The 68,099-nt window shown below is 58.5% G+C and overlaps 4 protein-coding genes and 1 pseudogene across 4 annotated transcripts in view; 2 read left to right on the top strand and 3 right to left on the bottom strand.

Annotated features, from left to right (window-relative positions):
* KLF16 (KLF transcription factor 16) overlaps positions 1-6,839 on the bottom strand; it is an 11,540-nt gene extending 4,701 nt beyond the window's left edge. The window contains exon 1 of the mRNA XM_039465673.2: positions 6,166-6,839. Within this exon, the coding sequence (XP_039321607.1) occupies positions 6,166-6,622 (457 nt within the window). The 5' untranslated portion in view covers positions 6,623-6,839. The remainder of the gene's footprint in view (positions 1-6,165) is intronic.
* An 11,623-nt stretch (positions 6,840-18,462) lies between these two features.
* ABHD17A (abhydrolase domain containing 17A, depalmitoylase) lies at positions 18,463-26,909 on the bottom strand. Its single transcript, XM_039465672.1, has 5 exons — positions 26,729-26,909; positions 22,670-23,239; positions 21,364-21,558; positions 18,986-19,165; positions 18,463-18,895 (listed from the first exon to the last, which is right to left on the bottom strand). The coding sequence occupies exons 2-5, from the start codon at positions 22,999-23,001 to the stop codon at positions 18,670-18,672; spliced, it is 933 nt and encodes a 310-aa protein (XP_039321606.1). The 5' UTR covers positions 23,002-23,239; positions 26,729-26,909; the 3' UTR covers positions 18,463-18,669.
* A 15,618-nt stretch (positions 26,910-42,527) lies between these two features.
* On the bottom strand, positions 42,528-44,504 carry LOC101053323 (glutathione S-transferase Mu 3-like; annotated as a pseudogene).
* SCAMP4 (secretory carrier membrane protein 4) lies at positions 43,965-64,602 on the top strand. Its single transcript, XM_010339240.3, has 8 exons — positions 43,965-44,038; positions 53,676-53,723; positions 56,047-56,175; positions 56,436-56,592; positions 57,936-58,037; positions 61,753-61,870; positions 62,583-62,760; positions 62,985-64,602. The coding sequence occupies exons 2-7, from the start codon at positions 53,717-53,719 to the stop codon at positions 62,757-62,759; spliced, it is 690 nt and encodes a 229-aa protein (XP_010337542.1). The 5' UTR covers positions 43,965-44,038; positions 53,676-53,716; the 3' UTR covers position 62,760; positions 62,985-64,602.
* On the top strand, positions 43,975-53,669 carry ADAT3 (adenosine deaminase tRNA specific 3). Its single transcript, XM_039466388.2, has 2 exons — positions 43,975-44,038; positions 50,749-53,669. Exon 2 carries the CDS (start codon positions 50,764-50,766, stop codon positions 51,817-51,819), a length of 1,056 nt encoding a protein of 351 aa, XP_039322322.1. The 5' UTR covers positions 43,975-44,038; positions 50,749-50,763; the 3' UTR covers positions 51,820-53,669.
* Positions 64,603-68,099: the final 3,497 nt, after the last annotated feature.

Raw genomic sequence — 68,099 nt, 5'->3', positions numbered from 1 at the left:
CAAACGAGGCACAGAGCAGTCCTGGAAAGGACTCCACTCCCATCTCAACCCCACTGGGCCCTGTCAGCTCCCAAGGCCTCAGTCTGGGAAGGGGGTCTGGCTGTGGGAGCGCGGCTAAGGCAGACCACGGGATGGGGGCGCGCGCCCCTCCAGGGGCCACACCGCCGTGTCGCCATCTTGCAAGGCACAGACGACGGGGAAGCGACAGGAGGGAGGGCAGCATATCCCACGGCTGGGTGCCCGGCAGTCAGTCAACTTCCCCTTTCAGGGCGGCGGGGCTGGTCCCCCCCTCCCAGTTCCACTGTGCGAGGAGCAGGTTGCCAGCGGGGCGAGCGGGCCAGGGCGCGCGCAGCCGCTGGGAACACAGCTGCCGCACGTAGCTCGGCGGCGGCGGGGACATCCGCAGCCCCAGCCGGCCCCACTCACGTGGTCCCGCTCCCGCCGGGGCCAGGGGGCCCGGGCCAGGGTCGCCTAGCCGGCCTGAGCTCCTGTCAGCCCCGAGTGCTGGGAGGCTGGGGCACGCACGTGCGCACGTGGGTGGCGGGGTAGGGGGTGCGCGGGCTATCCGCCCCCGCCGCGCTGGGCGAAGAGCATCTGCGAAATGCCAGGCCCTGCCACCCTCTCACACAATCCGCTGGCAGGAAGGAGGGTGGGGTGAACCTCTGGGGGCCCAGCATGCACTGGTTCCCAGCCGGCAGGACCCCCAGCTGCACAGCCACCCGGCTGCTCCGCGCTACCAGCTACCTGTCTGGGAAGTGGCACCGGTGGATGCGGCGGGTGGGGACAACGCGGGAGGGCAGTGTGGGCGGGGCCACGGTGGACTTGACCCTCTGACTCAGGCTGGGCCCGGGTGAACTCAGGACAGTCTCGGAAACAGGCAGGCTCCGAAAAATGGAGGCCAGGAAGTCCTGGAAACCTGGCCCGGCCCCCCTGAGCCGGCAGAGGAGGGGCCTGGAGACGGGACTGCTCCCCGGGCCCAGGTTCCCACCGGGAAGCCTCACCTCCTGAGCTTGTCTGGGGGCGTGAGGTGGGGAGGGGAGCTGCGGCCGGCGGCCTGCCAGGGCCCTCAGGTGCACCTAACAGGTGAGGTCGGCTCTGCAGGGGAGGGTGCAGGTGGGGAACCAGGAAAGGCTGGGGTTGGGGGAGGGGAGGCCAGGGAGGGGCGGGGGCTGCTGAAGGTGACCCCTGAGCAGGTTCCACAGAACCTAGAGGGAGCTGCTTCTGGGAGACGCTGCAGAAGCGGGGGAACATGGGTGGTGAGGCCCCACCAGCCTGGGGAGTGGGGCCTTGAATACCATCTGGGCCATGGCAGCCCCCACACCCACTCCACCGCCAGCTACCCCTGTCTTCCCAAAGCCGAAGCTTCCCGCCTCCCCCATCCCCACTCCTCCAGCACACTTCCCCTTTCCAAGCCCTCTGCTGTTCCCGCCAAATACTCAGGCAGCCATACCCACCATGTCAATCCCTCCCCTCCCCCTGAATCCCATCGCCTTTGGGATCATCCAGACCCCACCCCGCCCCTCCCAGCTCACGCCCGGACTAGTGCAGTAGTCCAGTAGCTCCCGCCTGGGCCACCCAGACTCTGCTTGGCTCTCCAGAGCTCCGCCCTGGCCCGGGGTCAAACCCCATCCTGCCAGGAGCTCCTCTGAGCAGTACTGCTCCTCGCAATGGCCTGGTGTCCCTCAAGTATCCTTGGTCAGCTTCTCTGTCCTGTGCCAGGCGTCTAAAATGCTTGCATCTTGTGGGTGTACTATCTGTGCCCCGAACTCCAGTGGGAGCTGAAGGCAGGCACTAGTTCACAGCCGGGTCCCCAGCCATGCCTGGCACAGACCTGGCATACAGCAGGCGCTTAATGCGTATCTGTGGAAAGGGAGCATGCAGGCCTAGCAGATAAAGCCCCACAAGACCGATGGCAGGCGATGTTTGCTCAGTACCTCCAATACCCCGTCCTCCCCGCCCCCACCGAACTGTCACTACCCCCTTCTGCATATAAGGAGACCCGCTTGAGGCCCAACCCAGGCCGGGACCTCCTAACCTCCTGCACCAGGCTCTGCGTACCTGGAGGCCTGGGGCGGGCTGGGGGTGGGGGGAGGGACAACTCCCTCACGGGCCGGTGCCCTTGGAACCTCTGTTCCAGAAATGGCCTGAGCCAGGGCGGCCCCACAGCCCGCCCGGGTGGTATCATCTGCATCCTCCCCGCCGATCTGGGCTGCTTTTATCAGAAAGCCTGGGTGGGGGGTTGGTTATCGCCCCCCACAACCTTGGAGGAGCCCTGCCCCAAGCTGCCAGCTGGGGCACCTGCAGGCAATTCCAGCTGCTCTCGGCACTCTGCCGGCTGGAGAGAGGGTGGGTGCGGGAGGGCAGTCCCTGGCCCCCTGCCCTCCACCCCCTGCGGCCTGGCACTGCCCCTCCCTGGCCCTCCACAGATAAGCTGCCAGTTCTCCCAAGCTCTGCCCACCAGTGCTGCCATCCCGACCCTACGGGAGCTCATAGTTCTGCCTGGGGGTGGAGGGGAGAATACAGGGTGGGGCATCGAGGCTTCCCTCTCGAGCCTCAGTTTCCCCACCCACCTGTCCTCCTGGGGCCCTAGGAGGCACCCAGGCACAGCACCGCACCCCTCGTCCCGAGGGTCTCCCTCCACCCCAATCTGCAAACGGCACACCTCGCTCTCTCCCGCGTCTCATCCTGCCCTCCTCACCCCTTTCTGATCCTAATCCCTTCTCCATAAACGGATTTTCCTCTGCAAAGGCCAGCCTGCCTCGCTGCCGCCGCCCCCAGCGTCCCCACCCTGGGGATTAAATGCAGACCTTCACCTTGGCGAGGTGCCCCCTCCTCCCCAGCTCAAGTCCCAGATCTCCAATTCCTGCCCCAGAACCAGCACACCCTCTCTCTTCCATTCCCTGCCCCACCCAGCCCGGTGGGCCTCAGGCTGCCTCCTCCAGGAAGTACTTTCCGCCATCACTGGCAACGCGGCTGCCCCCCCACCCCCCCACCACGCACACAGTGCCCTAAGTCCTGGGGCGCAGGGACTGGGATGCTTGCCGCTGGCCTGCTGCGGGGGCACACCAAGACCCTCTCAGATGCAAATAAACGGGACTTAAGAGAGACAGTGGGGTACAACCGGGGGTGACCCTGCAGTCCCCTGCGACACCTGAGGACACTTGTAGTTGTCACGACTGGGGGGTGCTCCTGGCATGGAGTGGGTGGAGGCAGGGACACTGCTCAGCACCCTGCAGTGCCCGGGATGGCCCCACCCCAGAAAACCATCAGGCCCCAAATGTCTCAGTAAGCGGGGAGGGGGAGAAGCCCTAGATGACAAGACCCCTCGCAGGTCTGAGCCCCTCTCCTGGGGAGGGCGTCGGCAGGCTGACAATGCGCTGGGCACCGGGACGCCGGGGGTGGGGAGGCCCCTCTGGGGATGCAGGAGGTTTGGAGAGCAGGGAGCAGCCAGCCAGCCTCTCCTCCCGCCCCCGCCCCAACTCGCTGGCTCTCTCACTCTCCGTAACCATAGCAACGGCGTCAACATCTCCCACAGCTTCCAAAGTCCTTCCCCGCCCCACGCAGGGGGGAGAGAGAGAGCCGCCGAGCTAGGAGAGGGGCTGTGGGCCAGACCCAGGGGACGGGAGGAGCCGGCCTGCCCCCTGCTGCCCCCATGAAAAAAAATCCCGCTGCTCCTCTGGCCGCCTGGCTCCCAGGGCCAAACGCGGCCGCGATGAAGGGAGCACCGTGCTTTGCACGGGCGGGGCTCCGCCTGTGTGCCTCAGTTGGCTTATCTGTAAAAATGTGTTCCCTTTACAGAGGACAAGCACCCCTGGCAGGGGTGGGTGGAGGTGGAACCCCCTTCCCAATGGCCCCCCTGAGCAGCCCTGCCGCCGCCACTGACTGCGGTTCCTCTGCTGATCTCTCTCGACCTCCATTCAGGGATGGCCCTGAATTGGGGCTCCCTCTCAAAAAAACACATGGCCTTCCTGTCCCCAAAAACCAGCTTAATAGCTGCCATCCCCTCCCTTCCCCAGGGGGACTGAAAAAAGCCAAAGCACCTCCCACTAAGAGGGGCGGTTTACACAGACCCCTGGGCAGGCCCGGGGAGGCCTGGAGGAGGAGCCTGGACAGCCGCAAGTATCCCAAACCCTTCGGAGAGCGAACCCAAGGTTCCTGGGCCCGGGACTGCCCTCCAGTACCCAAACTGGGATTGTAAAGGGGGCTTTGGGACCGGCACAGGCAGGCTCCCAAGGGGTGGGGGAGGGTGCCAGGAGACGCACACTGCCCTCCCCCACCAGGCAGGGTAGAAGGTGGTGCGTCATCTGCACATCTGCACCACCTGAGATGCCAGCCTCTGCCCCCCAGGACTGTTTCTCACTGAGACCCCGGGACAGCCATACTGCCTTCCCAGGACTCTGAACCCACCCTTCCCTCCCTGCTGGCTTAGGGACCACTGTCCCCACTGCCCGGGAGCCTAAGGAAGTGCCCCTCGCCACTGTACGAGGTGGCCACCCCGTCCACTTAACCCAGAAATCTCAGAAGACCCAAATGGAGCTCTCAGGCCACGCCATTTGGCATAGGAAGGATGACCTGGCAGACAGGTGGGAGTCGCTTTGTCAACAGGCTCCCACTTCAGCTTTTCTGTTGAGATCGGCAAACATCCCCAGCGAGCCAGAGCATTCCTGGACCCCGGCCCATCGCTGCCTCGATATCCTCACAGACCCCAAAACGTCCCTCCCCTCGGAGATACACGGACCCCACTGCCCTCGGCTCCTAGCAGAAAACGAAGATCCCACCCAAGTCCCGTCCTGACGCCCTCGGTTCCTGTCTGTCTCCAGGCGGGAAGAGCCTCCAGGCCCCGGGCACCAGGACGGGGACTGAGCCAGGGGTGTAAAGAGAACACACCACCGCCCCCACCCCACCCTCCTGCTCTCCAGCCTCGGGCGTCCCAGCTCGGCTCCCCACACCCCAAGGATGGACCCTCAGTTCTTCCACCAGGCATTTGAGGCCCCTGCTCATTTCAGCCCCACCACCTGGACAGCCCGCTTCCCTGCGGCTGCTCCTCGCGTCCCTACAATCCGAGCCCACGGACCAAGCCCCCTGGAGTGTCCGGCCGCCCAAAGCGGCCCCCGCTACGACTATGAAAAAAGGCAGCATCGCACTCTTGATCGAGATGAGAAAATCGAGACTCAGATCGGGCAGAGGTCCTCTGGGGGCCGGGCCAGAACGCCAAGCCCAGGTGCAGCCCCACAGCCTCCCCCTAGTCCCCTATCCTCCCCGGAAGGGACAAGCACTCGAATGTCCAAACCCGGGAGGGCCATCAAGGCCGACCGTCCTCTGTCACCCAGTCCAAACTTCCAGTCCAGAAGGTGGAACCCAAGGAGGGAACAGTGAAAAAATATGGCCAGGCTCACCCGGCTGCCGGTTCCCCTGGCCGCCCCCGGGGCTGCGCTAGGAGGGGCGTTGGTGCAGCCGGAGCGCTCCCCGCTCCAACCCCGCGCACCATCCCGCCTGATACGGGTGAACAAATACGCCGGGGAAATACACGCAGCATGGACCCAAGTCCCTCAAGGGGTCCTGTAAAGTCTCCCCGGCCCGGACTCAGGCCCACACTCCCAGCCGCGCCTCCCCCTCGTTAAAATACAGAGAACGCAGAGAAAACGTGCCAGGCTCCCCCATCCTGGCTCCGCGCCAGGAGCTCTGCCGACCTCTGGGGAGAATCCGCGCCGCCACCCCGGAGGCGGTGACGCGGTTCCTCCTCCATTTTCACAGATAAGGAAACTGAGGCTGGGGGAGGGGGAGGACCCAGAACCTCAGGGCCGGATGCTGCAACCACAGTGCCCACCGCCCAGAACAGAAGAAACGAAAAAAAACGGAAAAAGGCGCAGACAGGGGGAGAGGTGGTCTGCACAGGAGTCTCGCTCCCTCCCGCGGACCTCGCTGGGCTCCCGGTGCCCCCGCCACGGCCGCCGGGGCGGCCATCCGCGCGCCGCCCGACCGCGTGGCCGCCACGCCCCCCGCGCGCGCCCCACCCACCGAGGCCCCGCCCTGCCGGCCGGCGCGGCGGCGGCCCGGGCGCGCCCCCCTCCCCGCCCCCCACGCGCCACGCAGTTTCGGGGTCCCGGCGGGGGAGGGGGCTCGGGCGGCCGCCCCCGCCGGGGCCGGGATCGCGGCTGCGCTCACCTGTGTGCGTCCGCAGGTGCGACTTTAGGTGCGAGGACTTGTAGTAGGCTTTGGCGCAGTCCGGGAAGGGACAGCGGTGGCTCTTGGCGGCGGCGGAGGGCGCGGCGCCGGGGGCGCGGCCCGAGGACGGGGACGAGGCGGCGGAGGAGGAGGAGGCGGGCGAGGCGCCCCCCGGGGCGGCTCCTGGTCCGCCGCGCAGGTCGGCCAGGATGCTGGCGGCCAGCAGGTGGGGCGCCGCGGCGGCGCCGGGGCCCGGGCCGGGGACGGCGGGGGGCGGCGGGGGCAGCCCCGGGGTCCCCGGCGAGGCGGCCTCGCGGCGCGCCGCGAGCACATCCAGGCCGGCGGCGGGGCCCGCGCCCTCGGGGCCGGGCCGCCCGCGGTGCACCACGGCGCCCGAGGAGATGGCCATGAGCACGTCGGCGGCGAAGTAATCCACGCACGCCACGGCCGCCGACATGCCGGGCAAGGGCGCGGGGCGCGGCGGGCGGAGAGGAGGAGGCGGGAGCGGCGCCCGTCCGGCCGGCGGCGGCTGCTCGAGTGCGGGAGGCGGAGGCGGAGGAGGAGGAGGAGGCCCGGCGCGCGCCGCCGCCGCCGCCCGCGCTCGGCCTGCCCCGCCCCGCCTGACGCGCCCTGACGCACCGGAGCCCGCGGGGGCGGCCACAGCCCGCCCCGCCCGGAGGACGCCCCCTCGGGGCGCCGCAGCCACGCCCCCCGCCCGGCGCGCCCTCCACCACTCTCCAAGCCGCGCGCGGCCTCCGGGGGCGGGGCTCGGGCCGGAGGAACCCGCCCCCGGCGCGCCCACTCCGGCCTCCGGGAGCGCCCAGCGTCTTAGTCCGGGAGCGCGTCCTCCCCGCGCTGGGGTGCAAGGCCGGGGAGCCCCGCCCCCTCCCGGCGCGCCCCACTCCAGTGCGCGCCCCCGTACCTCTCCCTGGGGCAACACCCCCCACAGGCCGGGGCGGGAGGTCAAGGACCCCGCCCCCTCTCCGGCACGCCCCTCCCTCCCAGGGCGCGCCCCGCCCCATCCCGGCACGCCCCTCCCTCCAGAGCGCGCCCCGCCTCCTCGCTGGCGCGCCCACCCCACGCCGGGGCGCGCGGCCGGCGGGAGCCCGCCCCCTCCCCGGATGCTTCCACCCTGGCCCCGGGCGCGCCCCCGTTCGCGATGGAGGAGGGCTCCGATCCCCACGTGGCCGGGGTGGGGGGGTGCGGAAGCGGCCAGCCCCGCCCCCAAGCCACGTGCGCGACCCTTCCCCCCCTTCTCTCGGCCTGCCTGCTTTGACCCCGCACCAAGGCAACTGCTGGAGCTCTTCTCTGCGGTTCCTTCTAGCCGCTCACGGAGCCCCTGGGGACCACCGGCTTAGGCACCCGGTATCCCGCGGCGGGACCGCGAGGGTGGGGCAGGCCTGCGTTGGTTCCTCTTTGCACCCAGTTCCGGAGCTACTGGAGCGCAGCCCACTGGGGGTGGGGAGGGCCCACTGGGGGTGGGGAGGGCCGTGTGGGTCCAAGAGGGTCGGGATACGGGGACGGGAAGAGGAGCCGGACGCAAAGGAAGGGCTGGGCTGGGGGCGCCTAAGCGGGGAAGAGGTTCCCCGCCCTGCTGGGATACCGGGTCTGGCGCTCCGCTTTCCAGCCCCAGGCATCGATCCTTAGGGCTCGGACGGGAAAACGGAGGCCAGGTATTGAGGCCTCCCGGCCGCGAGGACGTCCGGGCCAAGTTAAATATCGGCCTGGACGCAGGGGACGCGGATGGCCCAGCTCGCAGGCCCAAGGTGGCGGGGGCGCAGAAGCTGGGCGGCCCCTCTGGGTCGCGACCGCGCTCCCGCCTCTTCCCAGCTCTGGCCGCAGCGGCCTCCAGGGGGCGGAACTGCTTTGGCCTGCGGCGACCTCCTGCTCTGGGCTGGGCATGGACAGAGGCCCTAACCCGACTCCCAGCTTCTCTAGGCCCATCCTCCCCACCTGCAACCCCAGCTGACGCCCTGAGGCTGACCACAGTCCCCTGCGTCGCCCGCACCGCACCTGGGCTCAACCAGGCTTGGTGAAGCCAGCTGAGCCCTCCGGCCCCAGTCAGCCCACTGGACCTGGCTGCACAGAGCGGAGCCCAGAGAGGAAGCTCAGCCAGTGAGGGAAGGCACAGGGTGTGTGCACGCACACTCGCCCCTCTCCTAGGCCTGGGCCACAGAACCCTCTCTGCACCCCTTCCATGTGTGGGCACGCGGCGGGTGCTGGGGGTCAGCGTTCCTGCTCCCACTGGGCCCCTGGTGTCTGAATCTCTAGGACGGTGGGCCACCTGAGCAGGTCCCCCGGTTCCACTATCTCAGCAGCCCCTAGGGGCCTGGGACCCAGCGATGGCTTGTGGACAGCTGTGTTGAGGCCTCAGGGCTCACACCCAAGCACTTGTCTTCCGTTGATGTTTCCTGGCTTAGAGCAGAACCAACCAGCCCTGCCCTTGAGGGGCTCACAGTTGCCACTGGGAGGCTAAAGATGGGATGGGCAGGGGTGAGCCACCCCCAGGGTGGGCCTTGTGGCCCCAGGCAGGACCTCTGTGAAACCCCGTTGTCTGCCCACTCCAGCCATCATCAGGGTTTCAAGTGAGTGGCCTCATCTGCAGGTCATGCCAGCCACTCCATAGGCAGGAGACCCCAGGTGGGGAGCACACAGCCCACACCCCACCCCTGACGTTTCTGTTCACACCCCTAAGCCCCAGGAACACTCTGGCAACACATGGGGCCTGCAATGAACATGGACAGCCCCTGCCTCCAGCCTGACAGCAGTGAGGGGTACTGCGCTCTGCTCACTCTTCCTTACTCTCTTATGACTCTTGTGTCTCCACCGGGCGCAGTGGCTCATGCCTGGAATGCCAGCACTTTGAGAGGCCAGGGTAGGAGAATCACTTGAAGCTAGAAGTTCAAGACCAGCCGGGGCAACAGTGAGACCCCGACTCTCCACATGTTCTCTACTAAAAATACAGAAAGAACAATTGGCCAGGTGAGGTGGCGGGCACCTGTAGTCCCAGCTACTCAGGAGGCTGAAGCAGGAGAATCGCTTGAACCCGGGAGGGGGAGGTTTCGGTGAGTCAAGATCCGGACACTGCACTCCAGCATGAATGACAAGAGCAAAACTTCATCTCAAAAAAAAAAAAAAAAAAAAAAAAAAAAAAATTTAGCTGGAGGATGGGCGTGGTGGCTCACACCTCTAATCCCAGCACTCTGGGAGGCCCAGGTGGGTGGATCACCTGTGGCTTCGAGTTTGAGACCAGCCTGACAAACCTGGAGAAACTCCGTCTCTACTAAATATACAAAAAAAAATTAGCTGGGCGTGGTGGCACGTGCCTGTAATCCCAGCTACTCAGGAAGCTGAGGCAGGAGAATCTCTTGAACCCGGGAAGCGGAGGCTGCAGTGAGCCAAGATCACGCCACTGCACTCCAGCCTGGGCAACAAAAGCAACACTGTCTCAAAAAAAAAAATAAATAAATAAATAAATAAATTAGCTGGCCACAGTGGCCCAGCTAGCAGTGAGCTGTGAGTGCACTCCAGCCTGGGTGACAGAGCAGGACCCTATCTTGAAAAAAAGAAAAGGGAGGTGTCATTCCCATTTTACAGATGACGAAATCAAGACCGAGAGAGTGAGGCCCCTGCTCACAGCTAAGAGGCAGCACACAGTTTGGGGCATCCAGGCTCACATATAACTCAGCCCCTTCTAATGGGGGGTCAGGTCTACCCTTCCCTGACAGCACCCAAGAAGTTCAGGGCAGCTCCTCCCAGTCCCACAGATGGACTCCCAAGCCTGAAGGCTATGGAGCAGAGCTCAGCAGGGGATAGACAGCACCCACATGTTGCTGGGGCTGGGTCTGTGGGGGGACAGGAAGAACACAAGAGGGGACTCTCAGAGGGGACACTGAGCCAGGAACTTGGGCCCTGACTTGGGAGGGGACAAACACTCTCTCCCAGGGTACAGATGAGGGCAGAGGTTACATAACGTGGGGTGCACCCACAACACGGATACCCCAAGGTAGGTGAGGGCCAAAAACAAGGGCGCAGGGCTGGAGCAGTGGCTTACACCTGTAAGCCCAGCACTGGGGGCCAAAATGGGAGAACTGCTTGAGCCCAAGAATTCAAGACCGGCAACATAGTGAGACCTCGTCTGCACAAAAAAAATTTCAAAACTTACCCAGACATAATAGTGCACGCCTGTGGGCCCAGCTCCTCTGGAGGCTGGGGCAGGAGGGTTGCTTGTGGCCCAGAGGTTGAGGCTGCAGTGAGCTGTGATACCCCCACCCTGGGCAACAGAGCGAGATCCTGTCTCTGAAAGGAATGATGAACTGGCAGGGTGCGGTGGCTCACGCCTGTAATCTCAGTACTTTGGGAGGCCAAGGCGGTGGATCACCTGAGGTCAGGAGTTCGAGACTAGCTGGTCAACATGGTGAAACCCCATCCCTACTAACAGTATAAAAATTAGCCAGGAGCGGTGGAGGGTGCCTGTAGTCCCAGCTACTTGGGAGGCTGAGGCAGGAGAACTGTTGAATCTGGGAGGCGGAGGTTGCAGTGAGCCGAGATGGAGCCACTGTGCTCCAGCCTGGCAAGAGAGCGCCACTCCCTCTCAAAAAAAAAAAAAATTTATATAAATAAGTACAATAATAAATAATAAAGGTGCAGCGGGAGGGGGGGATAATGTGTAGGGGTGTGTGTGTGTGTGTGTGTGTCCCCACGTGCACACCTGAGCTGGAACTGCCGTATCTTCTTACGACAGTCAGGCCTTTGCTTTGTAATGGTTTTAATAGTGCTTTCTGTAGTACTCAAGAGTTTTTTTTTTTTTTTTATCATGTGTGTTTACTACATGTCTCTAAACGTCAACAGGTATCTAAGCAATGCAATTATGGGCCATTTGTCCTTTCATTTTTATGCTGTTCTTCATGAGAATTCATCTTCTAAATAAAACCTCCCCCCCGCCCCCTGCCCAGCGTGGGCTGGACTGAGTGACTGGCTGCCACAGAAGAGAACAGGGAGAGGAGACGGTGGTGGTGGGCCCCAGGAGACCAGGGACCCCGCCTGCATCAGGCGGCGGAGGTCAGCATCGCGAGGGAAGTGGTGGGGGTCTCGGGGACCCCTGCTGGGTGGTGAGGAGAAAGGCACCTGGAGGGGAGCGTCCTTCCCCAAATGTGTCACCTCGGCGTGACTTCGGGAAGACGGGCAAACCCAGGTTAGGGGATGTTTCACAGCAGGCCTGAGCAGGCCTCCTCAAGACTGTCGAGGTCATTAAAGACAAGCAAAGCTCGAAGAACCACGACGGACCTTTATGAGATTAAAGCGAAACAAGGACTAAATGCCGTGCGGGACACCGGATGGGGCCTGGGCAGGAAAGAAAAGGCCTTTGGACTTTGGGGGAAACTGACTTTTGGGGGAAGCTGGAATGGGGAGCCTGAGGTTTCGCGGGCAGGCCTGCACCCATGTTCATTTCCTGCCTTTGGGCGACACAGTGACACTGTAACTGAAAAAAAAAAAAAAAATCGCCGGGCGCGGTGGCTCAAGCCTGTAATCCCAGCACTTTGGGAGGCCGAGGCGGGTGGATCACAAGGTTGAAAGATCGAGACCATCCTGGTCAACATGGTGAAACCCCGTCTCTACTAAAAATACAAAAAATTAGCTGGGCATGGTGGCGTGTGCCTGTAATCCCAGCAACTCAGGAGGCTGAGGCGGGAGAATTGCCTGAACCCAGAAGGCGGAGGTTGCGGTGAGCCGAGATCGCGCCGTTGCACTCCAGCCTGGGTAACAAGAGCGAAACTCCGTCTCAAAAAAAAAAAAAAAAAAAAAAAAAAAAAATCAAAGGTTCCTGGCCAGGCACAGGGGCTCGCACCTATAATCCCAGCACTCTGGGAGGCCGAGGCGGGTGGATCACGAGGTCAAGAGATTGAGACCATCCTGGTCAACATGATGAAACCCCGTCTCTACTAAAAAAATACAAGAAAAAATTAGCTAGGCATGGTGGCGCGTGCCTGTAATCCCAGCTACTCAGGAGGCTGAGGCAGGAGAACTGCCTGAACCCAGGAGGCGGAGGTTGCGGTGAGCCGAGATCGCACCATTGCACTCCAGCCTGGGTAACAAGAGCGAAACTCCGTCTCAAAAAAAAAAAAAAAAATTAGCTGGGCATGGTGGTGTGCGCCTGTAATCCCAGCACTTTGGGAGGCCAAGGCGGGCAGATCACAAGGTCAAGAGATCGAGACCATCCTGGCCAACATGGTGAAAGCCCGTCTCTACCAAAAACAGAAAAATCAGCTGGGCATGGTGGTGCGTGCCTGTAATCCCAGCTACTCGGGAGGCTGAGGCAGAATTGCTTGGACCTGGGAGGTGGAGGTTGCAATGAGCCGAAACTGTGCCACTGCACTCCAGCCTGGGCGACAGAATGAGACTCTTTTGAAAAAAGAAAAAAGAAAAGAAAGAAAGATCCCTAAGGAAGCGTGCATAGGGAGAGACGTCTTGCACTGCTGGTAACAGAGAAAAGAGAGAATGGACCCCGGTGTCAGCGGCGCGGCCACAGAGACCCGGCGGCTGCTGAGAATCAGGCAGCACTGCCAGTCCTGCCAGGGAGCCTCGTGCTTAGGGTGGGAAAAGCTTCACAGTAAAGCCTGTGCCCCAGCCACGGCCTCAGCTCTCCATGTGCTGTCACCTGTACCCACAAGCTGTTTATTCACAGGTGACTTCTGCCGACCTGTGGAAATCACCTCCGGGCAGCCCACAGGGAACTGGGACCACTGCCGGAGGGAGGGGCGGGCAGGGAGGTAGCCGAGAGAAGCGTGCACTCGGCAGCCCACGGCCGTCTGAGCTTCTCAGCGTGCGACCCTGACCTCTCCCAGTGATCCTGTCTGCCAACAAAACACCGATGTCCCCACCCCCCAGGGGCTGCAGTTCCTGTAGGACACGGTGGTTTGGTGATGAAGCCTTTATTTACATTAATGCACATGTTGCATTACGTGACCAGAAAACCCACCCTCAAAGCCGCTGGGCGTTTCTGTTAAGGCACTAAATCACTTACCACAGTCCAGGTGGGCCACTGTGTGTTGGGGAGGGGGCAGCTGCAAGCTCCGGAGGGGACACAGGCCAAGGCTCAGCCAGGCAGGTGGGAAGGCGGGGTGGTGGCTGCCACCCTCCAACCGGAGGACACAGCGAGGTCACCTGCTGGCCAGCTGCAAGGAAGCCCCTGTCTGGAGCGCTACAGCTGTTGTGGGGACACCAAGGCCTTCTCCATCCTGCTCTGGGGGGAGCAGGGGCAGAATCTGGTTGCCATTTCCTTTCCTGTGCGAATACCGCCCCCCACACCTCCAGCCCTTTCTCAGCAGGCCTGCAGGGCCGGGGTGGGGATTTCATCTGCAGGGAGCTAGGAGGGGCACCCAGGCCCCCCCACTTCCTTGGTCTCCCCAGTCTCCTGAGGGAGCTACAAAGCATCCTTAAGAGCTCTCCTCCTCAAACAGGCTCAGGCGGGTGGCGAGGGCTAAAGGGTGCTCTGCTAACAGCCACGGGGCTCAGAGAGCACCCCGCCCGGGCTCCTTCCCTCCATGAGGCTGTCCCAGAGGCGAGCTCTCCTCCACGGACACACACGGTGCCTGGTCCGGGCTCCACTTCCAGCTGGGTGCTAGGGAGAGAATAGGCTCTGGTCTGGCAGGACAGCTCGCTGTCTGGCTGGGAGATGGGGTCTCCGTGACTTCTCTCGGTGGGAAAGCAGGGTCGGTGACCCCAGCAGCCCAGGGTTGTTGTGAAGATCGACATGGCACCTGGCAGGAGCCCAGAGCCGGGAAGGAAGCGGGATCAGCGGCTTGTGCTGGCCCTCAGGCCACTCCGACACCGGGTGGGCACCCGCTGGATGGAATCACAGGTAACAAGTCAGTCCTGTGCTCCCATCTCGATCCTGACACCCAGACTCAGACGTGGACAGGCAGGTGGTCCCTGCCCTGGGGGAGGAAAGAGGCTGCGCCTGCTCCCAGAGGACCCACCTCAGACCATGGCCACCACAGGCAGAGAGAACAGAATCCCAGTAGGGATGGTCCCCATCTTCTTCTGGAAGCCCAGGGGGCCCTTGGGTCATGCAGGATGGAGCCAGCCACGTGGATACGACCAGCTGGGCATTAATGGGACAACAGATGAACTCCAGCTGCAGTTGCAGAAGAGCCTGGGTCAGCCTCCCAGCCCCATGCTGGGACCCCATGAATGCCAGTTGGGAGCTGACAGGCCACTGGACCCCTCAGGAGAAGCCTGAGGGGCACAGCCCTGGGCACTGCCGAACCCACACCTGCAGCAGGGGCCTCTGCCACACCCCAGCAACCATGCTGCAGTCACGGGCCAGGGCGGGGTGTGCCCCTCAGGGATCTGGATACCAGAGCAGGCCTAGGCCACGGGGTCACCTGGCTGTGTGTCCCAGCACCCAGGGCCCCACGTCAAGGCGTACCAGGTGCAAGTGACACAGGGTGGACCAGAGACTCAGCCTCCAGGCACCGTATGCAGGAGAATGCTGCCGCCAGGCCTCAACAACTGTGTCCTGGAAAATCCACAAAATGGAGAACCGGAAATTGGCCCTGCTCCCAATCTGGCCGTGGGCGATAGCAAGGGGGAGGTGGGGAGAGCATGTGTCCTGGAACAGATCTCGGGCTGCCCTGTCACTGCCCCTGCAGGATCGTCCCGGGTCCCAAGAGCAGGGTATGGTGGGGAGAGGCCCAGGGTGGAAGCTGGCCTGAGAGCCTGCAGCCTGAAGGCCCGGACTCAGTTTACCCCTGTGTGAGAGGGGCAGGCAGAGGGAATACAGAGGTGTGTGCTGCAGGTGTCTGGGAGCCAGACCCAAGAATCGGGGCTGAGTTCTCAGTAGCTTGAGAAAGCCTGAAACGGAGGCCAGCACGTCTCACTGAATATCCACGGGAGGGAGGGAGGGCACTGTCCCATCCCTAATACTTAGGTCTCGAAAATCCTCTTCATCACAGGGTCCTGTGGAACTAGTGTCACATCAGTCAGTTTAAGCTGTCAACTATTTAAGATGAGAATTTTATCTCAGTTTGAGCCATAAATCTAAGAATCTAAGCCAGCTCAATTTCTTTCAAAAAAGATGACGGATAAACTTGCCTGCTGTTCCGGAGAAAAAAACTAAACATGTGGCTAGGCGCGGTGGCTCACACCTGTAATCCCATCACTGTGGGAGGCTGAGGCAGGTGGATCACCTGAGGTCAGGAGTTTGAGACCAGCCCGACCAACATGATGAAAACCCATCTCTACCAAAAATACAAAAATTAGGCGGGCGTGGTGGCACACACTTGTAATTTCAACTACTCAGGAGGGTAAGGGAGGGGAATCACTTGAATCCGTGGTGGCACACACTTGTAATTTCAACTACTCAGGAGGGTAAGGCAGGGGAATCACTTGAATCCGGGAAAGGGAGGTTGCAGTGAGCCAAGATCGTGCCACTGCACTCCAGACTGGGCAACACAGCAAGACTTCATCACCAAAAAAAAAAAAAAAAAAAAAAAAAAAAAAAAAAATGAGCAAAATATTAAAATATTGCAGGGAGGCAGGGCCTCAGGACAGGAAGTCATGGAGTCTCAGGGACAGACTGAATCCACTTGCCATAAAGATAGCACTTCAGTGGGGGAAAGAATGGTTTTTTTTTGGGAAATGAAGTTGGAACAATTTGGGAGAAAAAGTTTGTTTCCTACCTTACGCCTCACCAGGACTACTTTCTAAAATCAGACATCAACATTTAAATACATACTAAAAAAGAAAACAAAAAAAACCACTACATTTCTAGAAGAAAATCTCAAATGCTTTATAATCTTACAAGTGGGGAAGATATTCCTGAGATCACAGAAAAAAGCAGGAGCCGTAAGGGAAAAAACTAATGACCAATAACAATCTCAGATGTCTGGCTTAAAGAAAGAAATACACACACAGGAAGTCAAAGACGAATGACAGAAAAAAGAAACGCTTCTACTCGACAGAGAGCCAGTTTCCTTCGTCTGAAAAGTGCTCCTGGAAAACACTACCATCCACCCAACAGGAAAATGAGCCAAGAAAACAAAATACAAACGGCTTTTAAATATTCAAACGTTTATAATAAATATATTTTCCAATCTCTAAATGGTGATTAGCAGTGGTAACAACGATCCGCTTCAAATAGTATCACATTAAGATGTTTGATTATACTCACAAAAAATAGACCTACGCCTATAGTGAAATACTACCTCACGCCTACCAGCTTGGGCAAGGGTGTCACGGGCCCCCTCTTACGCTGGTGGGGGAGGGCAATTGGGTAGCACCTCTTTTCGGACCTAAATAAAGCCATAGCACTTCCGCACCAAGGAATTTAGCCTACGGAAATAGTCCTACTTGGGCAAAAAAGGGCCTGTGCCAGGAATAGTTAAGCTAGCGCTGTTCGTTATAAAAGACAGCAAAAACCCTAAATTCCCACCAGGAAAGGGGATAAAATCTGGTGCTTGTCAACTGATCACAGGGAACAAAAATATATAAATAACAATAATAAAAAATCTGGTGCTATAAAACGCCGTTTCCATATGAATCCTACCTGTATGTGAATGTATGGGGCGCTCTCCAAGCCACGTTAAGTATAAGGGCCCCAAGTAAAGAAACTGACCTTTTGCAGAAACGCTCGTAGATGTTCCTGCATTGACTTTCTTTGTTGACCCGTAAGAAACGGGTTTCTCTCTGCCCCGGGGGAGGAGAACTGGGCCTTGGAGGTTAGGAAAGGGAGAAACGGCCGGGCGCGGTGGCTCACGCCTGTAATCCAAACACTTTGGAGGCCAAGGCGGGCGGATCACCCGAGGTCCGGAGTTCAAGACCAGCCTGACCAACATGGTGAAACTCTGTCTTTTAAAAATAAAAGGAAAGGAAAGAGAGAAACAGATCAAGTCTTCACCAAATACCCGTTTCAGGCTCCCTGAATTTTCTACTCTGTGAACCTGAACACGCTTTTGTTCTATTGCAAGCAGTTGCTTTGCACTGGCGGCAATGAGGACACGGCGGAGTCCCAGCTCGCAGGGGCTTAGGTTCTGAAGCTCTGCACCAGCGCAGCGCCCAGGGGTCAGCGGCAGCAGCGAGCAGGGGCGCGGGAAGCGGGGAGGATCTTCGCGAGGCAGAAAGTCAGACGCGTTCCGAAACGTGAGCCGCGCTGGGAGGCATGGGGCACGACCAGGGACAGAGGGAGGACACTGCGGTCGCAAAGCCCAGTCCGTGCAAAGGCCCCGTGGTCGGCCAGGAGCTCGGGCGCGCCCTGCTCTAGCGAGGTCTCCTTCCGAACGTCCCGTGGCACCGCTTCCCACGGAGCGGCAGGCGCTGCCTGGCGACCCGGACCCCGCGGCGGCCCTCACGCGCCCACGAGGGACTCGAGGCCTAGGGAAGGCGTGGGAGCGACCGGAAAGGGGCAAGGCCCAGCCGGACGGGCCCTGAACTGGGTCCCAGCGGCCGCCACTTACCACCGAGGAGGCCGCCTCCTGGTCCACCGTCTGACGCCAGCAGCTACCGCCATCTCCACTTCCGCGCACGCGCCGCCACTTCCGCTTCCGCCCGTGCTGTGGCCCCGCACGTGACGCGGCGTCCTTCCCGCGCCCAGGCTGAAGCACCGCCCCCTCTTAAAGGGGCCACGGACTAGAGCCAGTCGGAGGTGGCTTGGGGTCCTGGCCTCGCCACGGTCTCGGTCGCGTGACACAGGCTGAACCACGCCCGAACCTTTGGTGGACGGCAGACCACCGGTTCCCGAGTCCTCCCGGTTCTAGGGCTTCTGGCCTAGAGATCGTCGGAACCCTTCTCGTGACCCCAGCTCCAGGATCGGCTCCCTCTCTCAGGAGAGACCTTGGGGGCCCAAGCACCTGCCACCGCCCTTTGCTGGACCCCAGCTTCGCCGTCTACAAAGGAAGCGGCCTGCCCGAGCTCTGGGGTCCGACCGGGACGGCACTTGAGGACGCAGAGTGCGCCGTCCCGACCCCTCTGCAGTGGGGCCCCGGGACCGACGGGAAGCTGTCGTGGACTGCGGGCAGTCCCGGGATGGCAGCAGGGTCCCCACACCTGGCGTCCTCATCGCAGCCACCCAGCAGGGCTCACCTGCTGCCCCCATCCATCACCGCGCACTCAGCTCTCTAAGGGCCCCCCGGACTAGACCCAGACCCACCCCGCTTCGACAGGGAGTAAAACCCACAAGGGGGTCCGTGCTGGTCTCTCCTGGAGACTCGGGGACGAAACCGGGAAATCCCGGCCAACTTCGACCTCGCCGAGCCCTCAGGAGAGTGAGCAGAGCCATGAAAGGAAGGAGAGCAGCCCTAAAATTTTAAATCTTTAATTTCCGTTTGCACGTATTTTCTTCTTGCTTCCAAAAGGAAAGGAGTGCGTAGCTCTCTCGCCTGTACATTGTCCACGGCCCCTGGGTCGGGGCAGGGGGTCCACATGCAGCCCCCGGGAGGCCAGCGCGGGGTGAGGTCCGGGGGCCGCCTTATTGCTGAGGTCCGGCCGGTTGGGGCCCGGCCGCCGCTAGGCGCGCTGGCTGGGCAGCTCCTGGGAGATGAAGCGACGCAGGCGCTCCAGGTACTGGCTGTAGAGCTCGATGTCGTTGTGCCCGGCGCCCTCCACCCACAGCGGCTCCACGGCCTTGGGGCAGCGCTCGTAGAGCGCCAGCCCGTGCGAGAAGTCGATCACCTCGTCCTCCGTGCCGTGGATGATGAGCACAGGCGACGTGATCTTGGACACCTTCTCGATGCTGCGGGAGGGGCGTGCGGCGGGTGAGAACTCGCGCCCCGCCCGGCCCCGGCCCGCCCCCGCCCTGCCCCGGCCGGGCCGGCCAGCTCACTTGGGGAAGGCGTCGAAGCAGTACGTCTTCTTGGTGTCGGGAAAGGCGACGCGCATGCCCGAGGTGAGCGGCGAGTGCAGCACCACCGCGGCGCACTCGTAGCGCGAGGCCAGGTCCACGGTGGGCACCGTGCCGATGCTCTGCCCGTACAGGATGATGCTGTCCGGGCTGATGCCGTACCTGGCGGCGCCGGGGCAGGGTCAGCCGCGGTCTCCGATGCGCGTGCACCCCTCCCGCCGGCGGCGCCCCCGAGCCCAGCTCCAGATGTGACCCTCCGGTCTCCCCGCGCAGCCAAGTCCGTGGGTCAGGCCCAGGCTCCACACCAGTCCCGGAGTCGCCCCCAGCCCCCGAACACTGCGGCGGTGGGCGGAGCCGGCGGCCCCGCCCCGTTCCCTGGTGCTACCTTCACTGGCGTTTCCTAGACAGGATCTGCTGGGATCCCGTGTAAGGAGTGCCCCTCGGGCAAGGGTAGGGGAGGCCCTGGCGCCTCTTCTCCTCCTGGTCACCCCTAGGCACACACTGGGAACTGCACGTCCCCTACATCCTGAACGTTCACGCCTTCCTGCCCGGGTTAGAAAGCCGGTCCTGGTGCGCTGGCCCGGGCAGAGGACGATTTTCCTCCCTGTAGCCCTTGCCCACCCCCTTGGCCATGGGCAATTCAGGCAGCTGTGTCCCCCGATGTCTCCACACCCAATGAGGTGCCAGCACAACCCAGGTGCGCATCAAGGGTGGCGGCTGAGGAGGCGGCACCTTCCCTTGTGAGTGGACAAGTCCTCAGCCACCTCAGCACCACCAGCCCCCACCTGGGCCGCCCTCGCCCTGAGTCACTGGTGTGCCTGCCACCCCTGGCCCAGCCGATCCAGCGCCAGCTCCAAGGCTCCCTTGTGCTCAGTCCCAACCACACGGGAACCTACCCGCCACCCTGCCCAGGCCGGGATCCCACAGCTCTCCTCCCATGTGCTCCAGCCTCTGATCCTGGGCAGATGCTGTCCTCCGAGGAAGAAGCATGGGCAGGGGTGCATCCCGTCTGCCTGGCATTTGGACTCCACCAGCAGGACTGTCTCTCTCCCTGGCCTGGACCCCTAGCCCCCTGGCAGCACTCCACAGCTCACCACTAGCCCATGCCCCAAAGGGCTGCTGCCTGGCTTGTGCCTGTGGCCCCTGCTCACTGCCTCCGCCTCCCTGGTCTGCTCCCTGGCAGCCAAGGCCAGCAGTGTGCTGAGCCAGCCCAGCCCTGTCTTGCTTCCAAAAGGAAAGGAGTGTGTAGCTCGTCGCCTGTACATCGTCCACGCCCCCAGGCCGCCTGGGGTTACACATGCAGCCTGGGGTGGGGGTGCGGTGTGGGCTCCTTCTCTAAGCAGGAGCCCCGAGCTGCCACCTGGATGTCACCACTCCGCCCTCCCCCTCACGGCTCCGGGCCGAGGTTCCTGCAGGACAAAGCGGTAACAGGACAGACGAACGAGCAGACAGAGCTCAGAGCTGGCCATGGCGGGTGTGACTCTGCCAGTGTCTCGGGCAGGAGAGGGGGCCAAGGACGCCACATGAAGTGGTGCTCGGTGTCAGCGCCCCGCACTGCCAGGAAGCCCAATGCAGGCCCCCAGAGCCAGGGTGGTGCCAGGGGACCCAGCTCCCAGGCCCTTAGCAGGCACTGCCCGGCTATTACCAAGGCAACAAGGACCCCACCTCCCCAGGGCCTGCGACTTCTCAGAGCTGCGCTCAGTTCCTGAAGGAACAGGTCACCGAGCAGGACCCAGACAGACAGCCCCAGCTGGTGGCAAGCAGAAAAGGCCTCCAAAGGCCCACCCGGGTCTCCTTGTCCAGAGCAGCACCGGCCCGGGCGGTGCTCAGACCCCGGTGAAGGGGCCAAGCTAGTGTGGGGCTGGGGATCCCGATGACCAGGAGGGCCAGGCCTGGCGTCAAGGCTGGCCAGACCTAGAGTGTGTGCTGGGAGCCCGTACCTGACCCTGCAGGCCCCGCCCAGGCTGGCCCAGCTCACCGCCACAGCGCCTCATGGGCCAGGCCCCAGGACATGGACGCAGCAGCCTCGGCCTCACCTGCGCCCCAAGTGCTGCCTTGGCCCGTGGGCTCCCAGCCACACGTGCACAGACCCCCAGACACCACCCAGCCCTCCCACCGGGTGGCCTCCACGCCCCTGTGACAAGCTCAGCCTCCTCCAGTCCTCAGGCCAGGGGCTCCCAGGTGAGCACCCACGCTCCCAAGCTCACTTGTCCCACTCTCTGGCCCCGTGCGCCCATGGTGCCTCCCCTCCTGCAGGGCCACCCACACCACCCACCTTCCTCCCAGGGAAGCCCACCCGGGCCCCCAGCCCGGCGTCCTCTCAGGTGTGCCCAGGTGAGCTGCCCCGGGGCCGTCCTCACCTGGTGCGCAGCGCCTGCCAGGCGGCATCGATGTCGGCATAGAGGTTCCTCTCGGAAGGCCTGCCCGAGCTGGCACCGTAGCCAGAATAGTCGTAGGAGAAGATGTTGCAGTGGAGGCGGGAGCCCAGGCCGATGTAGAAGCTGCTCATCTGGCCCAGGTCCACGGCGTTGCCGTGCGAGAAGAGGACCGTGTACCTGCGGCAGGCCGGAGAGGGCCGCTCACACCGCTCATCCCGACGCCCAGCTCCAGGGCAGGGGGACGCGACTGACAGCCCACCCTGTGGCCAGCCACGCCCAGCGCCTCGTTTACTGCCCTCCCAGGGCGCGAGGGGGCCGAAACAGGAGGGGAGGCTACAACAGCCCAGCTCCATCTCCAAGAGCTCCCCACAGGGAGAGGACAGGAGAGCTGGCAGGGGACGCGCAGCCCAGGCTGCAGAGGCCAGCAGGGGAGCCTCAGGATTTCCATGTGTGACGCAGGACACTGGGCCCACTGGTCCCATCACCTGCTTGGGACAGACTGGCCGAGTGTGCCCAGCTGCAGGGGCTCTGCTGCCCCAGAGCGTTTCCCCGGAGGAGCCTGGACACTGGCACGGGGCGGGGGAGGGGAGCACACAGGCCCACCTTTCAGGACGTTCCCAGGGGAGCCAGCAGAGCTATCTGCCCCCTCACAGAATAGTCTCCTCACTGTTGGGGGACAAATGGACCCCAACCCTGTCCCCAACAAGCAAACGCAGCCACTCCCTGCTCACACTCGCACAGCCCCTCCTGCCCCACCACCCTGCCCAAGCCCCGAGGCCGTGCTGCAAGGCCTGTCTGCTTCCCCGCCCGGGAGCTGCCCCAGATCATGCCAGGAGCAGGCGGCCAGGCTGGCCCTCCCATGGACTGCTCCCTCCAGTTCCCCCAGGCCCCTGCCCAGCCCGGCCGGAAGGTAAAGGCTCGCCCTTTGGACTCAGATCTGGTCAGAACGCCACCTGGTGAGAAGGCGGAAGCACCCACAGGCCAGGGCAGCCCGTGCCCCACCTCTCGCCCGGTAAACAACCACCAAGGTGCTGGGCCGCTGGAGTCACCCAGCCTGCCTACCCATGCCAGCTGGGGAGGGCCTCCCTGAGCCTGGTGTCCTCACCTGCAAGAGGAAATCACCAGAGGGATGAGGCCGGCCTGGCCGTGACACCACCCATGCCGGTGGGACAGCCCTTCACAGCAGGCTCGGGCCCTCTGGGCACCACCAACCGTGCCAAGCACCCCGGGCGGAAACGGGAGCCCCAAGCACAGGGTGACCCAGCGTGGGCGCGGCCGCACTGCTCACCTGGCGCTGGGCACGCAGCGAACATACATGCAGGAGACGCGGTTGCCGCGGGCGCTCTTGGTGGGGAAGACCTCGATGGTGTCCAGCTCGCGCTGGCTGTACTGGAAGTCGGCGCGCTCCGTCAGGTGCAGCTTCCAGCGCCCGGGTGCACCCGAGGAGGCCCGCAGGGTCCCCAAGGAGGAGGCCCCGGCCCCACCAGGCCCTGGCTCAGGCTCAGGCACCAGGGAATAGGTAGCCTCTGGCGGCAGGAAGGCGAGCTTGGCAGCGATGCGGCCAGGGCAGGGCGGGCAGCAGAACAGGCAGCAGAGCTCACTCAGCGACAGCCCGTTCATGGCGGGCGCCGCCCGGGCCGGGCCTCCTCCGGGGCCCCCGCCAACAACGCCGCCCGGCCTGGCCCGGCAGGGAAGGGGTGGGGGTGCTCCGAGTCGCGGGCAGGGGGGAGGGCGCCCCCCCAGCTACCGCCCCAGACGAGAGCCCCGTTAGGAGGCCAGGGCCCAGCCCCATCGCGGTCCAAGCCGAGCCCCCAGGAGTCTTGCAACCACCGGTCTCCATGTCGTGCCATGGGAAGCCCTGCAGGGGAACATGGGTGTGTGGGGCCCTTTGGAGGTGCCTTGGTCCAGCTGGGTGCCCCCAGGAGGCGGGGCATCCACAGGGGCGAGGGTGCGGCATGGGCTCGGGTCTGGCCCGTTCTCATCCCCTGGGCCCTCCCTCAATCTGTCAGGCACTGTGCCCTGCAGCTCGGCGGACCCCCAAACTCGGACCCCTCTCCGTGGGATGAAGGCCCCCACCTTCCCTCAGCTGGCCATCACCCCACCCCCTTTTGCCATGTGAGTACAGCCACAGCTTGCAGGGATATGACCCCAGCCCCACCCACCCCCAAAATGCCCAGCCCTAGCACCAGGGAAACCCCATGCCCCCAGGACTCAGTCTGCACTGCTGCCTGCCCACCCCCACCCCAGCCCATCTCTGCACCCTAGTTCCCCTCCGTGGGGCAAGGACAGGGCTCAGACTGAAGGGACCCATGGGGAACCCCAACAGGCCCTGCTACGTGATGGAGCACAGGGGCCAGGCCCCACCGGCCTGCGACGTCTGGAGACAGAGGAAACAGAACAAACAAAGTTCTAGAAACAAAGGCAGGATACATTCCAGGCTCCAGGGCCCCGAGGGCGCCACAATGGCTCTTCTCTGTGCTGGGGACAGGCCTGCTGAGGGGCAGGGGAGGGTGCGGGTCAGGGGCGCCTTCTCCTGTGCTGACTTAGGGTTCTGTGGCCTTGGGTGAGTCACTTGCCCTCCTGAGGCCTCAGCATCCTCCTCTGTAAACGCAGACACCACAGACCCCACAGGAAGTCAAGTGAGGGGAGGAAGGGAGTGGAGGCGCCTGGCTCAGGGGAAGCTCGGACCGTCTTCCCTTCTGCAGAACGTCACGAAATGAACGAAGGTGACAACTGAGAAGTGGCTGAAGCCACCACAACAGTGCAGGGAGCTGCCGGCACAGACGCAGAGATGACACCGAGGTCTGAGGGGCGCCTATCCGCAGGCCACGCTTCTCCTTCACGCTGGAGCCACGAGCGACACGCTCACAACTCAGTCAGCAGCAGGACACCCTGGGCCGCTCAGCTTTTGGGTCACAGCATGAGAAAACCGCGGGGCCAGGGAGGTGAGGCTCGAAGGCAGATGTGGGCACAGATGGACACGCAGAAGGCCGCAGGCCACACAGACACAGTCCCTGAGGACGCCCTCTCCAGCAAGGAGCAGCCTCAGGCCCAGAAACACACCTGCTCCCTCAGGACCCGGGATGTAGGACCCACGTTCCCATGACCCGGACTTAAGGGCTCACAGGGAGAGGAGGGAGCTGTGCAAGACAGGCTGGGGCAGGGACGGCGGCGCAGGGTGCCCCAGACCCGCAGGCGGAGGCCAGTCCCGCGTGCACGCACTTTTCAGGGGGACGGACAACCGCGCGGGTTCTGCTTCTCAGATGGAGGCGAGTCTCCCCCAGGGAAATCTGTCACTGTCTGGAGTTTTGGGTGTCACCGCTGGGGACCAGGGGCCCAGGACAGACATGCCCCAAAGAATGATGGGGCCAGCATCCACAACATCATCAGCTTTCAAAGTATTCTCAGAGTTCCAGGCCCCACCGTGTGGCCCGCTGGTGCTGGTGCTTGGAGGGCCCGGAGTAGGTGGCATCATGCCACTGTCTGCTGAGTACCCAGTAGGCAGGGAGCAGGCCCCTGGAGACCCCGAAGATGACCCAGGGCCCCACGAACCGCACCAGACACAAAGCTGTTATCCTTGACACCTCCTTCTACCCGCCGGACCTGAGCTGGTCCATCACCAGCCCGGCGGTGCCCCTGTCTCCCATCAGCCACCTCCCGGTCCCTGCCTCCATCACCTTTCACCACGGCTACAGCAACAGCTTCCGTCCAGGCTGATCACCTGCTCCGGGACATTCGCCCCCAGCAGCAAAACCATCTTTCACCACACAAACACGATGGCACCACCTCCAGTTTGGGGTGTCCGTGTGCCTCCTGTTATTCTCTGGGTAGAAATCAAGCCCTCTCCACAGCCTGCCAGGTCTGCAGTCCGGCTCAGGCCGGCCTCTTCGCACTCACTCATCTCACACCTGCCACCCATGGCTGCCCGGAGACAAGCCACACTGATCCTTCCCGCCTGAGCTCCCCTGCTGGGAACTCCCTTCCCCAACCTCACTAGACAGCCTTGCCTATCCCAACGACCCGTTGCACCTCGCTCCCAAGGCTCTCGGAGTCCTCCAGGTCGGGGCAGGACACTTACACGCTCTCAAGGTTCCGGGTTCCTTCCCATAGCTTGTATTTTTGACACATTGGGCGCAATCTCCCCTCAACCCCACAACAGAAACTCCATGAGGCCAGGCCCATGACCTGCCACTCACCAAAGGAATGGGGCAGATGGTGGGCGGCAAAGAGTTAAGGAAGAAGCACAGAAGGAAAGAATCCCCAAGGCCCGCCAGCTCTGACAGGGAAGGGAAAGTCCTCTCTCCAGCCACAGGTACCTGGAACCTCCCTATGTCACTAATAGGCTTGGACTGGGGACTGCAAACCCAGACACCTCACTCACTCACTCGGCACACAGCCTCGACACCCTGAATCCCACCAATTCTGTACCCAAGCACCGTAAGTGGGCACACCTCTGCGAGCTGGAGGTGTTCTGAGGACCAGCAAGCAACCCAGCAGCCAAGACACTGGAAGATGACCTACATATGGCAGACTGTGGTGGCACCTCACCCAGCCAGTCAGGGTGGGAAACCCGCCTGCGGGGAGGCGCGGCCATCAGAAGGCGGACAAACGGGCCAGGTGACAGGAGATGGGGCAGAGGGACAAGCAGGGGCAAAACCCCACAGGTGACAGAGCAGGCTCCTGGCTAGAGCAGACCAGACGGGTGCCAAGAGAGAGCCTGGGACGGGTGAGGTCGCCCCCGCCAGAGCCCCGTTGCGGAGTCTGAACTTCACCCTGCGAGAAATGGCGGGGTCACGGAGAAGTCCCGAGAAGGGGACAGACAGCCAGGAGAAGGGCTGCATCCCCGAGAACCCACGCGAGCGGAGGCGGGGAGGCCTGCCCAAGAGTCAGGGCGGCAGGAAGACGCCTGACAAAGAGAACAGCGACTAGGAGCTGCTTGGGAAGCGGGGCTCGGAAGGGCCCCTGGGAGCTGCCAGGGGGAACCAGGCGACGAAACGGGGGTCGGAATGGGGGGGGCAGTTTCAGGGGAAAGAGCGGAGTCCGCGGCTCAGAGGGGCGCTCCCCGAAGACAGGGGCTGCGTCCCTAGGAGGGTGGGAGCGCACCCCACGCCGGAGCGCTGAATGGATGGGGACAGCGCTTTCCCAGTCACAGGGGCTCACCCGCCGCCCCTTCTGTGGATTCCCCTGCAGGACCCGGGCCGCCCTAGAACTGCAAGGGCTCGGGGGCGTCCAGCCGGGCTGCCAGGGCCTCGCGGCTCTGCCCGGTTCCCCAAACGGCCGCGGTCGGAACCGAGGCCACCCCGCGCGGCCGCGCCCGCCCCTGTCCCTGCCCCTGCCCAGCACTCACCACCCCGGCCCGCGCCCCCGGGCCCCAGGGCCGCGCTCCATGGCTCCCGGCCGCCCGCCCGTGCGTCCGTCGGTCTCTCCGCGCCCCGGCCCGGCCTCCTGCGCCGCCACCGCCGCAGCTCCCCCGCGGACGGAAGCGAGCCTCGTTCTCGCCACCGCCCAGGAAGTGACGCACCGCAGTGCGCGGGGGACTGCAGGCGCCGAGCGACCGCACAACTCGCGTCCGGGGGCGGAGCCTGGGCTACGGGGGCGGGGCCTAGGCTGCGGGGGCGGGGCTGGTCCGTCGAGGGGCGTGGTCTTTCGTTCTGTGGGCGGCGCCAAACGCAGGTTTCATTCATTCCGGAGAACAGAATCGTTTGAGGCCTGTGAAGTACTCGCCTGAAAACAAAATTTACACGGACGTCAAAAAAACTAAGACATCAACATTTAGAAATGTTTTGAGCTGGGCGCGGTGGCTCACGCCTGTAATCCCAGCACTTTGGGAGGCCGAGGCGGGTGGATCACGAGGTCAAGAGATCGAGACCATCCTGGTCAACATGGTGAAACCCCGTCTCTACTAAAAATACATAATATTAGCTGGGCACGGTGGCACGTGCCTGTAATCCCAGCTACTCGGGAGGCTGAGGCAGGAGAATTGCCTGAACCCAGAAGGCGGAGGTTGCGGTGAGCCGAGATCGCGCCATTGCACTCTAGCCTGGGTAATGAAAGCAAAACTCCGTCTCGAAAAATACATAAATAAATAAAATAATAAAATATATATAAAAAGGAAAAAAATACCATTGAAAATGGAGGGACCAGGCGTGGTGACTCAAGCCTGTAATCCCAGCACTTTGGGAGGCCAAGGTGGGTGGATCACCTGAGGTCAGGAGTTCAAAACCAGCCTGGGCAACAGGGTGAAACCCCGTCTCTAATAAAAATACAAAAATTAGCCTAGCATAGTGGCTCATGCCTGTAATCCCAGCTACTCAGGAGGCTGAGGCAGGAGAATCGCTGGAACCTGGAAGACAGAGGTTGCCATGAGCTGAGATGGTGCCATTGCACTCCAGCCTGGGTGACAGATCGAGACTCCATATCAAAAAAAAAAAAAAAAAAAAAAGAGGCCGGGTGTGGTGGCACACACCTGTATTCCCAGCACTTTGGGAGGCTGAGGCAGGTGGATCACTAGGTCAGGAGTTCAAGACCAGCCTGGCCAACATGGTGAAACTCCATCTCTATTAAAAAAAAAAAAAAAAGGCCGGGCACGGTGGCTCAAGCCTGTAATCTCAGCACTTTGGGAGGCCGAGGCGGGTGGATCACGAGGTCAAGAGATTGAGACCATCCCAGTCAACATGGTGAAACCCCGTCTCTACTAAAAATACAAAAAACTAGCTGGGCGTGGTGGTGTGTGCCTGTAATCCCAGCTACTTAGGAGGCTGAGGCAGGAGAATTGCCTGAGCCCAGGAGGTGGAGGTTGCAGTGAGCCGAGATTTCGCCATTGCACTCCAGCCTGGGTAACAAGAGCGAAACTCCGTCTCAAAAAAAAAAAAAAAGAAAGAAAAGAAAAGAAAAATGGAGAGAGCCACTGGTCCCTCTTCCTCTCGTGCTCTGCCGCCATGCTGACCTGGCCAGTGGGCTCCCGCCTCAGGGCCCTTGCACACGCTGTGCCTCCTGCCTGGAGTGCCTTCCCCAGATCGCCCCATGGCTCCCTCCTCCGCCATCCTCAGGCTCTACTGGAAGGGTACATCCTCCACTAGCTTCCTGTCACCACCCCCAGCTAATCCCAACCACACACACACCTCTACCCCATTACCTCTGTCCCAGCACCTGATTCATTTCCACCACATACTCATCACTCGAAGATTCTCTCTTGTTTTTTTTGTTTGTTTGTTTTGTTTTTTTTTTGAGATGGAGTCTCGCTCAGTCACCCAGGCTGGAGTGCAGTGGCTTGATCTTGGCTCACGGCAGCCTCCACCTCCTGGGTACAAGTGTCTCTCCTGCCTCAGCCTCCCAAGTCGCTGGAACCACAAGTGTGCACTGCCATGCCCGGCTAGTTGTTATATTTCTTGTAGAGATAGGGCCTTACTTTGCTGCTCACGCTGGGCTTAGACTCTAAGAATCAAGCAATCCTCCTGCCTCAGCCCCCCAAAGTGCCAGGATTATAGGCTCAAGCCACAGTGCCTGGCAATTATTGGATTTTTCTTTTTCTTTCTTTCTTCTTTTTTATTGAGATGGAGTCTTGCTCTGTCGCCCAAGCTGGAGTGCAGGGGCACAATCTGGGCTCACTGCAACCTCCACCTCCCTGGTTCAAGCCATTCTCCTGCCTCAGCCTCCTGAATAGCTGGTACTACAGGCGCCTGCCACCAAGCACATCTAAGTATTGTATTTTTAGTAGAGATGAAGTTTCACCATGTTGGCCAGGCTGCTCCCACACTCCTGATCTCGTGATGCACCAGTCTTGGCCTCCCAAAGTGCTGGGATTATAGGCGTGAGCCACGGCACCCAGCCAACTTGGATTTTTCAGAAAATAGTCTTATTTCTGTTTATAGAGAATTCATCTGCACGATGTGATGGCTACTTTTATGTGTCACCTTGACTGGGCTACCATGTAGTTGGCACAACATCACTTCTGAGTGTTTCTGTAAGCGTGTATCCAGAAGAGATTAACATTTCAATCAGGGCAGTGGCAACACCCAGTTAATTTTCAATTTTTCGTGAAGATAAGATTGTGCTATGTGGCCCAGGCAAGTCTCAAACTCTTGGCCTCAAGCGATCCTCCCCACTCAGCCCCCCAAAGTGCTGAGATTACAGGCATGAGCCTCCATGCCCAGCCTTCTTTCATAAATTTGTACTCTCTTGTTTTATGAGATGGAATCTCCTCTGTTGCCCAGGCTGGAATGCAGTGCCACCATCTTGGCTCACTGCAATCTCCGCCTCCCAGGTTCAAACAATTCTCTTGTCTCAGCCTTCCAAGTAATTGGGATTACAGGTGCCCACCACCATGTCTGGCTAGTTTTTGTATTTTTAGTAGAGATAGGGTTTCACCACGTAGGCCAGGCTGGTCTAGAACTCCTGACCTCAGGTGAGCCGCCCAGCTCAGCCTCCCAAAATGCTGGGATTACAGGTGTGAGCCACACTGGCCTAAAACTAGATTTATAAATAAGTTTTGCAATTAAACTCTAACATTTAAACTTTTCAGCATCTACTTAAAAGAATGGAGGCTGGGCATAGTGGCTCATGCCTGTAATCCCTGCACTTCGGGAGGTGGAGGTGGGTGGATCACGAGGTCAGGCTTTCGGGATCAGCCTGCCCAACTTGATGAAACCCATCCCTACTAAAAATACAAAAAATTAGGCTGGGCGTGGTGCCTCATGCCTGTAATCCTAGCAATTTGGGAGGCCAAGGTGGGTGGATCACCTGAGGTCAGGAGTTCAAAACCAGCCTGGCCATCATGGTGAAACTCCATCTTTTTTTATTTTAAAAAAAAAAAACAAACCCGGGCGTGGTGGCTCAAGCCTGTAATCCCAGCACTTTGGGAGGCCGAGGTGGGTGGATCACGAGGTCAAGAGATCGAGACCATCCTGGTCAACATGGTGAAACCCCGTCTCTACTAAAAATACAAAAAAATTAGCTGGGCATGGTGGCGCATGCCTGTAATCCCAGCTACTCAGGAGGCTGAGGCAGGAGAATTGCTTGAACCCAGGAGACGGAGGTTGCGGTGAGCCGAGATCGCGCCATTGCACTCCAGCCTGGGTAACAAGAGCGAAACTCTGTCTCAAAAAAAAAAAAAAAAAAAAAAAAAAATAGCCGGGCACAGTGGCTCAAGCCTGTAATCCCAGCACTTTGGAAGGCCGAGGCGGGTGGATCACAAGGTCGAAAGATCGAGACCATCCTGGTCAACATGGTGAAACCCCGCCTCAACTAAAAATACAAAAAATTAGCTGGGCATGGTGGCACGTGCCCGTAATCCCAGCTACTCAGGAGGCTGAGGCAGGAGAATTGCTTGAACCCAGGAGGCGGAGGTTGCGGTGAGCCGAGAGTGCGCCATTGCACTCCAGCCTGGGTAACAAGAGCGAAACTCCGTCTCAAAAAAAAAAAAAAAAAAAAAAGCTGGGTGTGGTGGCGTGTGCCTGTAGTCTCAGCTGCTCGGGAGGCTCAGGCAGGAGAATCACTTGAACCTGGGACAGGGAGGGTACAGTGAGCCTAGATGGCACCACTGCAGTCCAACCTGGCAGACAAGAGTGAAACTCAGTCTGAAAAAGAAAAAAAAAGAATGGGGCTGAGCTCAGCGGCTGAGACCTGTAATCCCAGCACTTTGGGAGGGCAAGGTGGGTGGATCACGAGATCAGGAGTTCCAGACCAGCCTGGCCAATATAGTTAAACCCTGTCTCTACTAAAAATACAAAAATTAGCTGGGTGTGGTGGTGGGCTCATGAAATCCCAGCTATTTGGGAGGCCGAGGCAGGAAAATCCCCTGAACCCAGGAGGCAGAGGTTACAGTGAGCCAGGATCCCACCACTGCACTCTGGCCTGGGCAACAGAGTCTCCATCTCTCAAAAAACTAAATAAATAAATAAATAAATAAAATTCCACGCCAGGCACAGTGGCTAACACTTGTAATCCAAGCACTTAGGGAGGCCAAGAGTTCCACACCAGCCTGGCCAACACAGCGAAACCCTGTCTCCACTAAAAATACAAAACTTAGCTGGGAGTGGTGGTGGGCACCTGTAATCCCAGCTACTCGGGAGGCTGAGGCAGGAGAATCGCTTGAACCTGGGAGGCGGAGGTTACAGCGAGCTAAGATTGCGCCACTGCACTCCAGCCTGAATAACAGAGCGAGACTCCGTCTCCAAAAAAAAAAAAAAAATCGTACAAATTTTTCACGAGTCCCTGTATTGTCACTCTGAGCTTGGCCTCAAAGATTCTGTAGCCAGGCTTATTGTGAGGAAGGGACAGGAAGCCTGCCTTTTCAGGCTCAGGGGTGGTGGGGGCTTGGGAGGGACACCCCTCCCACGGGGGAGAGAGTGTGACCCGTTCAGGAAATGGGTTTCTGACAGGACAAGGAAGGAAGTTGGGGGGACCTAAAAATAGCATCGCCCAACCACCGGGTCAGAGGGCAGGGAGGGGACAGGCAAGGACAGAGGACCCTCCCAGGGACCTTCCCTGCAGGCATCCAGCCCCATCCCCTCCACACAACCAGCACCCTCTGCTCACAGCAGCTCACCAGGTATTGGGTTTATTTAACTTTTTTCTTTTCTGTTTTTTTGAGATGGAGTCTCACTCTGTCACCCAGGCTGGATTGCAGTGGCGTGATCTTCACTCACTGCAAGCTCCGCCTCCCAGGCTCAAAGGATCCTCCTGCCTCAGCCTCTTGAGTAGCTGAGATTATAGCCATCCGCCACCACGCCCAGCTAATTTTTTGTATTTTTAGTAGAGATGGGATTTCACCATGTTGGACAGGCTGGTTGCAACCTGCTGACCTCAGGTGATCCCAAGTGTGGGGATTACAGGTGCGAGCCACCACACCCGGCCCCCAGCTGTCTGATTTTTTTATTTACTTTTTTGTTTTTTCTGAGATGGAGTCTCACTCTGTCACCAGGCTGGAGTGCAATGGCGCGATCTCGGCTCACTGCAGCCTCCACCTCCTGGGTTCAAGCAATTCTCCTGCCTCAGCCTCCTGAGTAGCTGGGATTACAGGTGCACACCACCACGCCTGGCTAATTTTGTATTTTTAGAAGAGACGGGGGTTTCACGATGTTGGCCAGGCTGGTCTCGATCTCCCGACCTCAGGCAATCCTCTTAACCTCAATCTCCCAACTTGCTAGGATTATAAACATGAGCCACCTGGCCTGGCCCAATCGCCTCTTCTTAAAAAGAAACAAGTCAGATTGGATGTGGGCCCACCCTCAGGACATCACCTGAACCTAATAACGTATTTAAAACTTCTGTCTAGGGGAGTGGGGTGAGCACAGTGGCATCAGCCTGTCATCCAAACACTTTGAGAGGCCAAGACAGGAGGATCACTGGTGCTCAGAAGTTTGAGACCAGCCTGGGCAACATAGCGAGACCCCCATCTCTATAAAAAACATTTCTTTTGGCTGGGCGCAGTGGCTCAAGCCTGTAATCCCAGCACTTTGGGAGGCTGAGGCAGGTGGATCACAAGGTCAAGAGATCGAGACCATCCTGGTCAACATGGTGAAACCCCGTCTCTACTAAAAATACACACACAAAAAAAAAACTAGCTGGGCATGGTGGCGCGTGCCTGTAATCCCAGCTACTCAGAGGGTGAGGCAGGAGAATTGCCTGAACCCAGGAGTTGGAGGTTGCGGTGAGCCGAGATTGGGCCATTGCACTCCAGCCTGGGTAACAAGAGCGAAACTCCGTCTCAAAAAAAAAAAAAAAAGAAAAAGAAAGAAAGAAAGAAAGAAAAGGAAGACAGAAAGACGAAAGAAAGAAAGAAAGAAAGAAAGAAAGAAAGAAAGAAAGAAAGAAAGAAAGAACGAAAGAAAGAAAAGAAAGGAGAAAGTTCACTCCCTGCGTGGGGAGCGGGAGGGGAGGGAGTGCCGGGGTTCACACCATCTGCCCCGTTAGGAGTTGATCCTGGGGGTCTGTCCGGTGTGAGCAGGGGGCAGCAGACTCCATGTTTGACCCCAATGTCAGCAGGGCTTTTTCACTTCCGAGCTGCTGGTCGGGGAGTGTGATTCTTCTCTGGTTCTCCAGCCAGGACTGTCGCCTGTCCAGCCAAGCATGGCGGGTGTGGACCTTCTGGGAAGGGCTCTGAGTATCTGCTTCCAGCATCCGGCCCCAACCCTGGGACCCGGTGCGGCCGCCTTTGGTCGACAGGTGGCAACCGTGCCCACTTGATCTTGGGAGGGTTGGGAGGCTGCTGCAGGGCTCCCAGGGGAGGCAGGGGTGATCCCATTTGCCCGGCCAGAATAGTAGCAACAAGCCTGCACTCATGCGTGCTGGAGAACAGGGACATCACAGAGAACCAAAGTTCAGCCCAGGCAACGCAGAGAGACCTCGTCTCTACAAAAATTTCAACCGCAACAAAAATTAGCACGGGTGACAGAGCCAGACCGTGACAAAACAAAAACAAAAACAAACAGAAAACACTGCTGGGTGCCATGACTCACGCCTGTCATCCCAGCACTTTGGGAGTCCGAGGCAGATGGATCACAAGGTCAGGAGTTCAAGACAAGCCTGGCCAATATGGTGAAACCCTGTCTCTACTAGAAACACAAAAATTAGGCATGGTGGTGTGCACCTGTAATCCCAGTTACTCAGGAGGCTGAGGCAGGAGAATTGCTTGAACCTGGGAGGTGGAGGTTGCAGTGAGCTGAGATCGCACCATTACACTCCAGCCTGGGTGACAGAGTGAGATTCTGTCTCAAAAAAAAAAAAAAAAACAATCCACCAGGGCCGGGCACGGTGGCTCACGCCTATAATCCTGGCACTTTGGGAAACTGGGGCAAGTGAATAACCAGAGGTCAGGAATTTGAGACCAGACTGGCCACCATGATTAACCCTGTCTTTACTAAAAATCAAAAATTAGCTGGGTGTGGTGAGGCCAAGGCAGGAGAATCACTTGAACCCGGGAGGCAGACGTTGCAGTGAGCCAAGATCCTGCCATTACACTGCAGCCTGCCCAAGAGAGCAAGACTCCGTCTGAAAAAATTAAAAAACGCAAAAACGCCCTGCCCTGGCAAAGCAGACACTCAGATCAGTAAGACGTCCTCCCCTCACAATAAAATAAAAGGTTATGCCAGGAGAGAGTGAACATAAACGGCTTGCAATGGAGCTCCCGGCGGACACCCACATCCGTCCTGGCCAGGGCTTTGGAGAGAAGCAGCTGGACCATCTGCCCTGTGGGTGGGTGCGAGTCTGGCCCCAGAATCCTCCCAGCTTGCACGTACAGTCTCCCTCGAAGGGCAGGGCCCTGTTTTTAGTAATGCTTCAGGCACAGCATAGACCTAGACCGATGGGGACCCCTGCCTGGGGTGTTGGTGAGCTAGAGGGAACACAGCCTCATAACCACCCCATACCCAGAAAATAATCTGCAGGGCCGGGTGCGGTGGCTCACACCTGCAATCCCGGCACTTTGGGAGGCCGAGGCGGCCGATCACAAGGTCACGAGATCGAGACCATCCTGACCAACACGGTGAAACCCCGGCTCTACTAAAAACACAAAAAATTAGCCGGGCATGGTGGCGGGTGCCTGTAATCCCACCTACTCAGGAGGCTGAGGCAGGAGAGTCTCTTGAACCCTGGAGGTGGAGGTTGCAGTGAGTGGAGATCACGCCATTGAGCTCCAACCTGGGTGATGGAATGAGACTCCGTCTCAAAAAAAACGAAAAGAGAGCCGGGCGCGGTGGCTCAAGCCTATAATCCCAGCACTTTGGGAGGCTGAGGCGGGTGGATCACGAGGTCGAGAGATCGAGACCATCCTGGTCAACATGGTGAAACCCCGTCTCTACTAAAAATACAAAAAATTAGCTGGGCATGGTGGCACGTGCCTGTAATCCCAGCTACTCAGGAGGCTGAGGCAGGAGAATTGCCTGAACCCAGGAGGCAGAGGTTGCGGTGAGCCGAGATCGTGCCATTGCACTCCAGCCTGGGTAACAAGAGTGAAACTCCGTCTCAAAAAAAAAAAAAAAAAGAAAAGAAAAGAAAGAAAATACCCCACAGGGCAGTGGATGTGAGGAAAGACAACTGCATGGTTAGGAGGCTGTACCTCTGTTTCCTGAGTTTTAAAATGAAAATAATAGGCTGAGCACAGTGGCTCATGCCTGTAATCCCAGCACTTTGGGAGACTCAGGTGAGTGCATTGCCTGAGGTCAGGAGTTCAAGACAAGCCTGGCCAACATAGTGAAATCCCGTCTTTACTAAAAATACAAAAAATTATCTGGGCGTGGTGGCAGGTACCTGTAATCCCAGCTACTCAGGAGACTCAGGGAGGAGAATCACCTGAACCTGGGAGGCAGAGGTTGCGGTGAGCCGAGATGGCACCATTACGCTCCAGCCTGGACGACAGCGCAAGACTCCATCTCTTTTATTTTTTTATTTTTTATTTATTTATTTTTTTGAAACGGAGTTTCGCTCTTGTTACCCAGGCTGGAGTGCAATGGCGCGATCTCAGCTCACCGCAACCTCCGCCTCCTGGCTTCAGGCAATTCTCCTGCCTCAGCCTCCTGAGTAGCTGGGATTACAGGCACGCGCCACCATGCCCAGCTAATTTTTTGTATTTTTAGTAGAGATGGGGTTTCACCATGTTGACCAGGATGGTCTCGATCTCTTGACCTCGTGATTCAACCGCCTCAGCCTCCCAAAGTGCTGGGATTACAGGCGTGAGCCACCGCACCTAGCTTTTTTTTTTTTTTTTTTTTTTTTTTTTTTTTTTTTTTTTAATGAGGTTTCACCACGTTGGTCAGGCTGGTCTTGAACTCCTGACCTCAAGTGATCCACCCACCTTCAAGTGAGCTCACTGACCTCAAGTGAGCCACCCCGCCCGGCCTTATTTTACTTTATTTTTTATTTTATTTTTTATTTTTTGAGACAGAGTCTCACTCTGTCGTCAGGCGTGATGTGGGAGTGCAGTGGTGCCATCTCAGCTCACTGCAATCTCTGCCCCCCGAGTTCAAGCAATTCTCCTGCCTCATCCTCCTGAGTAGCTAGGACTACAGGCGCGCCCCACTACACCCAGCTCATTTTCTTGTATTTTTTAGTAGAGATGGGGTTTAACCATGTTGGCCACGGTGGTCTCAATCTCTTGATCTCGTGATCTGCCTGCCTCAGCCTCCCAAAGTGCTGGGATTGCAGGCGTGAGCCACCGCACCCGGCCATTTGTTTTCACTTTATTAATTTTTTTCTGTTTTCATTACACTGTCTAAAAATATTTCTTTTCATAATTCAAAACATTGTTTCTTTCTTTCTTTCTTTCTTTTTTTTTTCAGAAGGGTTTCATTCTTGTTGCACAGACTGGAGCAATGGTGTGATCTTGGCTCACCATACCCTCTGCCTCCCGGGTTCAAGCATTTTCCTGCCTCAGCCTCCTGAGTAGCCGAGGCTACAGGCACCACCATTCCAGGCTACATGTTGTTTTTTGTTTTTTGTTTTTTGTTTGTATTTTTAGTAGAGATGGGGTTTCTCCATGTTGGTCAGGCTGGTTTCAAACTCCCGACCTCAGGTGATCTGCCTGCCTCAGCCTCCCAAGTGCTGGGATTACAGGGATGAGTCACTGCACCCAAACTTACTTTTTTTTTTCTTTTTTTTTTTTTTTTGGAGATGGAGTTTCGCTCTTGTTACCCAGGCTGGAGTGCAATGGCACGATCTTGGCTCACCGCAACCTCCGCCTTCTGGGTTCAGGCAATTCTCCTGCCTCAGCCTCCTGAGTAGCTGGGATTACAGGCATGTGCCACCATGCCCAGCTAATTTTTTGTATTTTTAGTAGAGACGGGGTTTCACCATGTTGACCGGGATGGTCTCGATCTCTTGACCTCGTGATCCACCCGCCTCGGCCTCCCAAAGTGCTGGGATTACAGGCTTGAGCCACCGTGCCCGGCCTTTTTTTTCTTTTTTAAGAAAGGGATGGCCAGGTGCAGTGGCTGATGCCAGTAATCCCAGCGATTTGGGAGTCCTAGACAGGCAGATCGTGAGGTCAGGAGTTCGAGACCAGCCTAGCTAACACAGTGAAACCCTGTCTCTACTAAAAATACAAAAAATTACCTGGGCATGGTGGTGCGTGCCTGTAATCCCACCTTAGTCAGGAGGCTGAGGCAGGAGAATTGCCTGAACCCAGGAGGCGGAGGTTGCGGTGAGCCGAGATCGCTCCATTGCACTCCAGCCTGGGTAACAAGAGCGAAACTCCGTCTCAAAAAAATAAAATAAAATAAAATAAAATAAAACAAAGAAAGAAAGAAAAGAAGAGACAGGGTCTCTGTATGTTGCCCAGGCTGATCCAAGCAATTTTTCAGCTTCTGCCTCCTAAAGTCCTGGGATTACAGGTGTGAGCCAGCCCACTCAGCTGTTAATCAGGTTACTTTTGAAAGGTTCTGGATAAAGAACAATGTCAATTACCAAAAAAAAAAAAAAAACAAAAACGGTCCTAGGCCGGGCGCAGTGGCTCACGCCTGTAATCCCAGCACTTTGGGAGGCCGAGGCGGGTGGATCACGAGGTCAAGAGATTGAGACCATCCTGGTCAACATGGTGAAACCCTGTCTCTACTAAAAATACAAAAATTAGCTGGGCTTGGTGGCGCATGCCTGTAATCCCAGCTACTCAGGAGGCTGAGGCAGGAGAATTGCTTGAACCCAGGAGGCGGAGGTTGCGGTGAGCCGAGATCGCGCCATTGCACTCCAGCCTGGGTAACAAGAGTGAAACTCCATCTCAAAAAAACAAAAACAAAGACAAAAACAGTCCTGCCAGGATCAGTGGCTCACACCTGTAATCCAAGCACTGTGGGAGGCTGAGGCAGGTGGATCACGAGGTCAAGAGATCCAGACCATCCTGGCCAACATGGTGAAACTCGGTCTCTACTAAAAATACAAAAATTAGCTGGGCGTGGTGGCGTGTGCCTGTAGTCCCAGCTACTCAGGAGGCTGAGGCAGGAGAATTGCCTGAACCCGGGAGGCGGTGGTTGCAGTGAGCCGAGATGGCGCCACTGCACTCCAGCCTGGTGCCTGGCAACGGAGCGAGACTCTGTCTCAAAAAAAAAAAACAAAAACATAAAACAAACAAAAAAACGGTCCTATCAGTAGAGGCTGAAATCATCACTCAAACTAGCTTGAGCCCCAAAGCAAAACAAAAAAACCCAAAGAAGGCCGGGCATGTTGGCTCAATCCCAGCACTCTGGGAGGCTGAGTTGGGTGGATCACCAGAGGTTTGGAGTTTGAGACTAGCCTGGGCAACATGGTAAAACCCCGTCTACTAAAAATACAAAAATTAGCCAACTGGAGTGCAGTGGTGCAATCAGAGCTCACTTCAGCCTCGACCTCCTGGACTCAAGTGATCCTCTCATCTCAGCTCCCTGAGTATGACAGGAGTGCCCCGCCGGACCCAGTAATTTCTTTTTTCCTTTTTTTTTTTTTTGCAGAGATGGCAACGTGTGTCTCAAACTCCTGGCCTCAAGCAAACCTCATGCCTGAGCCTCCCAAAGTGCCGGAATTCCAGGCATGAGCCATCACGCCTGGCCTAGATTCATTTTTTTTAGGAACAGAAAATCTAGGCTTTGGATTTAATGACTTACCAAATAAAGGCTGTCTTTTTTTTTTTTTTTTAAACAAATCAGGAAAACAGAGGCTCTTGGCTAGTTTGCGTGACACATCCAGGGATGGGGAGATGTGTATTTAAGCTAAATAAAGAAAAAGTAAAACTCACAGCAGTCTGAGTTTTTATTTAGAAAAGAAAAAAAGCAACTAGCTGAGAGGGAAATAGGTTCCTAGAGTGCTGTTCTGTTTTTTTCTTTTTTGAGATGGAGTTGCCCAGGCTGGAATGCAATGGTGCCCTCTCGGCTCACTGCAACCCGTGCCTCTCAGGTTAGAGTGATTCTCCTGCCTCAGCCTCCCAAGTAACTAAGATTACAGGGGTGCAGCACCATGCCCGGCTAATTTTTCTATTTTTAGTAGAGACCGGGTTGGTCAGGCTGGTCTTGAACTCCTGACCTTGCGATCCACCCGACTCAGCCTCCCATAGTGCTGGGATTACAGGTGTGACCACCACGCCCGGTGCCTGGAGTGCTGTTTTATCCATGAACATGTCAGGAGACCAGGCAATGATTAGCACACTACCGGGAAAAACTCACGTTCCCCCCCCACCCGCCCACCCCAGTCCTGGTCCTGGATGGCTGAGGAGCTGGGGTATGAGCGGCCACAGACAAGAGAAGGGTCTTCCACCAGCCATCCCATACCAGCAAGGACTCCTGATGATCCTGGCAGGAAACTCCTTGGTTCTCACTGGAGTCAGGCAACAATGTACCCAAGGACACGGACAGAAAACGGAAAAACAGCAGCTGATTTCCCCTTAAACATGACATGAATTGACCGTCTTATTTGAGCAATGGAGTTAAATTAGTGTTTCCTAGCGTCTGCACAGTTGGCACTGGGGTGGGGTTGGTCTCTGGGGTGGGGCCGTCCCAGGCACTGCACGGAGCTGAGCAGTGTCCCTGGCCTCCACCCACTGCATGCCGGGAGCACCCCCAGTCATGACAGCAACAAATATCCCCAGACATTGCCCGGTGTCCCCTGGGGGCAAAATCACCCCTGTATTAGGGGATTCCACAGACCTCTGACAGAGACCCTGCGTCCCACCATCCTCTGCCCTGCTGAGGTCCCAGGAGGCGGCACACATTGAAATCTACACCCTAAGTGGGGAGGGAGAGAGGAGGAGAGTCCCAGGAGCTGGGGGGTTCCCCTGGTTTACATAGCTTGCTCCTTTGGGCGTTTATTCAGGTGTCTACTGTGAGCAGAGGGCAAACGCTATTATTTTCCCAAACCATTAACACAGGGTCTCCCGCTCTGCACTGCTGACATTTGGGAGGGATCATTCTCTGGGGTGGAGTTGTCCTAGGCACTGCTGGGGGCTGGACAGCATCCTTGGCCTCCACCCACTCCATACCAGGAGCTCCTCCCCAATCCTGACAACCACATATGTCTCCCTATAACCAAGTCTGGCCTGAAACACACTGTAAAATTTCGGCCTGGCATGATGGCTCACGCCTGTAATCCTAGCACTTTGGGAGGCTGAGACCGGCAGATCACCTGCGGTCAGGAGTTCAAGACCAGCCTGACCATTACCGTGAAACCCCGTCTCTACTAAAAATACAAAAATTAGCAGGGCATGGTAGCAGGCGCCTGTAATCCCAGCTACTTGGGAGGCTGAGGCAGGAAGTTTGCTTGAACTCGGGAGGCGGAGGTTGCAGTGAGCTGAGATCCAGTCATTACACTCCAGCCTGGTGGACAAGAGCGAGACTGAGTCGTAAAAAAAAAGTGGAGCGGGGGGGCCAGGCGTGGTGGCTCATGCCTGTAATCCAAGCACTTTGGAGGCCAAGGCGGGCAGATCACCTGAGGTCGGGAGTTCAAGACGAGCCTGACCAACATGGTGAAACCCCGTCTTGAAAAAAAAAAATGCAAAAAACTTTTCCTTTTTTTCTTTACTTCTAGTCTCAAGATGTAACCTTGATGCTTACTGCAGAAACCTATTTTTTTTCCTCTGTAGTCATACACTACAGCCTTGAAATATTCTTTTATTTTTTCTGAGATAGTGTCTCATTCCCATTGTCCCCAGGCTGGAGTGCAGTGGTGCAATCACGGCTCACTGCAGCCTCCGCCTCCTGGCTCATGCGATCCTCCCGCCTCAGCCTACCGTGTAGCTGGGACTACAGGCATCTGACCACTCCTGGCTAATTTTTGTATTTTGAGATAGGATCTCACTATATTGCCCAGGCTGGTCTTGAACTCCTGGCCTCACATGATTCTTCTGCCTCGGTCTACCAAAGTGCTGGGATAACAGGGGTGAGTACCATACCTGGCCTGAAATGCACTTTTTTTTTTTTTTTTTTGAGACAGAGTTTTGCTCTTTCCCAGGGTAGAGTGCAATGGCTGGTCACTGCAAACTGTCTCCCAGGTTCAAGCAATTCTCCTGCCTCAGCCTCCCAAATAGCTGGGACTGCAGACATTTGCCCACACACCTGGTTAATTCCCATTTTTAGTAGAGATTGGGTTTCACCCTCTTGGCCATGGCTGGTCTTGAACTCCTGACCTCAGGTGATCTACCCACCTTAGCCTCCCAAAGTGCTGGGATTACAGGTGTGAGGCACTGCGTCCAGCACTTTCTTTGAAAGACCATGTCCTCTCCTTTCTCACCATAAACTCCCCTACGCTGCAAGTTTACCTAACTGTATGCATGTATCTAATTACGTGATTACTTCAAAGTTCCAGGAGGTAACCTTGAGACAGACCAAGCACAGGGACCCACTTGCAAAATCCCAGAGAATTCCTTAAGGCAATCCATAACCCCACACTTATTAGGATGAGGCCAGCCCACACTTTCAGCCACCAAAATTCATGAGCACACAGAGCTTATACTCAGCACCTCTCCTGCACACCCTCCCTTCCAAGTGCCCCTTTGTGAGCCCTTCACCCTAGTCAACAGTTTGAAGGGGTTTCTGGAAGCCAACGCTGGCTGCTTCCCCATTGCGAACTCCAAAAATGAAGTTACCTTCTTTTTGCTGTAGTTTTTCCTCCTTACTGGTTTGTCAAACCTCAGGCATCCGAGCCTGAGCTGTTTACGACCAGGCACCGTCCCTTTGTGTGGGGAGGGGGTGACAAATGTCCTCCCGTTGAAAACCACTTGGTTAGGCCGGACGCGGTGGCTCACGCCTGTAATCCCAGCACTTTGGGAGGCCGAGGTGGGTAGATCAAGAGGTCAAGAGATCGAGACCATCCTGGTCAACGTGGTGAAACCCCATCTCTACTAAAAATACAAAACATTAGCTGGGCATGGTGGTGTGTGCCTGTAATCCCAGCTACTCAGGAGGCTGAGGCAGGAGAATTGCCCGAACCCAGGAGGCGGAGGTTTTGGTGAGCTGAGATCGCGCCATCCGTCTCAAAATAAAAACAAAAACAAAAACAAACCACTTGGTTAAACTTGTTCAGATGGAACCACTAACAAATTGCCTATAAACTGTGCATGTTTTGGGGAAACCCCTTCTCTAACTTCTATTATTATTATTATTTAACCTAAATGTTATTTATTGAAAAGAGCGGAGAAAGACTGACCCCTTAGGGACAGGATGAAACAGAAGCAGCTCTGCAGGTCTGCGTCCTGCTCAGCAGACAGGCTTGTTGCCCAGTGAGGCCATCTTGTTGATCGGCATCTTGAAGAAGTTATCAGACTGGATGTAGGCGGCGATTTTCTCCAAAGCCCCAAAACGGCACATGAAAGCCTTCAGGTTTGGGAACTCATCCAGGCACTTGGGCTCAAATATACGGTTCTGATCCAAGACATCATAGGTGAGAAAGTCCACATAGGTGAGCGTTTCCCCTGCAAACCAACAAGAATTTCCCCAAAAACATGGAGGATCGTTTTAGTTGTCCAGTCAGCTGTTCCAAATACTGAGGCTTCAGTGTTTCGCGGTCAGAGCTGTTAACAGAGGTTTATCGGTTGTATGCGGAAATCCATTACTTGGTTCTGTACGATGACCACTCGAATCTTTTCTTCTGCAGTCTCACCACACGTATCCTGCGTGCCAGCGATATAGGAAGATGGCATTGCTCTGGGTGATCTTGTTCTTCCCATGCAGGAGGTAAGGCAGATTAGGAAACTCCATCCAGCTTGATTTTCACATCCAGCCATTGGCTTCCATCACAGTCAGGAGCTTCCCCGCATGTGTAACGTTTCTCCTTGTAGGAGGTATCTGTGAACTCCAGGAGCAGGCGGATGGCGTGCACCAGCCCGCGAATAACCCAGTACCCCAGAACCATAGACGACTCGCACGACGTGATGCTAGCTTGCTAGCCTTCGAGGACTCTACTATTTTTTAAAAAACGGGGGTTTAACCATTCTGGCCAGACTGGTTTCGAACTCGTGACCTCAGGTAATCCGCCTGCCTGGACCTCCCAAAGCGCTGGGATTACAGGCGTGAGCCACCGTGCCCAGCCGTGAAACCCCTTCTCTACTAAAAATACAAAAACTAGCCGGAAATCGCTTGAACCCGGGAACTGGACGTTGCAGTGAGCCGAGAACTGAACTCTAATCTGGGTGACAGAGTGAGACTCTATCTCAAAAGCAGAAAAAGAAAAAGAAAAAAAAAAGTGTGCATATTTGGCCCAGGAGATGCAAGAGGTCTCCTTCACCTGTGGTACTGATGGGAAAACCCAAGCCTGAACCGGGTCCAGTCCCCAGATCCGGAGTTCAGTAACAGGCAGAACTGGAACCTGGCCCCATCCCGGTCTCAGAGGATGGGTGTCGTGTCCCCCGCCTCTACTTCATCCTCCCCACTCTGCTGACTTCCCAAAGATCCCCGGGTTCCGAGATTTCCCAGGCCGACTGATGGGATTCGAACCGGTAAACTCAGAGCTCGCTCAGCCCAGCGGCCCCGCCCCGCCCCGCCCCGTCCCCGGAAGGTCATGTGAGCGCAGTGCTAGTGGGGAGGCGGGGCGAGGGGGTGGCGCGCAATCCATGCTGGGAATTGCAGTCCTGACCCCACCACTGCCTCGCGCCGACCCCGCCCCTGGAACTACGCTCCCGTCGTGCTCCGCGGCTTCAGGCGGAGACGAGGCGGGGCAGGCCGGTTGCTAAGACTTGGCGAAGCGCAGCGCCCGCGCCCGCGTCCCTCAGGTAAGCGCGCGGCCCCGAGGTGTCGGGTTCTCTAGGCTTAGGCTCCCACGGAGGGAGAGTAGGGGTGGACGTGGGGGCTTCTCGGCGGTGAGGGGCGCCGGCCGGCCGTCGGGCGAAAATGAGGGGCTCGGGCCAGCCTCACGCGTGTCTCGGGCGGCGGGCGGGCGGGCGACGTGGGGAGGCGGCGCGGCTGCGCCTGCGCGCGAGCCTGGCGGGGGTGGGGGGGCCTCAGGACAGCGTTGCCCCCGGTCCCGGCGCCTTTCTGCGCGTGCGCGCCCCAACGGCCCGGGCGGAAGACCCCGTGCACTCCAGCTGCTTCCGGTGGCTCTGGGTCATGGCCGCCAGTCCCCTGCCTTCGGACTGCAAGTTCGCGGGTTTCCTCCGCCTTCGCGTCCCGCCTCCCCAGCTCGGGTTTGCCTTTAGGTGGAGATTTCCCTAGTCCTTTGCACATCCCCAAATTGACCATCATTCCTCATCGTTAACCTAGAGTGTGGGTTTTTAGGGTTTTACGGTCACGTGGCCCCCCAGTCCTCTCCCACACCCTACCCCGAGGGCCGAGGTTCCTTGCTGTCATGCAGAGAAGGCCTCCTCGTAGGGTGGCCAGAAACATGATCCACACCGTGGAAACAAGGATGGCCGGCTGCGGTGGCTCGTGCCTGTGACCCCAGCACATTGGGAGGCCAATGCCGGTGGATTACTTGTCCAGAATTCGAGACCAGCCTGGCCAACGTGTGAAATCCCGTCTCTACTAAGAATACAAAAATTAGGCGGGCATGGTGGTGCGCACCTGTAATAATCCCAGCTACTGTGGACGCTGAGGCAGGAGAATCGCTTGAACCTGGGAGGCGGAGGTTGCTGTCAGCCGAGATTGCACCACTGCACTCCAGCCTGGGCAACCTATTGAGACTCTCAAAAAAAAAAACTTAGGCGTGGTGGCACATGTCTGTGGACCAGCTACTCGGGAGTCTGAGGCAGGAGGATTCCTTGAGCCCAGGAGGTTGGTGCTGCAGTGAGCTTTGATGGCACTACTGCATTCCAACCTGGGCAACAGAGTGAGACCCTGTCTGAAAATAAGTAAATAAAATATATATGTGTGAAGAAACAAGTCCCAGGCCGGGCGAAGTGGCTCACGCCTGTAATCCCAGCACTTTGGGAAGCCGAGGTGGGTGGATCATGAGGTCAGGAGTTGGAGACCAGACTGGCTGATAATGGTGAAACCCTGTCTCTACAAAAATTAAAAAATAGGCCTGGCACAGTGGCTGATGCCTGTGATCCCAGCACTTTGGGAGGCCATGTTCAAGACCAGCCTGGCCAAGATGGTGAAACCTCATCTCTGCTAAAAACATACACAAAAAAGAAAGAAAGAAAGAAAAATTAGCAGGGCACGATGGCATGAACCTGTAATCCCAGCTACTCGGGAGGCTGAGGCCTCAGATAATTGCTTCAGCCTGGGAGTTGGAGGTTGCAGTGAGCCAAGATCGCACCACTGCACTATAGTGAGGGCAACGAAATAAAACTCTGTCTCAAAAAAAAAAACAAAAACGGCCGGGCACGGTGGCTCACACCTGTAATCCAAGCACTTTGGATGCCAAGGCAGGTGGATCACCTGAGGTCAGGAGTTCAAGACCAGCCTGACCAACATGATGAAACCCCATATTTATTTACAAAAAAAAAAAAAAACAGCTGGGCGTGGTGGCACATGCCTGTTGTCCCAGCTACTCAGGAGTCTGAGGCAGGGGAATCACTTGAACCTGGGAGGTGCGGGTTGCAGTGAGCCGAGATCCGGTCACTGGACTCCAGCCTGGGCGACTGAGAGTGAGATCCTGTCTCAAAAAAAAAAAAAAAGAAAGAAACTGGCCGGGCGCGGTGGCTCAAGCCTGTAATCCCAGCACTTTGGGAGGCCGAGGTGGGTGGATCATGAGGTCAAGAGATCGAGACCATCCTGGTCAACATGGTGAAACCCTGTCTCTACTAAAATTACAAAAAATTAGCTGGGCATGGTGGTGCGTGCCTGTAATCCCAGCTACTCAGGAGGCTGAGGCAGGAGAATTGCCTGAACCCGGGAGGCGGAGGTTGTGGTGAGCCCAGATCGCGCCATTGTTCTCCAGCCTGGGTAACAAGAGCAAAACTCCGTCTCAAAAAAAAAAAAAAAAAACAAGACGTCAGGCAGACTATTTGGCGTGCCTTGGAAGTGAGCATTATGGCCTCCTCCTCCTTGGTGTTCTCTCCCTGGTCTCCCCAGCCTTCCAGGCCAGGCTGTGGGTCACTGCCTTCGAGGAGCCTTCCTGGACTCTGCTGGAGATGGTCAGGCGCCTCCCACTTTCTCTTCAGCTTTTGACAGCCCTGCCTTAAAAAAAAGGCAGAGTGGCAGTTCCCATTTCACAGGGGTGGAAGCTGAGGCTTGGAGGGGTCAGGACTGGTGCCTAAGCTCTCGAAGCCGGGAAGTGACTGTGCTGGGCTCAACACCTCTAGGGCAGGTCCAGCACCAGGTGTGTTTCCTGGGTGGACACCCAGGTCCCAGCGCTGACCTTGGCATCCTCATCTGTGGGCTTAGATAATGGCCTCCCAGCCTCCAGTTCTCAAGGGTTGTCCCCACCCAGGGCCTGACTCACCTGCCTGAAGCTCTGGCAGTACAGGTCCCTGCTCAGAGCCAGCCCAGGCTGGGGGCTGTGTTCTGCTGGGACGTGGGTGGCCTGTACTCCTGGGAGGGAGGGTCAGGTGGCCCCTCTGTTGGGGCAGTCACTGCAGGCGTGCGTCATGCTCCTGGGCCACAGTGGTGGCTGGGAGCTGCACTGGTAGTTGAGCCCACCCTGCCCCGGGACAGTCAATCACCCTGAGCCCTGTGCCTGTCTGGGATTTTTTTTTTTTTTTTTTTTTGAGAGTCTCGCTCTGTCACCCAGGCTGGAGTGCATCGGTGACATCTCGGCTCACTGCAACCTCCACTTCCTGGGTTCAGGTGATTCTCCTGCCTCAGCCTCCTGAGTAGCTGGGGGGGAGAGAGAGAGAGTGAGTGTGAGTGTGTGTGTGTGTTTATGTGTGTGTGTGTGTTGAGGTTTTGAGTCAAAGTTTTGCTCTTGTTGCCCAGGCTAGAGTGCAGTGTTGTGGTCTTGGCTCACTGCAACCTCTTCCTCCTGGGTTCGAGTGTTCTTCTGCCTTAGCCTCCCGAGTCGCTGGGATTACAGGCATGCACCACCACGCCTGGCTAATTTTATATTTTAAGTAGAGACCAGGTTTCTCCATGTTGGCTAGGATGGTGTCAATCTCTTGACCTCCTGATCCGCCCGCCTCGGCCTCCCAAAGTGCTGGGATTATAGGCGTGAGCCACGGTGCACAGCTGGTCCCAGAAGTTCTACCTCCAGTCCAGGGTGTGGCGGGCCCAGCCTGCGCTGTCCCAGCAGCTGCCTCCTCTCCAGGTCTTTTTGTTTGTTTTTCATCAGAGGTTATACTCTTATAGGGACAAGCCGAAGCTGCGTTTGTCTTTAACCCTGGAGACAGTGAAGTGTTTGTGGCCCTGCCGGGCCGCGTGGGCTTTGTGGTCCTGGTGGCGTGTGGTGTGCATGTCTGGAGGGCCCAGCGAGTCGGCTGCCGTGGGCACCACCTCCAAGCTTTGCATTCAGGGCTCCCCCTGCACCTCCGCTTCTGTGCTGTGTCGCAGTTGTGAGCTTCAGGCAGTGCTGGGGCCGCTTCAGCGTACCCTCCGAGGTCACTGTCCGGAGTTACACTGGGTGCTGGTCCCCCATCTGTGGGGTGCCCCAGCGGCTGAGGCATGAACTGGGTAAGGCATCACGAGGAGCAGCGGCCACAGCCCGTGGTTCCACAGTGATTCAGACACATCCCTGTTTGCGGGAGGATCTGTCCACACCGGTGGGAATGTGTGGTCCGGGCGGGCCTGGTGTTCAGGATTGTCCAGAGTCATGTTCAGATCATCTGAGGGGAGCTCCAGCACCATCTGAGGCGCGGTGGCTCACACCTGTAATCCCAGCCCTTTGGAAGGCGCCTAGGTAGGCAAATCACCTGAGGTCAGGAGTTCGAGACCAGCTTGGCCAATATAGGGAAACCCTGTCTCTACTAAAAATACAAAAAATTAGCCCAGGGTTGTGGTGGGTGCCTGTAATCCCAGCTACTCGGGAGGCTGAGGCAGAAGAGTCACTTGAACGCAGGAGACACAGGTTGCAGTGAGCCGAGATCGCCCCACTGTACTTCAGCCTGGACCACAGAGTGAAACGGCGTCTCAAAAAACAAAAATAAAAACAAAACCGTGTGCTGTGCATGCTGGCTCACGCCTGTAATCTCAGCCTCAAGCCTGCGGTATGAGTCTGCGGGAGCACAGGACCGGCCAGCCCAGACAGTGGTTTGGGGATGGTCAGGTGGGGTGGATGGCAGAGATCTGGGACCCAGAAGCACCACCCACCAGGGTCTGTGAGCAGTCCCTGCAGGCTGCCTATCCCGGCCCCTGCCTCTCTGCTCTGCTGTCTGCCCCCCTAGGGCAGGCTTCCCTCTGGTGAGGGATCCTGAGAGCCGGGTGACCCTGCCAGACGTTCCTCTCCCCTGGAGGCCCCCACTGCCTCCCGTCCTCACCTGTGCCAGTGGCAGGAATGGTCACGTGCTGGTGATGTCAGGCCAGAGGTTCTCACCGGAGAGCCACCTTGGCACAGTGCCTGGCAGTGAGGGATGTTAGCAGGAGCCCCAGGGATGTTCCCAGCTCCTCCCGCCAGCCCCATTCCAACCAGGACCTCCTCTGTGACTGAGTAGGCAGGGCCACCCAGGTGGCTACCTGCCCCACCCAACAGCCAGGGCCCAGCACGGCTGCAGGAACATGGTCAAGGGATGGGGAGCTGGGCCCGCGGGGGAGGGCTGCGCTCCAGGGCTTAGGTTCCGTGGCTTGTGCTCCGAGTCCTTTCTTTTCCCAGCCCTCGGCTGCCTGGGGCGTGGGGCCGGGCGAGTGTTTACAGAAACCACCCAGAGGTGAGCATTTGGTGTCAGGGCCAGACTGTGTGCTGTTCCGGGAGGTGGCCCCGTGTTCCCCACACGTGGCATGCTTGCTCTCTATCCCCGCATAGCAGACTGTGCAGCTGCACACTTAAAACACCACCAGCTCCTGGTTCTGTGAGTCGGGGCCGGGGTGTGACGTGGCTGGGTCCTGTGCGTGGGGTCTCACCGGGCTGGAACCCTGGTGTCAGCTAGGGCTGTGTAGTCACCTGGAGGCTCAGCGGGGGAGGCATCCGATTCCAGCTCGCGCAGGTGTCGGTGGAATTGTACGCCTTGCGGCCAGAGGACCAAGGGTCGCGCTCGGTTCCTGGCCACGTGGCTCTTCTGTCTGGAAGCCAGGCACTGCCTGTTGACGGCTTGTGCTTCCAGGCTCTGGCATCTGGAGATCCGGAGATCACATCAGTGGTTGCCTGGGTTGCTGTGTGTGCTGTGGGTAGTTAGACAAGTTTTCTCTTGGAGGTGATGGAGTGTTCTAGAATTTTATAGTGGTGATGAGCGCACAACTGCAAGCATACTAAGAGCCACAGAATAGGACACTTGTTTGTGGCTTTTGAGGTTGTTTTGTTTTTCCCAGATAAAGTCTCGCTCTGTCACCCAGGCTGGAGTGTAGTGGTACGATCTCGGCTCACTGCAACCTCCACCTCCCAGGTTCAAGTGATTCTCCTGCCTCAGCCTCACAAGTAGCTGGGACTACAGGCGCCTGCCACCATGCCTTGCTAATTTTTTTTTTTTTTTTTGTATTTTTAGTAGAGACAGGGTTTCCCTTTGTTAGCCAGGTGGTCTTGATCTCCTGACTGACCTTGTGATCCGCCTGCCTCAGCCTCCCAAAGTGTTGGACTTATAGAAGTGAGCCACCATGCTCAGCATTTTTTTTTTGTTTTGTTTTTTTGAGACAGCATCTTGCTCTGTCACCCAGGCTGGAGTGCAGTGGCACGACTATAGCTTACTGAAGCCTTAAATTTCCAGGCTTGAGTGATTCTCCTGTTTCAGCCTCTTGAGTAGCTGAGACCTGAGAGCCAGCGGTGCGCACCACCATACCCAGCTGATTTTTTGATTTTTAGTACAGATGGGGTCTTGCTATATTGCCCAGGCTGGTCTTGTAGTCCTGGGCTTAAGTGATCCTCCCACCTCAGCCTCCTGTAGTGCTGGGATTAAAGGTGTGAGCCGCCACACCTAGCCATGAATTGCACACTTGAAAATGACCAGTCTTGGCTGGGTGCAGTAATCCCATCATTTTGGGAGGCCGAGGTGGGTGGATCACTTGATGTCAGGAGTTCAAGACCAGCCTGAATTATGTGGTGAAACCCCATCTCTACTAAAAATACAAAAAAATTAGCTGGGCGTGGTGGCGCGTGCCTGTAATCCCAGCTACTCGGGAGGTTGAGGCATGAGAATTGCTTGAACCCAGGAGGTAAAGGTTGCAGTGAGCTGAGACTGTGCCACTGCACTCTAGCCTGGGTGACCGGGAGACCCCGTCTCAAAAAAAAAAAAAAGAAAATGACTTGTCTCATAGTAGGTGAATCATGTCTTCGCTTTTGAAAACCAAGGCCATTTAAACTCTGTGCAAACCACGGGTTAGCAGGACATGAGTGAGCATAGCCCTGGGACTGGCCTCTTCAAGCCCCACCTCGCGGAGTCACAGCCTCCTGGGACGGACTCCCTGGCGCCCCCAGCCGCTCCCAGCCGCCGGATGATCCCCTACTCCCGTCTCTCTCCCACAGTCAGCCTGGCTGAGGATGGAGCCCGCCTCGGGCCTCCTGGAGCAGCTCCAGCGCACGGAGGCCGGGAGCCCGGAGCCTGAGCCCACACCGTGGCAGGCCCTCCCAGTCCTGTCTGAGCAGCAGGCGGGGGACGTGGAGCTGGTGCTGGCCTACGCCGCGCCCGTCCTGGACAAGCGCCAGACCTCTCGCCTCCTGAAGGAGGTGTCGGCCCTGCACCCACTCGCAGCCCAGCCTCACCTCAAGCGGGTGCGGCCCAGCCGCGACGCCAGCAGCCCCCACGCCCTGGAGATGCTGCTGTGTCTGGCCGGGCCGGCCTCTGGCCCACGCTCGCTGGCCGAGCTCCTACCACGGCCAGCCGTGGACACCAGTGGCCTGGGGCAGCCCTTCCTGGTGCCAGTGCCCGCCCGGCCGCCTCTGACCAGGAGCCAGTTCGAGGAGGCCCGCGCCCACTGGCCCACATCTTTCCACGAGGACAAGCAGGTGACCAGCGCCCTGGCCGGGCGGCTCTTCTCCACACAGGAGCGTGCCGCCATGCAGAGCCACATGGAGCGGGCGGTGCGGGCGGCCCGGTGGGCAGCGGCACGGGGCCTGCGGGCTGTGGGCGCCGTGGTGGTGGACCCGGCCTCGGACCACGTGCTGGCCACCGCCCACGACTGCAGCAGCGCCGCCAGCCCCCTCCTGCACGCTGTCATGGTGTGCGTGGACCTCGTGGCGCGCGGCCAGGGCCGCGGCACCTACGACTTCGCGCCCTTCCCCGCCTGCTCCTTCGCGCCAGCCACCGCCCCCCACGGCGTCCGCGCAGGAGCCGTGCGCAAACTGGATACGGACGAGGACGGCCTCCCCTACGTGTGCACCGGCTACGACCTGTATGTGACCCGTGAGCCCTGTGCCATGTGCGCCATGGCCCTGGTGCACTCACGCATCCTGCGCGTCTTCTATGGCGCGCCCTCGCCCGACGGCGCCTTGGGCACCCGCTTCCGAATCCACGCGCGGCCGGACCTCAACCACCGATTCCAGGTGTTCCGCGGCGTGCTGGAGGAGCAGTGCCTCCGGCTGGACCCCGACACGTAGGCTCTGCCCCTCTGTCTCCAGACCTTCGTGCTTCCGGCGTGGGGCGCCTCTCCTGCACTTACTGGGCCTCAACCTCCTTGGTGCAAGCCTTTCCGTGGATTTTAAGGACACATTGCCTCCAGCGGGGACCCCGGGGGCTGCCTTCCGTGTTAAGCTGAGGAGTGAGCTTTCCCGGACTCAGTTCTTGGCTCAACCCAACGCCAGCCTGTGGAGATCTCCACGGATGCCCTCACTGCCTTAGTGTCCCCTCTGTCTCTCCGGCCAGGAAACAGCTCTGATGGGAAAATAAACAGCCTAAAACCAAGTGGGTGTCTGTTAACTGGCGTGTGCCTTGGTGGCCAGGTTCCCTGGTGGGGCGAGGTCTGTTCAGGGCCTGGTGGCCAAGCAGAGGGGCTGCTGAGCCGCGTGGTCAGAGGCGCCTCCACTGGTTCCTGTAGGGCAGGGTCCCCAGCTGCTGCCTCCTTGCCGGCTTCTGGAGTCCCCATGGTTCCGGGAGTGCCTGGGCCTGATGCGTGGACACCAGGTGTAGCCCACAGGCCACCGACCTCAAGGAGGGACCCTGGCATTTAGTGTCCTACACAAGTGGCAACAGGGGACCCCAAAGGGCTGATGCCTGCCGGCCGCAGCACAGTGGGGACTGGAGCCAAGTTTGCAGAACGTGGAGCAGCACCTGTATGTCCATCTGGCGGCATCCATTGCATGACCACGAGGGTGTCTCTCAGCCCCCTCACAGGCCTGCCCTGAGCCCCCAGCCTGTGGGGGACGGGGTGCGGCAGGCGGGGGCCCTGTGTGGGGAGCTGGTGCAGCCGACAGAAAGCGCGGCTGACCAGGAGCCCTCCAGACCTGCAGGGGACTGTGTACCTGGGGCTGGGACCGAGGCGGGCTGGAGTGTCCCTGATGTGGCTGGAGCCGCAGAGGCATGCCCAGCGGTGGGGGTGGCAGTTGGTCCTCCAGGCTTGGTGTTCAGGGCTCAGCTCCTTCCCCTGACGGGCAAGAGGGCAGGAGGCCAGGAGGCCGACAGAGGACAGAGTGTCCTGTCCCAAGAGCCTGGGGCACCCCACCTCCCATGACACCTCCCCAGATGGGTTGTCGGAAGCCATGGCTCCTCCAAACCTCCTCACCTGCCTGTGGGCGGGAGGCAGCTCCGGCCTGTGCCGGTGCCCTCAGGCCTGCTCCCTGCCAGGATCTGGGATGGTTCCAACCCTGAGGTGCTGTGATGCCCGACGGGCACTGGGCATTTCCCTGCTGGCCTGGCCCACCTCCCAATGGCAGGTCCGCCACCAGGACCATGGAAGCAGCTAGATGACTCTGTCGTGTGTGGCTGGCAGGCTGGGGTCAGGCTGCTCTGGTGCGTGCGCTTCTGGGGTTCCCTTTCAGAAAGGCCGTGGTGCCACTTGGATGTGATGGGGTCCTAGGCCCTGCAGTGTTCACGGGGTGAAAACCGTAGCCCAGGCAGGTGATGTGACCAGCCTGAGGTCACACAGCAGTGAGCTGGCACCTGGTTCTGTTACTCGCTGGGAGGTCAGGCCTTGCAGCACCCATCCCTTGTGGGCTGAAGCCGGGATTTGGGGCACGTGGGGGCCTAGGACAGCAGGGGAGGGGCATCCTGGCTGGGGCGGTGGGTGGGAGGGCTGCAGCCGGCCCTTCCCCCTTTGCCAGCAAGGATGGTGCATACTCGAGCGAGGGAGGGAACCCGTGGGGCGGCACGTCGGGTCAGGTCAGGCCTGTGGCACCCGCGCAGCCCACTGCTCTGCCCAGAGTACAGGGCACGATGAGGGGCTCTCCAGCCACGGTGGGTGGTTAATGCCCTGCCCAGGGCGACCTGGGGTTCCCTGACTGTCACTGTCTTCTTCCAGGCGGCTGCAGGCTTCAGCCCGCGGCGGTCGGTGAGGAAGAGATGTCAGGTGAGTCCTCCCGGCCTGGGAGCCCCAGCAGTGCGGGCGGGAGGGTGACGCTGGCAGTTTCCATGGCAGCCCTCGGTCCTGGCCGTGGCCATGCAGTGTCCTCCTGGCCCACCTGGCTTCTGACTTCTCTGGCCCCACGGCTCAGCACAGCTGGGTTCTTGCCTTCGCTGGGGGCTGGGACAGGGCTACAGAGCCGCCTGTGTCGTCCGTTCCGACGCCAGGAAGGGTGTGAGTGAAGCCAGGGAGGCCTCAGCATGGGCACTCACCCTGCCTTTGTCCGGGCTCTCTGCTGCTTCTGTGCCCGGCAGTTCACCCCGAGGCTCCTGCGCTGCCATGCCCTCGTCCTGCATGCCCCACCCCGCGGAGTTCACCGCATTCCCTTCCCCGCCTCATGACCTGAAGCACCGCCCGCCGGTGCCCACACTGGCACGGCTGCCCTTTCCTCCGAGACCTTCGGGTCTCACCCGCTCGTGTACTGTCAGCTCCCGCTGCAGGTGGAGCCCCTGAGGATGGGCCTCCTGCCCTCTGGCTGCAGCGAGTGCTCAGGGATGCTTCCGCAGGCAGTGCTGGCTCAGCCAAAGTTCCCAGGGGTCTCCCAGGCCATGCTGCGTCCCCCAGAGGCCGTGTGGACCCCTGGAACCCGTGATTGGGAGCTCATTTGGGAACATGGCCTTTGCAGATGTAGTGGAGTTAAGATGAAGTAATGGGCCGGGCGCGGTGGCTCAAGCCTGTAATCCCAGCACTTTGGGAGGCCGAGGCGGGTGGATCAGGAGGTCGAGAGATCGAGACCATCCTGGTCAACATGGTGAAACCCTGTCTCTACTAAAAAAAAATACAAAAAAATTAGCTGGGCATGGTGGCACGTGCCTGTAATCCCAGCTACTCAGGAGGCTGAGGAAGGAGAGTTGCCTGAACCCGGGAGGCGGCGGTTGCGGTGAGCCGAGATCGCGCCATTGCACTCCAGCCAGGGTAACAAGAGCGAAACTCCGTCTCAAAAAAAAAAAAAAAAAAAAAAAAAAGATGAAGTAATGGGCCAGGCGCAGTAGCTCACGCCTGCAATCCCAACACTTTGGGAAGCTGAGGTGGGCAGATCAAGAGGTCAAGAGATCGTAGACCATCCTGGTCAACACGGTGAAACCCTGTCTCTACTAAAAACACAAAAATTAGCCAGGCATGGTGGTGGGTGCCTGTAGTTCCTGCCACTTGGAAGGCTGAGGCAGGAGAATTGCTTGAACCTGGGAGGCGGAGGTTGCAGTGATCCAAGATCGCGCCACTGCACTCCAGCCTGGTGACAGAGCAAGACTCTAACTCAAAAAAAAAAAAAAAAAAAAAAGGGCCGGGCGTGGTGGCTCACACCTGTAATCCAAGTACTTTGGAGGCCAAGGCAGGCGGATCACCTGTGGTCTGGAGTTCAAGACCAGCCTGACCCACATGGTGAAACCTTGTCTTTTAAAAAAAGGAAAAAAAAAAGAGATACTGGAGCAGGGCGAAGTCTCAGTCCGGTGCTTAGTATATTTATCAGAAGAGTTGGAGTCGGGTGCGGTGGCTCACGCCTGTCATCCCAGCACTTTGAGATGCTGAGGCAGGTGAATCACAAGGTCAGGAGGTGGAGAGCAGCCTGACCAACATGATGAAACCCCGTTTCTACTAAAAATACAAAAATTAGCTGGGCATGGTGGCGCACTCCTGCAGTCCCAGCTACTCGGGAGGCTGAGGCAGGAGAATTGCTTGAACCCAGGAGGCAGAGGTTGTGGTGAGCCCAGGTTGTGCCACTGCACTACAGCCTGGGCAACAGAGCGAGGCTCCGTCTCAAAAAAATGAAAGAGGTGGCCGGGCGCGGTGGCTCAAGCCTGTAATCCCAGCACTTTGGGAGGCCGAGGCGGGTAGATCACGAGTTCGAGAGATCGAGACCATCCTGGTCAACATGGTGAAACCCCGTCTCTACTAAAAGTGCAAAAAATTAGCTGGGCATGGTGGCTGGTGCCTGTAATCCCAGCTACTCAGGAGGCTGAGGCAGGAGAATTGCCTGAACCCAGGAGGCGGAGGTTGCGGTGAGCCGAGATCGCGCCATTGCACTCCAGTCTGGGTAACAAGAGCGAAACTCTGTCTCAAAAAAAAATGAAAGGGGTGGAGATGGAGGCAGAGGCCAGAGCCATGCGACCATGAACCTCAGAAGCTGGGAGAGGCAGGAAAGCTCCTTCGCTAAGCCTCCAGAGGAAGCGCGGCCCCGAGACACCTTGATCTCAGATTTCTGGCTCCAGGATTGTTACCAGATACGTTTCTGTTGCGTTACTTTCGTGTTTGTTTTGTTTTGTCCCAACAGCAAAGGAGAACAACTTCCCGCCGCTGCCCAGGTTCATCCCCCTGAAGCCCTGCTTCTACCAGAACTTCTCCGACGAGATCCCGGTGGAGCACCAGGTCCTGGTGAAGCGGATCTACCGGCTGTGGATGTGTGAGTGGCGCGGGGCGGGAGGCGGAGGCAGGGCTGCCTGAGGGAGGGGGGTAGGGAGGGAGCGCCATGGGGCAGGGGGCAGCCTGGCGGGGTCTCTGGGCGGCGTCACAGCAGTAACGGAGGCCGCTGTCCAGGCCTCAGGCCCCGGTGTCCGTCCTTGACGTGGGGTCCCCAGGCCGGAGTCCCGTAGCTGGGTAGCGAGCCTTTCCGTGGCCGTGCCCTCCCGCACCTGACTTGCCCTTCCTCCCGCTCTCTCGCAGTTTACTGCGCCACCCTTGGCGTCAACCTCATCGCCTGCCTGGCCTGGCTGATTGCTGGAGGCCCGGCGTCCAACTTCGGCCTGGCCATCGTGTGGCTGCTCCTGTTCACGCCCTGCAGCTACGTGTGCTGGTTCCGGCCCGTCTACAAGGCCTTCCGGTGAGCAGAGCTGCCGGGCCGCCGCCGGCGGAGGGAACCGGGCCCGGCTCCGCACCCTGTCCCGGCTCCGCACCCTGTCCCGACCCAGCTGTCGGGACCCGCCCCTTCTCTGCCAGTGTGAAGGGCGGTTCACATCCAGGGTGGCAGACGACGACCTGCAAGCCAGAGCCAACTACTGCCTGTTTTGCTTTGCTTTTTAGTAATTTTGGCTGGGTGCGGTGGCTCGAGCCTGTCATCCCAGCATTTTAGGAGGCCGTGGCGGGGGTTTCACGAGGTCAGGGGTTTGAGACCAGCCTGGCCGACATGGTGAAACCCCGTCTCTACTAAAAATAAAAAAATTAACCAGGCATGGTTGCGGGCACCTGTAATCCCAGCTACTCGGGAGGCTGAGGCAGGAGAATCACTTGAACCCGGGGGGTGGGGGGGCGGTTGCGGTGAGCAGAGATTGCACCACTGTGCTCCAGCCTGGGAGATGAGCGTGCAACTCCGTCTCAAAAAAAAAAAAAAAAAAAAAAGCCAGGCTCACGCTTGTCATTCTAGCATCCTAGCACTTTGGGAGGCTGAGGCGGGGGGTCACCTGAGGTCAGCAGTTCAAGACTAGCCTGGCCAATGTGGTGAAACCTCGTCTCTACTAAAAATATAAAAATTAGGCAGGCGGCTGGGCGCGGTGGCTCACGCCTATAATCCCAGCACTTTGGGAGGCCGAGGCAGGTGGATCACGAGGTCAAGAGATCAAGACCATCCTGGTCAACATGGTGAAACCCCGTCTCTACTAAAAATACAAAACATTAGCTGCGCATGGTGGCGCGTGCCTGTAAGCCCAGCTACTCGGGGGGCTGAGGCAGGAGAATTGCCTGAACCCAGGAGGTGGAGGTTGCGGTGAGCCGAGACCGCGCCATTGCACTCCAGCCTGGGTAACAAGAGTGAAGCTCCATCTCAAAAAAAAAAAAAAAAAAAAAAAAAAAAAATTCAGCAGGTGCGGTGGCGGGCACCTATAATTTCAGCGGAGGTTGCAGTGATCTGAGATCTCGACACTGCACTCCACCCTGGGTGATGGAGTGAGTCTCTCTCTGCACAGAAAAGAAAAAAAACAGAGGAGCCAGGTGCGGTGTCTCACGCCTGTAATCCCAGCACTTTGGAAGGCTGATGTGGGTGGATTAGGAGGTTAGGAGTTTGAGACCAGCCTGACCAACACGGTGAAACCCTGTCTTTAAACCTGACTAAACACAAAGGAATAAAATAGAGCCTCCGTCCTTGGCGTCTCTGGCTTGCACGTTCCTCTCTGGGTGTGTCTGGGCGAAGCCGGGGCCGCGTAACCGCCGTTGCTTTCTGTCCCTCCCCAGAGCCGACAGTTCCTTTAACTTCATGGCGTTTTTCTTCGTCTTCGGAGCCCAGTTTGTCCTGACCGTCATCCAGGCGATCGGCTTCTCCGGCTGGGGCGCGTGGTAAGCCTCTCTCTGACGGACGCCGCTCCGCTGCAGGGTCATGGGCCTGCTGGGAACCCCGGCGGCCGCGGGAGCCTGCCGCTGCCCTCCCAGGTCTCGATCTTGCCCCTCTCCGGGGTCCGGGAGCTGAGTCCCGGCTGCCAGTGTTTCTGTGCAAATCGCTGAAGGAGGAAGACGCGAAAAAGACATAAAAACGCACTCACAGCCTGGGGCTGTTGGCACGCCTGAGATGCTGGCGTCAGTGTGGGGAATACAGTGACGGTAGTTCTCCGAGTTCTTCCGCCAGGCGCCCAGAAGCCTTCGTGTGTTTATCTTAAATTTCTGGCGTTTTAAATGGGCTTTTTGTTTTGGAATAATTTGGAATCCACAGTTGGTAAGAGTGGCTGCTCCCGCCCTCATTCCCAGCGTGTCTCCCTCGTCCTTAGCGAGGTGGGAGCTCCTCCCGGGTGGCGCTGATCACAGAGCCACGGGCACCTTCGGTTTCATGGGCTCCCGTTAGTGAGCTGCTGTTCGGGGGTGCCTGCCCCACGGGACCACAGCCCTCTCTTGCTGGTGCACAAATCAGAACCCAGAGAAGGTGTCTCCTCTCCTTTCAGGGGCCCTCTATCTGCAGGCCTCTCCCCTCCTGCACTGCATGGGCCGCTGAGGCTGGTCTATTACCCGCCACCCCAAGAGCCTGAGTGGTGCCGCCCCAGGAATCTGAGTCAGGGTCATAATGAGGGTGTCCCCAGGGCTCCCAGCTCTGCCAGCCTGTGGGATGCGTTCCTGTCTCCAGAGGCCATGCTGCAGGTCCAGGCCCTGCCCGGCATCCTCCGAGTCCCCCTGAGCTTCCCACTGCCAGCTCCGTTCACACTGGCCCTGCCCTGGGTGCCGGTGCCTCCTGCCTGCTGCCTCCCCAAGTTCCCCAGACTAAGCCGGGTAGACGGGCCTGTGCCCAGGCTGGGTGTTCTTGAGATCCCGGCATGAGGTGAGCGCCCATATGACCCTCAGAGGCCTCCCTGTCCCCTCGGCCCTTGGCCACCATGCAGGTGCAGCAGCAGCGACTCGGCTCCCATAGTGGGAGCCTGGGGTCATCTCCCGAAGGTCACGGGGGAGGCTGGAGCCTGCAGTCCCTGCCCGAGTTGGACAGAAGGTGGATGCTCTCAGGAAAGAAACAGTGGTCTTAGAGGAGAGCCCGCCTGCTTGCAATGAAAGAAATCAGATCGCCGTGTGCGGCGACCTCACATCCACTGTTGGCTTAGCGAGGTCCCACGCTCAGTGCGCTGCTGTGGGTGCGAGGGGACAGCCACACCACCTGCCCCAGGAGGCTTTTCCAGTGCCCCCTCCCCAGCGGTGATGCACCCCCAGGGCCATGAGCCAGGGCTGGAGCCCCCAGATAAATAACCCCCAGCACACAGTCGGGGGCCACACGTGCACGGAGGAGCTGGCGCAGCAGGGGCCCTGGTGGACCCCGCCAGGAAGCAGAGGTCAGCAGGCCTTGCAGCCTCTGAGCAGAGCGCACAGCCTGGATGACGTTTTGCCCGGTGCCTCCTTAGTCCCGACACCCGCGGGTGGAGCTGGAGACGCTGGCGAGCAGGAAGCTGGCAGGGAAGCAGGAGCCCCACGTGCGTTTGTCACTTTGCGTAAATCTAAAATCCCCAAACAGGTCTATTTTTTTGAAAAAGGAAAGAGGCCAGGCACAGTGGCCGACACCTGTGGTCCCAGCGCTTTGGGAGGCCAAGGCAGGAGGATCACTGCTTGAGGCCGGGAGTTCAGACCAGCCTGGACAACATGGGGAGACCCTGTCTCTCTCTCTTTTTTTTTTTTTTTTTTTTGAGACAGAGTTTCGCTCTTGTTACCCAGGCTGGAGTGCAATGGCGTGATCTCGGCTCACTGCAACCTCTGCCTCCCGGGTTCAGGCAATTCTCCTGCTTCAGCCTCCTGAGTAGCTGGGATTACAGGCGCGTGCCACCATGCCCAGCTAATTTTTTGTATTTTTAGTAGAGACGGGGTTTCACCATGTTGACCAGGATGGTCTCGATCTCTTGACTTCGTGATCCACCCGCCTCGGCCTCCCAAGGTGCTGGAATTACAGGCTTGAGCCACCGCGCCCGGCCTGGGAGACCCTGTCTCTCCAAAAACAAAAGAGTCTGGGTGCGGGGGCTCACGCCTGTCATCCCAGCACTTTGGGAGGCCGAGGCAGGCGGATCACCTGAGTTCAGAAGTTTGAGACCAGCCTGACCAACATGGAGAAACTCTATCTCTACTAAAAGTACAAAGTTAGCCAGGCATGATGGCATGTGCCAGTAATCCCAGCTACTTAGGAGGCTGAGGCAGAGGCAGGAGAATCCCTTGAACCCAGGAGGTGGAGGTTGTGGTGAGCCGAGATCATGTCATTGCACTCCAGCCTGGGTGACAAGAGCAAAACTCCATATCAAAAAAAAAAAAAAAAAAAAAAAAGAGAAGGGAATGACCCAAAGCCCATGCAGCCTGTGCTGCCCTGCTGTGGAGCACCGAGCTCATCGGCCTGGGGCGGGCCGGCATCTTGCAGGCAGCAGCATTGGGTTCACTGCCTGGCGTGTGCGTGTGACACAGTGGGTACACAGACCTGTCTGTATGAGTTCCCTGGACAGCTCCAGGGCGTGTGGGGCCTGCGGGTCCCGTGTGCTGGGGGAGACAGAGGTGGCGTGTCTTTCAGTTCCCTGAATTTAAAACCCTGTGGTTTTATCACCTGTTTAGACAAAAATCTCCAGATGACTGTGCTTCCTGCCTCCCAGGTCTCAGAGGCAAGTGCCGTGGCCAGAGCCGGCCCTGCGCGTAGGGACCCAGGTGGGCCAGCCTTCACAGTGTTCCGCTGGTGGCTGAGCAAAGCAGTGTTTTCTTTTGTGTGTGTGTTTTTTTCTTTTGTTTTGAGACAAGAGTCTTGCTCTGTTGCCCAGGCTGCAGTGTAATGGCGTGATATCGGCTCACTGCTACCTCCGCCTCCCGGGTTCAAGTGATTGTCCTGCCTCAGCCTCCCTAGTGGCTGGGATTATGGGCATGTGCCCCATGCCTGGCTAATTTTTGTATTTTTAGTAGAGACGGGGTCTCACCATGGTGGCGAGGCTGGTCTCCACCTCCTGGCCTTAAGTGATCCACCTGCCTCAACCTCCCAAAGTGCTGGGATTACAGGTGTGAGCCACCGGGCCTGGCTAAAATATTTTATGATTTTTGTAAGAGACGAGGTTTTAGCATGTTGGCCAGGCTGGTTTTGAACTCCTGGTTTCAGGTGACCCGTCCACCTTGGCCTCCCAAAGTGCTGGGATTAGAGGCAGGCGTGAACCCCGGCCCCGGCCTCCCTCCTGTTTTTAATGGCCCCTCAGTGCCCCATCTGGTGGGATTTCAGCAGTCTCTTATTAGAAGCAGGTGCTGTGGGGAGATTCTTAGCAGCAGGCTCTACAGGGCAATGGGAATGAGCTTTTAGTGTCCGCCGGGCTCACCACGGGAAACTAATGGGGAAGCCCTGGTTTCTCCTTCCCCCTGCACGGGCCGCTTGCTGCTGAGATCGTGGTGGAATAAGTCTTGTTCACACGTCGTTGGTGGCTCTCAGCATCACTTTGTGTTTGTTGTCGACTTAGTGGTTGCTGTATGAGCTGTCCACTCCTTGTTGATTGGTCAGAGCTCTTTACATAGGGAGGACCTTGGGCCCCCATCTGGTGGATGTGTAGGCACCCACACACACTCTTATCTCTTGCAGTGGCTGGCTGTCAGCAATCGGGTTCTTCCAGATCAGCGTGGGTGCTTCCGTGGTCATGCTGCTTCCGGCCATCATGTTCTCTGTGTCGGCGGCCATGATGGCCATCGCTATCATGAAGGTGAGTCCTCAGCTCTGGGACATTCACCCCGTATGCCTTCTCCATGAACTCGTCACCCAGCTGTCCCAGGTGGTGAATGTTGGGGAGCTGGGCCCTCTCCTCATGGTGTACACAGGACACACTTCACCCCCAGCAGCGGGCTGGGGACACTCCCAGGGACACTCCCAGCACCCGGGTTCCTATGGGGCCAGGCCCGTGCTTCCTCATGCTGGGATTGCAGACCCCGGAGGGAGGCAGGGGCTGCCTGTGAACCCCATGTGCAGGAGCAGCTGGGGCTGGAGCCTCTTGTCCGTGAGGGCGGGGCCCTGCAGGTTTGCAGTCGCAGGGTCCATCAGAGACCGCACAAGTGTTCAGCTGGGCTGGTAACAGAAACGTCCACTTACAGCCAGACACCGATTTTGTTGGTTGGTTTGTTTTGGAGACAGTCTCGCTCTGTCACCCAGGCTGGAGTCGGTGGCACAGTCTTGGCTCATTGCAGCCTCCACCTCCAAGGTTCAAGCGATTCTCCCGCCTCAGCCTCCTGAGTAGCTGAGGTGACAGGTGCACACCACCACGCCCAACTGATTTTTGGTATCTTAGTAGAGACGAGGTTTCAGGCTGGTCTCAATCTCGGGAACTCAGGCAGTCTGCCCGCCTCGGGTTCTCAAAGTGCTGGGATTACAGGCATGTGCTCAATTTCTGTTCTCTGCCTCCTCGCCCTCTGTTTCTGCAGGTGCACAGGATCTACCGAGGAGCCGGTGGAAGCTTCCAGAAGGCACAGACAGAGTGGAGCACAGGCACGTGGCGGAACCCGCCGTCGAGGGAGGCCCAGTACAACAACTTCTCCGGCAGCAGCCTGCCCGAGTACCCCACTGTGCCCAGCTACCCGGGCGGCGGCCAGTGGCCTTAGGGTGAGTCGCCATTGCCACCACCTCCTCCCCTTCACTCCTGTGCTGCCCTCGCTCCCAAGGGCTGGGAGTGCCTGGGGCCATCCTCCTCTCGGGGAGGGTGGAAGCCGATGGTGGCCATGGACCACGCCCCTCCTGCCGGGACCACAGAACCCGTGTTCGTCTCATCCAAGAGCGGAGTTCCTCGCAAGCACTGCCCAGCGGCCTCCGGCCTCTGCCGTCCACAGGACACCCTCTTGCTCCCGGAATCGTGTGGTCACCTTGCGGTCCACTGCACGACCACCACGGCCTTGTCTTCAGGTCTCCAGGTCTGAGCAGCTAGACTCCGGGGGACAGGTGGCAGCGGGCTGGCCGCCCTCCCACTGTCCCGGAGCCACTGGTGCCGAGGCTGGAGGAGGTCTTATAGGGGACTGTGTCACACAAGCCACCCACCCATCACCAGAGCAGACGCCCTTGGCCCACACCAAGAAGAGGCCTCACGGGCAGCTCCCGGTCCCCACAGCGGAGGGCCGTGCCAGCATCCCCCGATCCCTGCACTCCAGCCTCGCCCCTCCCTACACTCTCCGCACCTGGGCAGCTCCTGGTCCAGGGTGTCCTCGGGCCACCCTACCTGCCCCTGAACCAGGGACCCCGGGCAAGCCCTCTGTCCGCACCCCCAAGTTCAGGACCCGAGCCAAGCCGGGAGCACGGCCACTCCCCAAACCCAGCGAACTGCAGAGGGCCGCCTTCCCTGAAGCCCCAGCCCTGCAGGAGCGGCCTTTTTTTTTTTTTCTCTCGTGAGAGGGAGCCTCGCTCATGTCCCGGCTGGAGTGCCGTGGCACGATCTCAGCTCGCTGCAGCCTCCGCCTCCCAGGTTCGAGTGGGCCTCCTGCCTCATCTCCGGAGTAGCTGGGATTGCAGGCGTGTGCCACCACGCCCGGCTCATTTTTGTGTTTTTGGTAGAGACGGGGTTTGGCCGGGGTGGTCACACCTGACCTGAGGTGACCCACACTCCTCGGCTTCCCGAAGTGCTGGAATAATAAGTGTGCGCCACCGCACCTGGCCTGGAGTGGCCTCTTATGAGGAGAGGGGACCTGTCAAATCTGTGCCTTATGGAGGGGTCTGGCAGCAGCCACGATTCGATTTTCTCCTCCCCTTGTCCCCCCGACTCCCCCAGAAACGCCTCCACCCTCCACGGGCCATTTCCACAGCACCGTTCACAGCGGTTGGGCCAAAAAACTTTCCCTTCATCATTTCCTGCACTCGCTGGCGATGACTCTGGGGACACTCCCCGCTGCCGCCCTCACCACCGTTCACCCCCGGGACACTGTTGCTGTGGGACGCTGCCGCCCTGGGCCTCCCCAGATGTGGGCCGGTCCCCTCGTTGGTGCAGAATGCTGCTGGGTGCCCAGAGGCGGCCGTGGTTTCGAGGGGATGGCAGCCAGGATGGAGCACCCACAGGTCCCACGTCCATGCTTTGGTTTCGGGGGGATGGCAGCCAGGATGGAGCACCCACAGGTCCCACGTCCATGCTTTGGTTTCGGGGGGTTGGCAGCCAGGATGGAGCACCCACAGGTCCCACGTCCATGCTTTGGTTTCGGGGGGATGGCAGCCAGGATGGAGCACCCACAGGTCCCACGTCCATGCTTTGGGTTTTCAGGTCCTGCCCCCCGCCGATCTCCTGCCAAGGGCGCTCCTTCCCCAGCCTCACAGCTGTTTGGCTGTGCTGATGCAGACCAAGTCCCCCCTGGCAGGCCTGCCCCGCTTCCCGCCCCCTTACCGCCCCCTGAGGTGTGGCCCCTTGAGGCCTTGTTGGGATTTTGTTATGTGAAAATATCCTGGAAATAAATGCATCTCTGCACCAGACCCAGGGACCTGCTGAATTTTCAGTGTAAGCTTGGGTGCCCGTGTTCCCCCAGGCCGTCCCCTCCACGGAAGGACCCTGCAGCGCCTGGCCTTGGGCAGGGTGCAGCCAGCAGGAGCCTGGGCATCCCTGGGTCTGGCCTCGGCTGTGGGCCTGCAGCGCCGCTGCCTCCTGGGCCCAAGGCACCCTCAGCCAGTGTGCTCACCCTGCCCTAAGCGTGGAGTCGGACCTGGCTTGCTGCAATCTTCATGATACGGCCGCATGGCACTGAGCACGCTCTCCTCCACACCTCACTTTTTCTGTTACTTTTCTTTCTTTCTTTATACTTTTCTTCCCATTAAAAATTCGATTTTTTTTTTTTTTTTTTTTTTTTTTTTTTTTTTTTTTGAGCCTCTGTGACCCAGACTGGAGTGCAGTGGCGGGATCTCTGCTCACTGCAACCTCTGCCTCCAGGGTTCAAGTGATTCTGCCTCAGCCTCCCAAGTAGCTGGTACTGTAGGTGTGTGCCACTACGCCTAGCTAATTTTTTGTGTTTTTGGTAGAGACAAAGTTTCACCATGTTGGCCAGGCTGGTCTCCATCTCCTGACTGCCTTGGCCTTCCAGTGTGCTGGGATTACAGGCGTCAGCCACCACGCACGGCCAATTTTTTTTTAAACAAAAATAAGTTATCTGTGGCCCAGGCTGGAATCCCAGCTCACTGCAGCCTCAACCCCCTGGGCTCAAGCAATCCTCCCAGCCCAGCCTGTGAAAATGTTGACCCCAAAGAAAAGAAACTGATGGCCGCGCACAGTGGCTCACGCCTGTAATCCTAGCACTTTGGGAGGCCAAGGTGGGTGGATCACCTGAGATCACAAGTTCAAGACCAGCCTGGCCATCATGGTGAAACCCCATCTTTAAAAAAGAAAACAAAACAGCCGGGCGCGGTGGCTCAAGCCTGTAATCCCAGCACTTTGGGAGGCCGAGGCAGGTGGATCACGAGGTCAAGAGATCGAGACTATCCTGCTCAACATGGTGAATCCCCGTCTCTACTAAAAAAATACAAAACATTAGCTGGGCATAGTGGTGCGTGCCTGTAATCCCAGCTACTCGGGAGGCTGAGGCAGGAGAATTGCCTGAACCCAGGAGGCGGAGGTTGCGGTGAGCTGAGATCGCGCCATTGCACTCCAGCCTGGGTAACAAGAGCGAAACTCCGTCTCAAAAAAAAAAAAAAAAAATTCATTCTGGAGTAGGGTGGGCACTGATCCAAGGTGACTGGTCTCCTTTATATAAAAGGGGAAATGTGAAACTTGGGCTGAGCCCAGCGACTCACGTCTGTCATTCCCACAATTTGGGAGGCTGAGGCAGGTGGATCACTTGAGCTCAGTAGTTCAAGACCAACCTGGGCAACATAATGAGACCCTGTCCCTACAAAAACAATTAAAATTAGCCAGGCATGGTGGCATGTGCCTGCAGTCCCGACTACTCAGGAGGCTGAGGTGGGAGGATTGCTTGAAACCAGTTTGAAACTAGCCTGGGCAACATAGCAAGATCTTATCTCCACAAAAATACAGAACTTAGCTGGACATGGTGGCACATGCCTGCAGTCCTGGCTGTTCAGGAGGCTGAGGTGGGAGGATTGCTTAAGCCCAGGTGGTTGAGGCTGCAGTGAGCTGTTGTGGGGCCACTGCACTTCAGCCTGGGTGCCAGAGCGAGACCCTGTCTCAACAAAAAAGGCAGGGTGTGGTGGCTCACACCTGTCATCCCAGCGCTTTGGGGCACGGAGGCCCCAAAGGTGGATTATCAGAGGTCAGGAGTTCCAGACCAGCCTGGCCAACACAGTGAAATCCTGTCTCTACTAAAAATACACAAAATTAGCCAGGCGGGGGCCTGTAATCTCAACTACTCAGGAGGCCGAGATGGGAGAATCGTTTGAACCCGGGAGGTGGAGGTTGCAGTGAGCCGAGATCATGCCACTGCACTCCAGCCTGGCTGACAGAGCCAGACTGTCTCAAGGAAAAAACAAAAAGGAAATTTTGGCCGGGCATGGTGGTTCACACCTGTAATCCAAGCACTTTGGATCCGCCAAGGCGGGCGGATCAAGACCAGCCTGACCAACATGGTAAAACTCTGTCTTAAAAAAAAAAAAAAAAAAAAGGAAATGTGGACGCAGACACACACACAACACCATGGTGAAGCGTCTGCAAGCCAAGAACGCCAGCCACCCACCAGGAGCCAGGAGAGGCCTGTACAGAGTCCTCGGCCTCAGAAGGACCCAGCCCCGCCCACACCTTCCTCTGGGCCTTGCAGCCCCAGAAGGAGAGAGAATGAGCAGATGTGTGCGCTGCTGATGCGTGCTTGCATGCCGGTGTACGTTTACATGTTCAGAAGTGACGGGTGCCGCAGGGTACGGACGGGGACCCCAGCCTCTGCTGCGCGTCCTAAATACCACACCCCTCTTTCTGCAACCTGTCGCCCTAGTCCTTTCCTGTCTTCCCTGGGGTTGTCGACTCCGCCGCCTTCCTGTTGGCCGCCAGAGGGCGCCAGTTGGACGGGCTCTGCCCTGGCTCCCCAAACTTCAGGTTCTAATAGAAACTCTAGCAGAGATGACCGCACCCGCTCCACCCACCCGGGCCTGTCCCCGCAGAGCACCCCTGAAGTTCCTCACTCAGGTACTGGGGGACCACGTCCCATCCCATTGTGCAATCCTTTTTTTTTTTTTTTTTTTTTTTTGAGACGGAGTTTCGCTCTTGTTACCCAGGCTGGAGTGCAATGGCGCGATCTCGGCTCACCGCAACCTCTGCCTCCTGGGTTCAGGCAATTCTCCTGCCTCAGCCTCCTGAGTAGCTGGGGTTACAGGCACGCGCCACCATGCCCAGCTGATTTTTTGTATTTTTAGTAGAGATGGGGTTTGACCATGTTGACCAGGATGGTCTCGATCTCTTGACCTCATGATGCACCCGCCTCAGCCTCCCAAAGTGCTGGGATTACAGGCCTGAGCCACCGTGCCCGGCCTTTTTTTTTTTTTTTTTTTTTTTTGAGATAAGAGTCTTGCTCTGTCTTCCAGGCTGGAGTGCAGTGGTGCAATCTCGACTCACTGCAACCTCTGCCTCCCGGGTTCAAGCGGTTCTCCTGCCTCAGCCTCCCGAGTGGCTGGGATTACAGGTGTACGCCACCACGCCCGGCTAATTAGTAGGAACGGAGTCTCACTGTCTTGGCCAGGCTGGTCTTGAACTCTTGACATCGTGATCTACCTGCCTTGGCCTCCCAAAGTGGTGGGATTACAGGCAAGAGCCACCACATCTTATTTATTTACAAGACAGGGTTTTACCGTATTGATCAGCCTGGTCTTGAACTCCCGACCTTGGGTGATCCGCCCGCCTTGGCCTCCAAAGTGCTTGGATTACGGGCGTCAGCCACCGCGCCCGGCCTATTTATTTATTTGTTGAGATGGAGTCTTGCTCTGTTGCTCAGGCTGGAGTGCAGCGGTGCAATCTCGGCTCACTGCAACCTCCGCCTCCC

Source organism: Saimiri boliviensis, chromosome 14 (assembly GCF_048565385.1).
Source record: "Saimiri boliviensis isolate mSaiBol1 chromosome 14, mSaiBol1.pri, whole genome shotgun sequence".
Lineage (NCBI taxonomy): Eukaryota > Metazoa > Chordata > Mammalia > Primates > Cebidae > Saimiri > Saimiri boliviensis.
Note: the sequence above shows the minus strand (reverse complement) of the source record. Positions and strands in the feature narration are given on the sequence as shown.

Bases quoted from the DNA above. Each gene is read 5' to 3' on its own strand.
- SCAMP4 (XM_010339240.3), top strand. The intron at 56,176-56,435 runs GTGAGTGGCGCG...GCTCTCTCGCAG, and splicing joins GATCTACCGGCTGTGGATGT to TTTACTGCGCCACCCTTGGC. The intron at 58,038-61,752 runs GTAAGCCTCTCT...TATCTCTTGCAG, and splicing joins TTCTCCGGCTGGGGCGCGTG to TGGCTGGCTGTCAGCAATCG.
- ADAT3 (XM_039466388.2), top strand. From the start codon at position 50,764: ATGGAGCCCGCCTCGGGCCTCCTGGAGCAGCTCCAGCGCACGGAGGCC.
- ABHD17A (XM_039465672.1), bottom strand. From the start codon at position 23,001: ATGAACGGGCTGTCGCTGAGTGAGCTCTGCTGCCTGTTCTGCTGCCCG. The intron at 19,166-21,363 runs GTGAGGACGGCC...CGGCGCCGCCAG, and splicing joins TGGCAGGCGCTGCGCACCAG to GTACGGCATCAGCCCGGACA. The intron at 18,896-18,985 runs GTGAGCTGGCCG...CCCCTCCCGCAG, and splicing joins TGCTTCGACGCCTTCCCCAA to CATCGAGAAGGTGTCCAAGA.